General features: G+C 36.5%; 3 protein-coding genes and 2 long non-coding RNA genes across 15 annotated transcripts; 2 read left to right on the top strand and 3 right to left on the bottom strand.

Moving 5' to 3' along the window:
* Nucleotides 1-23,453: 23,453 nt before the first annotated feature.
* LOC130994854 (uncharacterized) lies at nucleotides 23,454-28,977 on the bottom strand. Its single transcript, XM_057919958.1, has 10 exons — nucleotides 28,680-28,977; nucleotides 27,921-28,003; nucleotides 27,741-27,818; nucleotides 27,201-27,313; nucleotides 27,044-27,109; nucleotides 25,823-25,924; nucleotides 25,220-25,739; nucleotides 24,772-24,977; nucleotides 24,526-24,689; nucleotides 23,454-23,778 (listed from the first exon to the last, which is right to left on the bottom strand). The coding sequence occupies exons 1-10, from the start codon at nucleotides 28,829-28,831 to the stop codon at nucleotides 23,643-23,645; spliced, it is 1,620 nt and encodes a 539-aa protein (XP_057775941.1). The 5' UTR covers nucleotides 28,832-28,977; the 3' UTR covers nucleotides 23,454-23,642.
* An 8,471-nt stretch (nucleotides 28,978-37,448) lies between these two features.
* Nucleotides 37,449-40,435, bottom strand: LOC130995020 (uncharacterized). The gene is made up of 3 exons (XR_009092004.1): nucleotides 40,398-40,435; nucleotides 38,303-38,367; nucleotides 37,449-37,707 (listed from the first exon to the last, which is right to left on the bottom strand). It is a non-coding gene; the product is annotated as an uncharacterized LOC130995020 (long non-coding RNA).
* LOC130995037 (uncharacterized) lies at nucleotides 39,422-40,883 on the top strand. The gene is made up of 2 exons (XR_009092021.1): nucleotides 39,422-39,813; nucleotides 39,911-40,883. It is a non-coding gene; the product is annotated as an uncharacterized LOC130995037 (long non-coding RNA).
* An 8,308-nt stretch (nucleotides 40,884-49,191) lies between these two features.
* Nucleotides 49,192-57,947, top strand: LOC130994808 (beta-adaptin-like protein C). Its single transcript, XM_057919878.1, has 15 exons — nucleotides 49,192-49,437; nucleotides 49,851-50,048; nucleotides 52,407-52,520; nucleotides 52,683-52,933; nucleotides 53,453-53,588; nucleotides 54,069-54,248; nucleotides 54,355-54,447; nucleotides 54,603-54,814; nucleotides 54,899-54,962; nucleotides 55,062-55,241; nucleotides 55,548-55,640; nucleotides 56,224-56,609; nucleotides 56,705-56,894; nucleotides 56,980-57,183; nucleotides 57,365-57,947. Exons 1-15 carry the CDS (start codon nucleotides 49,351-49,353, stop codon nucleotides 57,662-57,664), a joined length of 2,688 nt encoding a protein of 895 aa, XP_057775861.1. The 5' UTR covers nucleotides 49,192-49,350; the 3' UTR covers nucleotides 57,665-57,947.
* A 4,026-nt stretch (nucleotides 57,948-61,973) lies between these two features.
* On the bottom strand, nucleotides 61,974-65,646 carry LOC130994928 (probable E3 ubiquitin-protein ligase RHB1A). Of its 11 annotated transcripts, none has more exons than XM_057920099.1 (5): nucleotides 65,511-65,646; nucleotides 64,348-64,479; nucleotides 62,935-63,361; nucleotides 62,739-62,848; nucleotides 61,974-62,631 (listed from the first exon to the last, which is right to left on the bottom strand). In XM_057920099.1, the coding sequence occupies exons 2-5, from the start codon at nucleotides 64,414-64,416 to the stop codon at nucleotides 62,599-62,601; spliced, it is 639 nt and encodes a 212-aa protein (XP_057776082.1). In that variant the 5' UTR covers nucleotides 64,417-64,479; nucleotides 65,511-65,646; the 3' UTR covers nucleotides 61,974-62,598. The 11 variants fall into 11 exon arrangements, with proteins under 11 accessions (XP_057776082.1, XP_057776078.1, XP_057776079.1 ...); XM_057920095.1 differs by having other exon boundaries at nucleotides 65,271-65,603; XM_057920096.1 differs by having other exon boundaries at nucleotides 65,344-65,567.
* Between the last annotated feature and the right edge of the window lie 6,443 nt (nucleotides 65,647-72,089).

Here is a 72,089-nt window from a genome sequence, read left to right as displayed (position 1 = left end):
CGCGAAGAATATGAAAGATTAAGTGAACGTTGTGAATTCTTGCGTGTATAATGCGAGAGATACGAAAGGATTAGGAGGCTGCAATCGGTGTACGACTGCTATACATGGAGTAGCGACTACGGGTTCGTGGAACACGTGCGAATGATGAAGTTACCTCACCATAGAACTAGATTATATGGCTCAAGAATCGTGACTAGAATTTCGAGGACGAAATTATTTTAAGTGGGGTAGGTTGTAACACCCCGATAATTTAGATTTATTTTATAAGTTTAATTAATAGTATTTTCTTGTATAGCTTATTTTTTTAAATAATTACATGATACATATAGATATGCACCATTAATTTTATCTAAACTATTATTATTAGTATTATTTTTGTTTCCTATTAGAACTAGAACACTTTAAAAACTAGTATAAATATGGGATTTATTTTCAAACCCTAAAACAGACGGACACACTAATTAATTAAGGTTTTAGAGAGAGCAGAGAGGGCCAGAAACGTGTAGGAAGTTTCTCCCTTGGGACTTTCATAAAACGTTGTCCATCCAACGGTGAAAGCTGAGCGGGATACAGTTCAGAAGATCTGAGCTGGAGTCAGATTTTCGCAGGAAATCAAGTTCTGGCAGTTTCGGGATAACGGCCATAACTTCCTCCACAGAACTCTGATTCAAGCGAATCAGGCGGCCACGGAAAGCTCTCTTGAAGACGAAGAAGTCGTATTTCTGGGCAAAATACGATTTGAGGACGTTTTAGGCTTCAAACGAAGGCTTGAAGCTGACTGGTCTGTTCAGCTGCGATTTTAATTAGGTGCGATGCAACTAGAAACCTCGTTCCGGATTTTGATTGAATTTATAAGTTTCGATATTAAGGTGAGAGATTATATGCTTGTGGTTATATTCATGTATGTTTTTATATGCTCTTAGTTCATGTTTGATTATACTTGCTCAGCCATGTAGAAATACATGTTCAGAATATCAGCCATGTTGAAATACATGTTCAGCCATGTAGAAATACATGTTCAGAAAATCAGCCATGTTGAAATACATGTTCAGAAATTCAGCCATGTTGAAATACATGTTCAGGGGCTTTCATTTCGCCCATCATATTTTCAGTATATGTGTATGACAATGTGAATTATTTGCATGTTTAAGTGTATGTGAATATGTGCATGGTTTCTCACTGAGTATATTTTCAATATGCTCACCCCTTATCTTCTCAGTTTTGCAGTTATGGAGTTGAGGTGGCCATGGAAGTCGAGAATGACTAGAGATTTAGTATTTCTATAGAAATTTAAGTTGAACTTGTTAAGTTTTAATTTATTGTTTTATTTTATTTTTTTTCAAGTTACTACTTTAGTTTTAGCAAGTTGATTTTAAATTAGTTTAAATTTTGATAGTCAAGGAATTTTATTTTTATCTATTAGTTTTTCAAAGATTTTATATAGAAAAGTTTATAAAAATTGGGGTGTTACAGAAATCATGGAGAACTACGTCACTGGTGATTTCGGGAAGGTTCATCTAGCTGACAATGAAGCTTTAAAGATCATGGGAAAAGGTGATATACGTTTGAAGCTGCCAAATCAGACTATTTGGAAGCTGCAAAATGTAAGACACATTCCCGGTCTTAAAAGGAATTTGATCTCGGTGGGTCAATTTGATGGAGAAGGTTGTTGTACAACCTTCTTAGATCATGAATGGAAGATTACCAAAGGAGCACTCATCATTGCTTGTGGAAACATGAATGGTACTCTCTATGTAACCTCAAACTTAGAGAATATCATTGCAGTAGCAGACGTTGAAGGGGAATCTAGTTTGTGGCACCAACGGCTTGGCCATATGAGCGAGAAAGGGATGAAGACATTGCTGTCAAAAGGGAAGTTGTCGCATCTGAAGAAAGTAGATGTCGGGCTTTGTGAAGATTGCATCTTTGGCAAACAAAAGAAAGTTAGCTTTGCAAAGATTGGCAAGGAACCCAAGACGGAGAAGTTGGAATTGGTTCATACAGATGTATGGGGACCATCACCAGTTCCATCTCTTTCAGGCTCAGTGTATTACGTCACCTTCATTGATGATTCCACACGGAAGGTGTGGGTTTATTTTCTGAAGAAGAAATCAGAAGTCTTTGATACCTTCAGAAAATGGAAAGCGATGGTGGAAAATGAAACTGGGTTGAAAGTCAAACGGTTGAGGTCTGATAATGGAGGAGAATACAGAGATAGCAGATTCAGAGAATTTTGTGCAGAAAGTGGAATTAAGATGGAGAAAACAATTCCCATGACGCCGCAGCAAAATGGCGTGGCAGAGCGCATGAACAGAACTCTGAATGAACGTGCCAGGAGCATGAGGATACATGCTGGCTTGCCTAATATGTTGTGGGCTGAAGCTGTCAACACTGCGGCCTACTTGATCAATCGTGGGCCATCAGTCCCGTTGGACGGGAGAATACCAGAGGAAGTTTGGAGCAAAAAGGAGGTAAACCTTTCACATTTAAGAGTGTTTGGTTGTATTTCGTACGTACACATTGATTATGCTCAAAGAAGTAAACTCGATGCAAAATCTAACAAATGTGTTTTTGTTGGATATGGCGGAGACGAGTTTGACTACCGATTTTGGGACTATGAAAATCGGAAGATCATCCGAAGCAGGGACGTCATATTCAATGAGAATGTGATGTACAAAGACCGGATGACAGCAGAATCAAGAAGCCCAAACAATGATGCTGAAACAAAGGAGGAATTCGTTGAGTTTGAGGAGATTTTTGAAAAAGATATTCAGGTCAGTTCTGAAGCAGTCGATGGTGAACCAAGCACGCTGATCACTAATTTATTAGCAACAAAATACCGCAACTAACACGGTGCAATTGTAGCAAAAATTGGTAACCGAGTATCGTATCCACGGGGACTGATAAACGAAATTACTCTAACTATTCCCTAAACAGACACTGACAATAGACAGGCAAAGCAAATAAGACGGTGAATCAAATACTCAACTTAATAAAATAAAATCTAAACAGCAGAAAAAACAATGATAAATAAATCAAATATTAAAAGACTCTGACCCTAGGGATGTACTTTTACTAATTAACTACATGCATTTAACCTATTGATTCAATTACCAATTTAATCCAACCCTGATGAGAGATCACAGAACTATTCACAAGCTTCTCTAACGAACACCTATGAAAGTAGATTAATTTATCCCCCTTCACATTCAAAACTCCAAGGAATAAATTAACTCTCAAGCATACACAAAGAATAGCTCCCTATAGTTTCACCTATCCCATTCAAGTGTCAAGGCTACTACTATGTCATGCATTCCTGAATCGGCTGAACAATTATCGCATTCAAGACTCAAACTGAACAGCTAAACATGTAAATTATTGGCCAAATAATTCACAAGAAATTAAGCACCATGAATCATGAATCACAAGTTGGAGGGCAAATTGATATCAATAAATCATACACACATAATCAATCAGCTATGTACAAACCATAGGTTCAGATTAACGAATTAGCCAAACATACTAAAATAAATCAAAAGCATAAATAAAAAGAAAGCAATTAAAATAAATGAAATAGATAAAACCCGGAAGAAATTCTGGATGAACAGCTTGAATCTGCATAAATAAATCTAATCTATGAAAACTGAAAAAAAAAAAAAAAAAAAAAAAAAAAAAAAAAAAAAAGAGGTGAAGAGATGTGAAAAGATGTATCTAATAGGTCAGGGAAATGACCTATATATAGGCACAGGAGATAAATACAGTGTAGAACTCGAAAATACTGAGAAAATATAAAAAACCCGAAAATTCCCGAAAATTCAGAAATTTCCGTCAACACTATTCCCTGCTGCGCGCGACTTTCTTGTTTTGGCCATAACTTTTTCGTCCGAACTCCGATTTACGATCTGTTTACGCTCACAAACTCCTATCGAAACGAACTACAACTTCTATTTCTGACAATATTTCCAAATTCCATCTCGAAAATCCTGTAAAATCCATCAAAGTTCGAGCAAGTAACATAGTTTACAAGATAAAGCAATAAAAGCACAAAACAATCATCCAACACTCAATTCGTTATAAAAATGACATTATACGAACACTAAAAACCATGGAAAAATGAGTGTTATCAACTCCCCCAAACTTAAGCCATTGTTCGTCCTCGAATAATGAGAAGAACACAATCAATATCACGAATGGGTAAGAAATCTAGCTCATCGATGCCTCCGAATTTTATTTTATGCTAGAATTCTCAAATCCTCAATAATTAAGCACAAAATTCACCAATAAACACAACCTATAGTAAAATCAACCTTGACATTCCAAACAATTGAATCTCACAAGGTATGTGTATCACTCAACTCTCAATTTGATGGAATATATAGGACGTGTATGCTCTCATCGAATTCAATGCAATGCAGATCTCTTACCATAGGCTTGCCAATCGTCTACAATCTTCATCGCTAAAAATGTGCTAGAACTAAGATCAGAAAGGTCTTTTTCTTTGGGTTTTAATGTAGGGACATTGGTTAAGGTAGGGAAATATAAGCTAAGTGACTCAAATAGATCAAGAACACCAACCTTATAGCTTCACAAATCAAGTATGGAATAAATTCCATCTTCCTCCCAACTATATCACCATAATCAATACAACTCAAGGGATTTAATCATCACAAAATAGAACTAAACACTCTTTTATGCTCTCCATTTATTTCCAACACACAAAGTCGATTTTCTAACAAATTTCTCAATAAACACTCGACTTCACACTTTTTTTCTCTTTCTTTTTCTTTTTTTTTCAACTTTTTTTTCTTTTCTTTCCACAACTTTTCTAGAGCTTATAAGAGTAAATAGTAACACAAAATCATCCCTTCTTTTTCACAACCCAGTATGAATATTCACCACACAGAGATCCTCATATACTACATCACCCCCTATCATCCGGCTAAAGAATAAAAGCTAAATAGGCTCAAAGTGGATAACAAAGGATAATATTTTCAAGGACAGTGTTTGGGATAATAATGTGGCTAATAAAAGATGGCCTAAAATCATCTCCTAATCCTGGGCACAACAGCAACCTCGACACAGAAACCATGGCAAGTTCTAGAAGATCACCACATGCATGACCAAACTCACAACAAAGAATAAACTGTGTATACTAAACAATTATGGCTCAAAATCTCACGGTTTATTCAACGTCCAAAAGTCAAGGTCAAAATCACTCTAGAATTATGCAACTTAGTTCCAATTATGCTCAAATCATCAAAGAAAATCAAACTCCAAATTTTTTTCACAGAAATCATCATTGGCATCTTACCAGAAATCTAATGGAGCTAACAATCACACACCACCAACCAAGCAAGATAAAACAATAAAGCCAACAAAAGTAATAAAAGTGATACACATATCTACTCTCACCCCCCTCCCCCAAACTTATTACAGAACATAAGTTCGAAAATAAGTTTGGAGGAATGATGATATGTGTGTCACTACTCACAGAAAACACATGCTCCACGGTGGTAGTATGGACAAGGCGCGAGTTTCCGCATCTTCCAAGCTCAACACTGCACTAAACTCCCAAACAAAACAAAGAAAACAAAGAAACAAAAAGAAACTAAAAGAAAGAAAACAAAACAACGAAAACGGTTGGGTTTCCTCCCAACAAGTGCTTAATTTAACGTCTAGAGCTCGACGATACCTCATGACTCATCCTATCCCCACACGCTGGAAAACAAAGAGGGGCATCAAAAGAAGGCAAACCTCTAAATCCCAAAACACCTCTGAAAAGGTAAGCCAAGCAATCACACAAGCAACGATAAAGCAATAGGGATCATTATGCTTCAAAGATATCTCCAAGAACTTAACTATCTTTTCATCTGAATTTGGCTTGGCCAAGCAGCGGGGGATTGGAGCAGCAGGCTTGTACTCGGGCCTGGGAGGAGCAGGAATAGAAACATGCTCTATAACAGCAGAAATATGAGGGATGCTAAAATCCTCCTTAGGAGTAGGGGGCTCATCAGCTGCTATTTTCTCAATCTCCTCATCATTTTCCTCGGCGTCCTGCAGCTTTGAATAAGACTGATGTTGTGCACGCCTGTCCGATTCTTCGAGCAGTCTTTCCAGATCTTCCACTATACGCCTATACTCTGAGGGACACATCAGTCAAACATCAGGAGCCATGAAAAAAAAAAGTAATGAAAAAAATAAAATAAAATAAAATAAAAGCCTGAAATAATGCCAAAGTTCTATCAGAAATATTAAAGTAAATTCTACACAGTCCCCGGCAACGGCGCCAAAAAGTTGATCACTAATTTATTAGCAACAAAATATCGCAACTAACACGGTGCAATTGTAGCAAAAATAAAAAATTGGTAACCGAGTATCGTATCCACAGGGACTGATAAACGAAATTACTCTAATTATTCCCTAAACAGACACTGACAATAGACAGGCAAAGCAAATAAGACGGTGAATCAAATACTCAACTTAATAAAATAAAATCTAAACAGCAGAAAAACAATGATAAATAAATCAAATATTAAAAGACTCTGACCCTAGGGATGTACTTTTACTAATTAACTACATGCATTTAACCTATTGATTCAATTACCAATTTAATCCAACCCTGATGAGAGATCACAGAACTATTCACAAGCTTCTCTAACGAACACCTATGAAAGTAGATTAATTTATCCCCCTTCACATTCAAGACTTAATTTATCCCCCTTCACATTCAAGACTCCAAGGAATAAATTAATTCTCAAGCATACACAAAGAATAGCTCCCTATAGTTTCACTTATCTCATTCAAGTGTCAAGGCTACTACTATATCATGCATTCCTGAATCGGCTGAACAATTATCGCATTCAAGACTCAAACTGAACAGCTAAACATGTAAATTATTGGCCAAATAATTCACAAGAAATTAAGCACCAGGAATCATGAATCACAAGTTGGAGGGCAAATTGATATCAATAAATCATACACACATAATCAATCAGCTATGTACAAACCCTAGGTTCAGATTAACGAATTAGCCAAACATACTAAAATAAATCAAAAGCATAAATAAAAAGAAAGCAATTAAAATAAATGAAATAGATAAAACCCGGAAGAAATTCTGGATGAACAGCTTGAATCTGCATAAATAAATCTAATCTATGAAAACTGAAAAAAAAAAAAAAGAAAAAAAAAAGAAAGGAGGTGAAGAGATGTGAAAAGATGTGTCTAATAGGTCAGGGAAAGGACCTATATATAGGCACAGGAGATAAATACAGTGTAGAACTCGAAAATACTGAGAAAATATAAAAAACCCGAAAATTCCCGAAAATTCAGAAATTTCCGTCAACACTATTCCCTGCTGCGCGCGACTTTCTTGTTTTGGCCATAACTTTTTCGTCCGAACTCCGATTTACGATCTGTTTACGCTCACGAACTCCTCTCGAAACGAACTACAACTTCTATTTCTGACAATATTTCCAAATTCCATCTCGAAAATCCTGTAAAATCCATCAAAGTTCGAGCAAGTAACATAGTTTACAAGATAAAGCAATAAAAGCACAAAACAATCATACAACACTCAATTCGTTATAAAAATGACATTATACGAACACTAAAAACCATGGAAAAATGAGTGTTATCACACGCCAATACTAAGACGCTCCTCCAGAGTTCCCAAGCCAACCCAACGCTATTCGCCTTCTTTGCACTATCTGTTGCTAACTGATAGTGGAGAACCAGAGTGTTATGATGAAGCCATGCAAGTGGAGAATTCAGCCAAGTGGGAGTCTGCCATGAAAGATGAGATGGACTCACTCATGTCAAATCAAACATGGGAATTACCTGAATTACCACCTGGTAAGAAAGCACTTCATAACAAGTGGGTTTTCAGGATCAAAGAAGAGCATGATGGGAACAAACGCTACAAAGCAAGATTGGTTGTCAAAGGCTTTCAGCAGAAAGAAGGTGTTGACTACAACGAAATTTTCTCTCCAGTCGTGAAGTTGACTACAATCAGACTGGTGTTGAAAATTGTAGCTGCGGAGAATTTACATCTTGCGCAACTGGATGTAAAAACAACTTTCCTTCATGTTGACTTGGAGGAGGAAATCTATATGAAGCAACCAGAAGGCTTCATAAAGGCAGATGTTTGCTATTTTATTAACACGTCGCATGTGTACGGGTGCAATTGTGTACAGTAGCAAGCAAGGTCGTATTCCACAGAGACTGAATTAACCAATTCCTATCCTAAATTATTCTACTCTATCTGGATAAACGAAATTAAGAGTTTCTGTTGTAAAGAACAAACTAAAAAAAACAGCATGAAAGAAAATAAATCAAACTATGAAAATACAGAGAAACAGATAAGAGAAGATTTCCCAAGGCAAAGGTTTCAACAGATTCTCCTAACTAACATGTTCAATTCAATCAATCAGATGATTCCTAAGGCAATCTCTAAGCTAGTTCATACCCCCTCCCGTGGCATACAAACCGTTGATTACATGCAAGGCTATCATCCCTGGATCACACTTCTAACATGTAACTCCTAAAAGTTCCTAGGATTAACGCCCTCACAGTTATCAATTCCCTTTAGAATTAAAATAAATATGTTCTATGTTCTTAGTTCAGGTAATAATTATCATCTCTCGATCTCAAATTAAAACCTATGATTATGCTAAATTGGTGGCCAATCAATAAAGCAAACAATTATAACAAGAACATAAAAAGGAAAAACAATATCAATTAATTGAATCAAACAGTCAGAAATTCAAACCATGTCTACTCCTAAACCTTGGGAAAAAGGATTCTAGCCACACATAGACATATGAACTAGAATCAATATCTCAATAAAACAAATAAACATCCAACAAGAAAAACCGTAGTAAAATCGAGAATCTTCAGTCTTGCTCTTGCTCTGTTCTCCGTCTCTCAGCTCTCAGGAAAAGTAAAATATGATAAAAGATGATAAAAAGTTGCAGAGAATAAGTTCTTGGGGAGTATTTATATGCCCTAGGTCTTGTAGCTCTCAAAAATACCCAAAATTACTAAAAAATGCGAATTTTGGGCGGAAATACGGCGACTCGCGCGGCCACGTCGCGCGGCCGCATGGCTGGCCCGCGTGACGAAACAGAACTCCTTGACAGCTTTGCGCAGCGATTTTGTTTTGTCTTGTTCTCCCTCATCCGAACTCCGATTTATGATCCGTTTGCGCTGACGAACTCCTAACGAGACGAGCTACAACTTGTATTTCAGCCAATTCTTCCAAAATCTGCTTCATTATTTCTGAAAATTCGTTCAAACACAAGCAAGTAACAAGTTCTTGACCATAAACGAATATAAGCTCAAATAGACCATCAAACACACAAAATCCTCACAACTAAGCATAAAAAATGATACACCAAGAGGTAAAAATGCATGTTTATCAGCAGACAAGAAAAACCTGGTGTGCAGGTTGAAGAAGAGCTTGTACGGTTTAAAACAAGCTCCGAGGCAGTGGCACAAGAAATTTGATAGCTTTATGAGTGACATCGGTTTCACTAGATGCCAAGCAGATCATTGTTGTTATATTAAGAAGTTTGACAATAACTTCATTATCTTATTGTTATACGTAGATAACATGCTCATTGCAGGTTCAGACATGCAAGAGATTGATAATTTGAAGCATAAATTGTCAAAGCAGTTCGCAATGAAAGATCTGGGTGCTGCGAAGCAAATTCTTGGCATGAGGATCAAGAGGGACACAAAGTCGGGGACTTTGGTGTTGTCGCAGGCTTAGTACATCAACAAAGTACTCTCCAGGTTTAACATGCAAGATGCTAAACCAGTAAGTACACCTTTAGGTGTTCATTTCAGGCTTTCCAAGGAACAATCAGCGAATACGAAGGAAGAACGTGCACATATGGCTAAGGTGCCATATGCTTCAGCAATTGGAAGTCTGATGTATGACATGGTTTGTACCAGACCAGATATTGCTCAAGCAGTGGGAGCAGTGAGCATGTACATGAATAATTGATAACACTCATGTTTCCATTGTTTTTAGTGTTCTTATGATGTAAATTTTATAGGAAATTGAGTGTTGGATGATTGTTTTGTGCTTAAATTGCTTTATCTTGTGAAATATGTTACTTGCTCGTATTTTGATGATTTTTACAGAAATATGGAGTTCGAATTTGGACCAATTCTCTTAATGAAAGTTGTAGATCGTCTCGATACGAGTCCGTAGGCGCAAACGGTTCGCAAATCCGAGTTCGGACGAGGAAGATATGGCCGAAACAAGAAAGTCGCGCGCAGCAGTGAATAGTGCCCGACGGGAATTTTCGAATTTTCGGGATTTTGCGGGATTTTCGGATTTTATCAGTATTTTCGAGCTCTGTACTGTATTTATCTCCTGTGCCTATATATAGGTCCTTTTCCTGACCTAATAGACACATCTCTTTACCTCTCTTTATTTCTTTTCTTCTTCTTTTTATTTTTAGACTTAGAATTTTATTGCTTCCATACATTAGCTTTATTTTTCCTGCAAGATTTCAGCTGTCATTCAACATTCATTCCGGGTTTTATTTAATTCAGTTTTTATTATTTCTTTCTTTTTAATTATGTTTATGCTTTCTTTTGCTATGTCTGGCTAGTTTCTTTTTCTGATTCTAGGGTTTGTAAATAGTTAATTAGGTTCATGTGATTTATTTGTTAATACCTTTGTGTCTTCTAGTTTATGATTCATAATTCCTGGTGCTTAATTTCTTGTGAATTATCTGATCAATAGTTTGCATGTGTAGCTATTCGGTTTGAGACCTAGCGGAGATAACTGCTTAGCGGATTCAGGAATGTATGATATGATCTTAACCTTGAGACCTAGCGGAGATAGGTGGATTATAGGGAGCTATTCTTATGAGCTATTGGGAGTTAGTAGATTTTCTTGAGACCTAGCGGAGATAGAGAATTTACTAATCTACGATCGTTGTTGCTCTAGCGAGAGTGATTGATTAATTAAGTGATCTCTCATCATAACTGGATTAAATTGGTACATAGGATTAATAGATTAATTACGTACATTTAGTTAATGAATTTACTACCCTAGGATCAGTTGTCTTTTATATTTGATATTTCCTACGTAATTTTAATTATCGTTATTCGCGTTTTAGTTAATCAATCTCTACTTTCTGTTGCATGTCTACTGTTAAAGTTTGTTTAGGAGATAGCTAGAGTTATTTCGGTTTTCAGTCCCTGTGGATACGATACTCGGTTGCTGATTATTTGCTACAATTGCACCGTGTTAGTTGCGGTATTTGTTGCTAAGAAATTAGTGATCAATAATCCAGACAAGGTTCACTGGGAAGCAGTCAAATGGATCCTCAGATATCTACGGGGTACCACTAACAAAGCACTATGTTTCAAAGGTGGAGATACGACAATGACAGGCTATGTGGATGTTGATTTAGCCGAAAATGTTGACATCGGAAAGAGCACTACAGGGTATGTCTATACTGTGGGTGGAACAGCAGTGAGTTGGGTTTCTCAGCTGTAGAAGATAGTTGCTCTCTCCACAACAGAAGCAGAATATGTTGCAGTCACAGAAGCCAGCAAGAAAATGGTCTGGCTACAAGGATTCTTGGAGGAATTGGGCAAGAAACAACAAGACATTATGTCTTGTATTGTGACAGTCAAAGTGCTATCCATCTAGCAAAAAATCCATCTTTCCATTCCAGAACAAAGCATATTCAGTTGCGGTATCATTTTATCCGGTCACTTCTGGAAGATGGGATTTTGAAACTCGAGAAGATAAGTGGAGCTCAAAATCCAGCGGACATGCTAACGAAGACGGTAACCATTGATAAACTGAGGTTGTGTTCAACTTCAGTTGGTCTGCTTGAGTAATAAAGACCAGAGGAGTTGTTGCATTGATCAAGGTATGAAGACAGATTGAAATCAGTCTTCAAGTGGGAGATTGTTAGTCAAACATCAACCACAATTGTTGAAGAAACACAATGTAAAGATTGTGTTGGCTGCTAGCTACTATTGAGAAGTGAAAGGCTAGGTAAAGAAAAATTGCAACTTAGCCCATGATAGTTGAAAAGGCAAAAGTAGCCGTATACTTCTTCCACAACATTTAATGTTGTTGTCTCCCTCTCATGCCTATAAATATGTAACATTCATCAGCTTTGTAATGTAGAGAGAGCAAGAGTGAGTTGAAGGAAAATCTCAAATACGAGAGTTTGAGGGTTTGAGACAAAAGCTTAGTTAGAAGCTTTTGGTGTGAGAAAAATAGATATTAATTTTCTCGGGGTATAACGGGTTGTGAGTTGAGTGTTGTGAGTGTTGTAAACACTGTATATTTTTCTCCCTTTGTTAAATAGATCTGCAGCAGCTCCGGAGACGTAGGCATAATTGGCCGAACTCCGTTATCAAATTTGTGACTTTATTTTTCCGCATTTATTTCGCTCTCACATATCTGGTTAGAGGGAAATTGCACATAATTTCCCAACATAATAAAAATCGATTTCTATCAGCATTTTTCTTGTAGTGGGATATCAGAGCAGGTCTACTTTCCAATAGACTCTGCAAAATATTTATGCATAAAACTTTTTAAAAGTTATGTGCGACAAAGCCATTCGATCACTACGCATTCCGACTTTAAGGTAAAAGTGTTTTCAAGAAGTTATTTTTTTAGGGATGAATATAAAATAAAAGTATGTTAAGATTTTCTACAATCATTGAGGTTATTGTGTCAAAGTTTATTGCAACCATGATTTATTAAATTTCGAGGACGATTTTTTTTTTTTAAGTGAGTAGGTTTGTCATAGCCCAAAATATTTTCAAATGTTCCACATTTTTAGGTTTTTTAAGGTCGGAGGCGTGTGGAAGGTTGATGGTGAAACAAATGATATTAGAAAAATGACATTTTTGCAAGATTATGTCATTAGTAATGTATTTTAAAATAGGGTTAATTGCCGCTAAATTCAAAAGCTTTTTAAAAATTCGCGATATTCTCACCAACTTCAAAATCGGCATATAAATACATGAATTGAAAATTCGTTCTTAATGTTCCCAAAATTATTAACTCCGGCGAGATGAGGTGGCAATGACTGATTATGTGTCAAATACATGGCTATTAGGTATTACATGTCATTTTTTTCATTTTTTTAATAATCTTATTTTATTAAAATATAATACTTTATTAATAAATTAATTTACAAAAAAATAAAAAAATCCTACCCCCATCCCCAAACACCCCCAACCCTACCCCCTTCCCCAACCCCCCGACCACCTACCCCCTATCCCCTCTCTCATCCCTTCCCCTACCCCCCCAACCACGCCACCACCGCGCCGCCGTCATTCGTCTGCCCAGGCAAACGCCACTGCGCAAGGAGGCCGTGAGGAGGGTTGCTGTCGCCGGGAGTTTTAGAGAGAGAGTGGAGGGAGGCAGGCGCGGTCAGCGGTGGCGGCGGGCTTTCTGCTGCTGCGGCCGCCGAGTTCAGTGAACAGAGAAGGGGACGAGCGAGACGGAGGAGGCGGCGCTCTCGCCGTCTCCAAAGAAGGAGACGACGTGGACGGTGTGAGGTGTGGGTTCTGTTGTGAGAGGGATGAAATGGACTGAGAGAGAGTTGGAGGCGGCGTCGCCTGATCTACGAGCAGGCGGCGGCCAGAGATTCGAGGGAGAGGGGAGGACCGGCGGTGGCTGGCTTCAGCTGTGGTGGCCGTCTGGTTCTGTAAATGGGGTGAGGCGAGGGAGATGCCAGAGCACGATTCATGGAGGGAGATGCCAGTGACGGCTCCGCCATCTGAGCTTGAAGCTCTCGCCGGAAATCACAATCCCAATTTTTCTTTTTTTCTTTTTTCTTTTTTTTTAATTGTTGTTGGAAATCAAAACGACGTCGTTTTCTTGCACCGCCGACTATGCCACGTTGTATTTACGGTAGTCCACGTCACCTTCAATTTGGGGGTTTTTTCTGAGTTTGGGAACATTAAGAACGGATTTTCAATTCATGTATTTATATGCCGATTTTGAAGTTGGTGAGAATATCGCGAATTTTCAAAAAGCTTTTGAATTTAGCGGCAATTAACCCTTTAAAATAAAATATTTATTTCATAATTTTCATATTAAATATTTATTTTTATTCATGATTTTGCGCATGGATATTCATTTAAATTTTAATTAGATTTGGGTACCACAATATGAGTACATATTCTCTTAAATAAATATATCATGGCTGGTGTAACGACCCAGCTTCAGACTTGACGATTGTCCCATAGATATTTTGTCCTCACTTGCACGCTCCGTGAGAAATTTTTCAGAAGATTATTTATCATGAAATTGCTCTAAGCTATGCACGTTTAACCTTTGAGTTTCTTTCACGTGATCACCTGGAAAGAAAGAAGATGCATCTGGTTTGTGTTGGTCAAAAGTTGCGGCCAATCAAAAGTTGTGGCCAAAAAGGGTGTGCTGCTAACAAATCAAAGTTTGCTGCACAATTCCAACTTTGCTTCGTTGTGTTCTTCAACAAATGCGGAAAGCTTCCCCCTCATTTTGCCTATAAATAGAAGGCATGGCAGCAGCTAGTAACCACCCCAAAACCCCCAGAACAACACCAGAGAAGGGTGTGATATTAGAGAGAGAGAAATCTTGTGTGAGAAAACTTCAGTGTGGAAGTTATACACGAGTGATAAAAGTGAGTTGAGAAATAGCCTCTGCGTAGGCAGATACAAAATACAGTGTGGTATTTTTGTTGTACTCCTCCTTTTGAGATTCTCTAATATATTGGTGTGGGTCCGTGGACGTAGGCAGTTTGGCCGAACCACGTTAAAAATATCGGTGTCATTTTTCTTCTCGTTTCATATCGGTCGATATCCACAATATTGAGTCACACTTGATCCCGGGCGGAATTAGTTGTGTCTAATTTCCCAACAACAATCCTGGGCGGAATTATTGGCGTCTATATTTCCCAACAACTGGTATCAGAGCCACGGTGGTGGCAGATATTTTCTGATGTTTTTCGCTGTTACTATTCACGTGAATAGTGAATTCCGTGAATAGTGAAATTTGTCGACGGTTCCGATTTGTCGACAAAAGGTGTTCTAAACACGGTGGTTAGCTGAAAAATCAGAAACGATCCAAGGAGTCCAGATCGAGTGGGAGCAATGTCGACAGACGATAAAATTTCCAAAATTGATAAATTCAACGGTGTGAATTTTGGATTTTTTGAAAAATGCAAATGGAGGATTACTTGTACCAAAAGGACCTGTATAAGCCCTTGAAGGAAAATCCAGAAGTCAAGGACATGGACGGAGCAAGTCAAAGAATGGCAGGCAGAGCTCCACGAACCACAAGAATTTCAACAAATCAAAGTCTGTTGAATGTTGGAACTGTGGTCAGGTCGGGCACTACAGAACGCAGTGTAAAGTACCTTCAAAGGGAAACGAGAAAAAGACCGAAGCCAATGTTGTGGCTGAAGGAGAAGTACAGATCAAACTCAATGAATCTGTATGAAGGAGAAGGACGTGAGACATATTCCAAAGTTGAGGAATAACTTGATCTCCGTCAAGCAATTGTCGAGAGAAGGATGTGATACACACCTCTCAGGTGATTGTTGGAAAATCACTAGGGGCGCAATGATTCTTGCACGTGGCAAGGATACTGGCAGCCTATACACAGCGATGAATGCGTGTGTGACAATTGCAGTTGCTGATAACAAGAAGAATGCAAATTTGTGGCACCAAAGACTTGGGCACATGAGCCAGAAAGGGCTCAAGTATATGCATTCGAAAGGGAAACTACCAGAAGAGGGTGAGTTTCAACACAAGTGGTAGAACTCTGAAGCAAGTAAAGCTTGAGTTAGTCCACACAGATGTTTGGGGTCCAGCAAGAGTTTCATCCATTGGCGGAAAGTCTTACCTTTGTGACTTTCATCGATGACCACTAGAGAAAGGTGTGGGTTTACTTCTTGAGACAAAAGTCAGAGGTGTTTGAGGCGTTCAAGAAGTGGAAGGCCATGGTGGAGAATGAAACTGGCTTACGGATAAAGAGATCCGATAATGGCGGAGAATACGAAGATATGGCGTTCAAGAAATTTTGTTACCAGAATGGCATCAAGTTGGAAATGCCAGGGACCCCACAACAAAATAGAGTCGCAGAACGCATGAACCGGACGTTGACAGAAGGAGCATGAGGATACATGCAGGATTGCCAACACAATTTTGGGCAGAAGCTGTCAACACAACGGCATATCTCGTTAACCATGGGACATCTGTACCATTGGAGTACAGAATACCGGAGAAAGTTTTGAGTGGCAAAGAAATCAAACTTTCTCACTTGAAAGTATTTGGTTGTGTCGCGTATGTACACATTAGTGATAATGCCAGGAGTAAGCTCAACTCCAAATCACTAAAATGTACTTTCATTGGATATGGTGGAGATGAGTTCGGGTACCGTTTTTGGGATGACAAAAACAGGAAGGTCATTCGAAGCAGGAATGTCATATTCAATGAAAATGTGATGTACAAGGACAGGAATGCAGTGCAGTCCACCGACACAACAAGTGATGATCCAACATATGTTGATCCAGATGATACTGAATAGTGCAGTACATTGAAGCAAGCAGATGAAAGTTTGCAGACGGAGGAGCCCAACTCTGAGGCTGATCCACCACAGTCTCCAGTTCCAGCTCTAACTCCTATTCCCAGGAGGTCATCTCGACTTCAGGTTCCTTGTATCGAAAGTCTTCCTGATAGTGTGGTCAGGCAGCGAGTCCCGTTGCGTGGTAACGGCGGTGCAAGATATACGGAGGTGTACCCCCAGTGAACTCACGATTGAATCCGGTGGTTCCTTGTATCGAAAGTCTTCCTGATACTGTGGTCAGGCAGCGAGTCCCGTTGAGTGGTAACGGCGGTGCAAGATGTACGGATTGTCGTTCGAGGGAGGACATGATGTGGTCCTTGGTTTGAGGAGAGGATTTAGGAGAAGCAAAGCGAATTCTCGGGATGAGAATTTACAGAGACAAGCAAAAAGGTGTTTTGCAGTTGTCTCAGGCCAAATACGTTGATCGAATCTTGCAAAGATTCAACATGAGCAGTGCTAAGCCGGTTAGCTCAGCGTTAGCTAACCATTTCCGCCTATGCAAAGAGCACTCTCAAAAGACAAAGGAGGAAAGAGACTTCATGGCTAAAATTCCTTACGCCTCAGCCGTTGGAAGTCTGATGTATGCCATGGTCTGTACTAGACCAGATATCGCTCATGCAGTGGGAGTTGTGAGCAGAATTATGGCAAATCCTGGAAAGCAGCATTGGGAAGCAGTAAAGTGGATATTGAGATATCTACGTGGATCTACTGATAGATGCTTGTGCTTTCGACGAGGTAATGTAGCACTACAAGGTTTTGTAGATGCAGATTTTTGCCGGTGCGGTAAATCGCAGGAGAAGCACTACCGGTTATGTCTTTACAGTTAAAGACAGAAAGGCTGCTGCGTTGATTGAGGTGTGAAGACAGATTGAAATCAGTCTTCAAGTGGGAGATTGTTGGTCAAAAGTTGCGGCCAATCAAAAGTTGTGGCCAAAAAGGGTGTGCTGCTAACAAATCAAAGTTTGCTGCACAATTCCAACTTTGCTTCGTTGTGTTCTTCAACAAATGCGGAAAGCTTCCCCCTCATTTTGCCTATAAATAAAAGGCATGGCAGCAGCTAGTAACCACCCCAAAAAACCCAGAACCACCAACACCCCCAGAAGCAAAGTGTTATTTGCTAGAGATAGAGAGAAAAAATCTTGCGAGAGAAAACTTCAGTGTGGAAGTTATACACGAGTGATAAAAGTGAGTTGAGAAATAGCCTCTGCGTAGGCAGATACAAAATACAGTGTGGTATTTTTGTTGTACTCCTCCTTTTGAGATTCTCTAATATATTGGTGTGGGTCCGTGGACGTAGGCAGTTTGGCCGAACCACGTTAAAAATATCGGTGTCATTTTTCTTCTCGTTTCATATCGGTCGATATCCACAATATTGAGTCACACTTGATCCCGGGCGGAATTAGTTGTGTCTAATTTCCCAACAACAATCCTGGGCGGAATTATTGGCGTCTATATTTCCCAACAGTTTGTTTGTAATTGGTATGATAGCACAAAAACAAAAGGAGAAATAAAATGGTCTTGATCAGCAAACAACCAAAAATGAAAAATGGTCTTATCATACCATATTCTGATACCTATACTATATTGTTTTTATCAGCTTGCACAATACCATATTCACTCCACCTTGTTCAAGATTGTACTGAACATTCTCCATTCAGTTGGCTTGCGCTCCATGCAAAATGTGGAGTGTTTTTTTATTCTAAGTTTTGTGTTATTATTTGGGAAAAAGCTGACATAGGACCACCTCTCACAGTCCATATCCCGCCTCTTGTTCCATCATTTTTCTTCACACCTTTTCGAAAGAATTTACAATCAGAGTAGTGTAGACATACAAAACTTGTATCATCATCTTTCTTCAGTCAAGTGTCACTCCATGTCTTCCACGAATTGTTCCGAATGAGTTGAGTATAAGTCTAATTCTTCAAAATTCATTCGAGGGTTGCTCGCGCTAATCTTTGGAATAAGGTAATCAGTGAATAAGATATAATCATCCGGCTCAATAAACTTGTCAAGAACCATCAAACTGTTGTCATCTTCTACCTCCATAGAAACAATTTGCAGTAGATTAGGGTCTTTCAACAATAGTTTCACCACTAAATAGATATCAGTTGTACAAGTTATATTAACCTTTGCTTCTTTTTCAATGTGTTGCTATGTTTCACCATTATATATTCGAGTCATTGGTCATAAAGAGATGTGCTTTGAGCAACTTCGTGGCTGCACTAACAATGTCAACTTTGTTCGCCTTTATGCAGGCTATTGTGAGAACCCAAATTAGGGTCGAGCAAGAACCACCATTCAGATAACATCGGCTTTTATTTTTTCAATCATTTCATGTAAGAACGTTGTGATGATCTTCTTCGAATTCAATTATTGCATAAGCAATTTTCAAGGATACTGGCTAATGAACTCATCCCAATGAAAAGGTTATATACGATGCATGTTGTGGTGTTGCTAAATTGCTACACAATTTTCAACCAAAAATCACATAAAATCAACATTAGTTGGAGAAGAACTCCTAAGAAAATATCCGGCAGCACCAATGGACACACATAGAGGAACACGCTCAACAATCAACTTGTTGAAACGCACTGTTGCACTATCATACTAAAAGTGATTTTGGATATGCCTTCTTATAGCAATAATGTTTTTTTCCTAAGAATTGACTAAATTTCATATCACCACGCTGATGTTTGATCAACAATATTGATACATATATCATTACATAGTAAAATAGTGTTTTGATCTCCATCGGAAAACCATGTATGCCCATTTTTGTGCACCCATATGTACACAACAATGTAGGCAATCTATCCGACATGCACAAAGTGAGCATCTTTTTTTATTCTAAGGTGCACTTCAAGCAACATGAAAACAACAAGATCCTTGGACTTCATTATGTATGTGTAGAGAAGCACAGTCTACCATGTACCACTGTCTATGGGAATGTCCCACCCGAAATTTACTTCTAACTTCTCATATCATACCCTATGTCAACGATATCAACTGTGAAGCTACAGCAAAACACATCATTTCGTGAAAATTCAAACATCGCTAATAAAAAAAAATCACAATATCCAAATCACACGTCATCACCTACTCCCTCCAATTTTTCTCTTAGAAATTTTATCTCTCATTCTCACTAAAATCTCTTACTCTTCTCTCTTCTCTCTCTCCGATACCAATATGTGAGGCAACATATCATTGGAGAATTTCACAACCGAAACGAAAAATTAGTTGGAGCATTTCATCGTAGACAAAACAAAAAAATTGGCGTGGAAGACTTTGAGAAACACAATGGTTGAATTCAAAGGGAAAGTGATCGGCGCCTAATGATGACGATACCAGCGATCAGGTATTCTTGAGGGATTTTGTCCCCGTTGGACTAGCACTCCTAATATTAAGAGGTGAAGAATGTGATTTGGATATTGTGAAAACTTTCTATCAACTAGTCTCAAATTTTCACAAAATTGCATGTTTTTTCATAGCTTCACAGTTGACATCGTTGACACGAGGTATGAGAAGTTAGAATCAAATTTCAGGTGGGATTTTCCATTAACAGGGGTCTATGGTGGAATGTGTTTCTCCATGCATACTCAATGAAGTCCAAGGATCTTGTTGTTACCATGTTGCCTGAAGTACAACTTGGAATAAAAAAAAGTGCTCACATTGTGCATGTAGGTTGGGTTATTACCTACATTGTTGTGTGCAGATGGTGCACGAAAATGGATATACATGATTATCCGGTGAAAATCCAAGCACTCTTTTACTATGCAATGGCATGTGCATCAAAGCTGTTGATCAAAGATCAACGTGGTGATATGAAATTTAGTCAACTCTTAGAGAAAAGTATCACTGCTCTAAGAAGGCATATCCAAAATCACTTTTGGTACGATAGTGCAAAAATGCATTTCAACAAGTTGATTGTTGAGTGTGCTCTTCAATGGGTGTCCCTTGGTGTTACTGAATATTTTCTTGGGAGTTCTTCTCCAATTAATGTTGATATTAAGTGGTTCTTAGTTGAAAATTGCGTTGTAGTCTGAACAATTTAACAACACCACAGAGGCGTCATGTATAATTTTTTTCATTGAAAATCATTGGGATAAGTTGATTGGCCAAGTACCCTTGAAAATTTCTTATCCAACAAATGAACTTGAAGAAGATCATCACAACATTCTTACACGAAAATGACCGAAAAAAATAAAAACTAGTATTAAGTCAATGGTGGTTCTTAGCCAACCCTTATTTAGGTTCTCGCAGTATCCTGCGTAAAGGCGAACAAAGCTGACATTATTAGTGCAGCCACGAAGTTGCTCGAAGCACATCTCTGCCAAGACCAACGGCCCGATTATTATGAAGGTGAAACAGTGCAATGCATTTGAGAGCAAATATTAATAAAATCTGTACAACAACTGACTATTTAGTGGTGAAACTATTGTTGAATGACTGCAAATTAGAAGACGGCAACAGTTTGATGGTCCCAAACAAGTTTATTAAGTAGGAGGATCATCTCTTATTCACTAATTACCTCATGCCAAAGATTGGCGCGAGCAACCCTCTAATGAGTTTTGAAATTAGATTGAGACTCAGCGCATCCAGAACAGGTTGTGAAAAATATAGAGTGGCACTTGAATGTTAATAACCCTAAAGATAGAAGAAAGATGATACAAGTTTTGTATGTCTACACTACTCTGATTGTAAATTCTTCTTGAAATGACAAATAAATACATATGATGTAATACGAGGCGGAATATGGACGGTGAGAAATAGTCCTACGCCAGTGTGTTCCCCAGATAACACAAACTTGGACTCAAAAAACACTTTACATTTTGCATGGAGCTCAAGTTGACTAAATAGAGAATGGTTGAGTACAAAACATTGTAGTATAAGTATCAGAAACACAAGAAGCTAGAATCTATAGGACAAAATATGACCATTTTATTTCCCTTTTTTGTTTTGGTACTATTATACCAATTACAAACAAACAAGGTGTATTTTATTTTCTAGTTACCACGTAGAAGAAACTCCAAGGTTAAGCATTCTTAGCTTGGAGCAATTCCATGATGAGGTTTATCAGAAAGCGTGCAATGAGTACTAAACACGCTAGAAAAAACTCGTTTTGGTCGGTGGTGACAGCCGTCAAGTATGAAGTCGGGTTGTCACAGCCAAACCTCTCGCTGTACGGTGTGGTTCGGGGACGAACCAAGCGAAATTTGTGGGTATGTGACGCCCGGGACAGAAGTAAAGAGTAATCGTCGGTGCCTTATACACAGACAAAGAGTGGCTCCTATCAATGCTTCCAAACAGAGAGATATATGGATGAACCGAAACACACCCAAAAGAGAGAGATTCCAAGAATATGGAGGTATGAGACTGCATATTCGATGAAAGCTTAAATGATTTGATATATGCTACTCATACAAAGAAGATGCATCCTCTATTCTGGTAGCCATGTGGGAAGTTTATCAGGGAGCGTGCAAGTGGAGACAAATCACGCTAAAAAGGAATAATGTTGATATGAGGGAAAAGTCATCAAATCTGAAGCTGCGTTGTTACAGCCGGTGCATCGCACACGGGAAGGCGTACTAGTTCTCATAAAGGAATGGAGTTTGAGTTTATAAATTTTTACTAGGAATAAGGACCTATACTTTTTTCTTAAATAAGTATTAAACTTCTATAACGTTTCTAATTGTAAATACTAGTATATTTTCTTTGGACGGTCGTCAAATCTGAAATCGAATCGGTTGTAATTGTTACAACCGATGCATCGCACGTACTAGTTCTCATAAAGGAATGGAGTATGAGTTTGTAAATTGTTAGTAGAAATACAGACCTAAACTTTTCCTTAAATAAGTATTGAACTTCTAAAATGTTACCAATTGTAATACTAGTATATTTCCTTCGGACGACCGTCAAATCTAAAGTCAGATCGTTGCAGTCGGTGCATCGCACCATGAGAAGGCATACTAGTTCTCATAAAGGAAGGGAGTATGAGTTTATAAATTGTTACTAGGAATAGTGACCTAAACTCTTCCTTAAATAAGTATTGAACTTCTAAAATGTTACTAACTATAAATACAAGTATATTTCCATCTAGAATCATACAAAAACTTCATGTCTACATCAATTTATTTTAAAAGCTCTTCCTCTTAACATGTCCTCAAATATAAGATAGACATTGGAAAAAGTTCAGTAAAGAAAGCACTAAAAAATTCATAAATGCAAAAGTTAACAACATTATTTTCCCAATATCACTTTAAAAAACAAATAAAGTGTTTGTACCAGGAAGATGACTCACAATATTTTATGCAAAAGAATTGGAAGTTTGAGCCTCAAAATTGTATGTACAGGTCTTTCATGCGGACTCACATACTCTAAGGGTGCGTTCTCTTTGATTGTAAATTTATCATGGGAAAATGAGGGATAAACAAAATTTCACCCTTAAATTCCTTCCTTTCTTTTCCCACATTTCCTACTTGACCATTACTCATTCCTCATGTACACTACAAGTGTATAATATTATCCCTCCTTTGTAGTGTACATGATGAATGAGTAATGGTCAAGTAGGAAATGTGGGAAAAGAAAGGAAGGATTTCAAGAGTGAAATTTTGTTTATCCCTCATTTTCCCATGATAAATTTACAACCAAAGAGAATGCTCCCTAATAGAACACTTGTAAATTTGTCTTATTAGACATTCTAATAGGACGCTTGTTAGAGCATTTACACCCATCCAATTACATCATGTGAGGACAATTATACAGGAGAATCTGTGTTGTAAGCAACAATCAAGAGACAATGATATATACACTGAATATATCCACAGTAGATACGCAGATGAAAAGAAAATTAGCTCAGCAGAACACTATAAATTATTCATTATATAAATGTATATGTATATATCACAACCTACTATAAGTTCCATCTACACCATCATCCAAAGTTGTCCAATCCCTTTTTCTGTAAACCATTATACAACATATAGTTATCTGCACGATAGAAGCAAGAGTCTCATACCTCGATACGACACTGCTGTTTCTAGAGTGTCTCGTCCACCACTTGTGAACTCCTTAGCCCCCAGAATGCCTGAGGCCTCATTTTCTTCTTTGTGGCAGAGAAATACCAACCCATTTGCGATCCGCACATTATACATTCAGCCATTGACCATGCGTAACTGCCATCCAAAAATAGATAATATCTCAACAAATGCACAAAATCTTCTTTTATTTAGAACCATGGTTCAATCACTCGAAATAGTTAGACAGCATACAATGCAAAAGCAAAAAATACTTGCCTTTATTACCATAAAATTCAGGAAACTGTTATAAAACATGCAGTGTTCAAATGCTTTTGAAAAATTAAGTCACACAAGAATAGCAGGGAACCAAAAAAAAGAGCATTTTGATGGTTTTCAATCTTTTGCCTTTATTACCCGACATAAAAAAACGTGTTGTCTCACAGACAAATGATACTCAGGGCACTACGTCATCCAGAAACACCTAGCTATCTGAATTATTAAGCCATAAATGACATAGATGAAGAAATAGACAATTGAAGGAGGGTATTTAGCTTCAACATACACAAAAATTTCATGGTTTATACTTAAAGGTCTTAAAATACTAAATCTACTAAGAACTTGGAATATATCAATATAATTGAACTTTAGCATACAGTTAAGATACTATTGTTTTCTAGATGAAAATTGAAGAAATATCAGCACTTTAGATTGTTAAATGTCGCAACAATTATTGAGATCCAACGTGAAAAATATGGGTATAGTTAGGATGGCAATTTGTTTTCATCCTACATTGAATAACTGAAATAAGTGAGAAAACACATGGCTTTTGCAACTTCAAAAATACTTGCAAAAATTCCTCAAATTGGGTGGTATCTGAACTGCTAATGGTAAATGAAATTTTACCCTGGAAACCAGCTATATTCTTTTACTGGACGCCCTGTGACTGCTATTCCATCTGTCCTGGTGAGAGTCATCACCTCGTGCACGTAACCATGTGGATTAGCATAAGCACCAAGTGGACCATCACTAGACATCACTAACATGTTACTTCTCTTTCCAATGAGAGTCTACACAGCACAAAAAATGTCATATTGTCTGAACAAGTACCTACAATTCACATATATGAACACAACTATCTTCGAAAGTTACCTGACAAGTTTTACAACGAATTTTATCGAAACTTTCCAGCAACTCAATCTCTTTCCGCAATCTATAAGTTGTTCCATCAATCTCCAGGAGTTCTTGCCTTGCAGTATCAGATATTGGAATTTTACTAGCAATATGGAATGAAAGAAGATCTGGTTTCATCACCAGGCTATCCATGTTTGGGGCTTTAACAACTTGATTCCAGCGATCTGCAAATATTACAATCCAAAACATTTTTCAAACCAAATTTAGTGTCAATATCATCCGATTCGAACTCTTAAAGACGCTATCTTTCTACCCAAGAGAAAAAAACAAACATGCCCCAGTGGGTAGGTCACCACTAAGAGATTTTGAGAACAGAACAAAATATTACTCCTGCCTGATGCTGCTATTACATATGCATAGTACATGTAACAGAAACTGCACTAAGTAGAAAACAATACCACTGTACCTGCTGCCTTCCTAGCAAGTACATACGAGTCATACATGCGGTAAACCCAAACGGGCCAGAAGGCTCTCGGAACATCACGAAATTGGGCTACAGAGTGCTTTCCCCATCCTACCTTGTTAGAAGGCTGCATGTATGAAATTGACCTCTTCCCAACTCCAGGACTGTCATCAGCATTCTGTTTGTTGCGTCCTAACCGCACTGGTCTTGTATGGTTTTCTAATGGAGATCTTTCTGATTGGCATTCATAAAATCGCTCAGATCTTTCATCGTCGCTACTTATGGACTCGTCATATGCCTCAGAATTATGAGAAGATACAAGAACATTATGATGCAGCCTCCTTTCTGTTGATGAAAGTTCACTTTCAAAACTTCCCTCTGACATCACATCAGAATCATTTCCTTCCTCACAGCTGTGATGAATAGTTGCCTGATAATTTCTTAATGGATCCAGTTTACCAACAGCTTCCCGTGGTGTTCTTAATGGCACATCTTCCTGAATGATATAAACCTCTCCACAATGCTGTTTGGAAACAGCAGCATAATAGAAAGTTAACAGCGAGAAGACAAGCATACAAGCATAACTTAATTTCTTATAGTACTTACCGATCCTTCAACATCAATCCAACGGCGCTTCAGGCGAAAGCGCTGCTGTCCACGGGCAACAATATTTACAGAGCCATCTTCCAGTTTCCTATATTGCCGAATCTGTTATTAAGATAGTGAGAATTATTCACAAAATAGTACAGTCAAGAATTAAAACTATAGCTTAAGGTCTCTACTAATTTATAAACTGATATAAGAAACTGATAGTCTATGATGCGACAGCTGCTCAGCACAATGCATAGAGTACATCCCAATCTACAAAGAAACACTTGGAGCACATATTTAAGTGTCATGAAAGATATACAAAATGTTGATTTCTTTAGGCAAGCGCCAGGAGATGAATAACTGACAATGTAAAACAAACCATATACAGAAACTTGAGAAATATTAACTAAGGCCAGCCATAGGTGTGGGCTTGACTTAAACTTCTACTCACACCACAGCTTGCCCCACATTGGGCTGTGTTAACTCCTGCAATGCCCCAGCCCATGGGGGTGAGAGCCTGCTGCCTGTAGCAATACAAAGGCACAATGGACTCCACTACCACAGCTTGACCCACATTGGGCTTGTGTTTACTACTGCAATGCCCCGAACCCATGGGGGTGAGAGACTGTAGCAGTACAAAGGCACAATGGACTCCGTTAGCAGCCACTTGGCACCCGTTCTAGCTTTGCCAAAATGGTTAACCCAAGTTGCTAAACGAGGCCAATGAGCCCACCGATATATCCTTAAAACATAAGGTTTCCATCCGATGTTATAGGACTGATAAGAAACAAACATTTTTTAATATTAAAATTTAAAACCTTAAACGCACGAGAAAGATATCCACAAAACCATAGTACCGTACAAAATTAAAAAAAATGGGGTCATTTAAGGGATAGATAAAAGGCCATGATCAGCCCAATTGGAGGTGTCCTTCCAGAGATCACCCAAATTTGGTTCTACGGATCTAGTAGATAGATGGACTTACAGTTAAATCAGCGTACTTAAGAGTTTCCCACACATGTATAATTGTATATTTGTACATTATGGCTAATGATTAATTTAGAATCTCAATGTGATTTAATTTATTGCATATGGTCTGTTTTAATATATGCTCCAACTAATATATTACGAACATGGAGCAGTAATTCACCATGACATATAAATGACGCAATAGGAATATATGTATCAATCATCCACAATCAAAAAGAATAATACACAAAGGGTTCCACTTTGTACCTCTGCAGTAGTGCCAGTTGTTGAAAGCCTTCGCCTACCATTGTTGGGATCCCAGTAAACACGAACCTGAAGGGGAAACCTGACATAAGGATAACAATACTACATTTTGTACATGAAACAAGTGTGCATTCATAGGGAGGAAATTAATAGCACATACCACACCAATTGTATAACGAGCATCAACATGTGCCATTGCTCTCTCAACACCAGCTATAAAATTAGGAGAAACTACTCTAAGGGGAAGTGTTGCCTCAGGAAATAGAACAACGCCTGTAAAGAAAGGTAAAATAATATAATTCACAAATTCAATAAATAGAAATGTGTATCAGTAGTTGTATTAGCTCGATGCACCCACTGACAAGTATGTGTTTCCCTTTGAGGTGGAAGTAATCTGTGATAGCAAAACACTAACTAGTTATACATATAAATATGTACATAATATTATATACAGCATTAACATAGAACACATCACACAGTTCGTGATAGAAAAGTCATAATATTTCTTATATTATTCAAGGAGGCAGCCCTCTTATACACCTCTGACATTGAGAGTGAGATAGCATCTGCCAATGAAGGTTATACATAATATCCAAGCAGATAATTCCACCAGCAGTTTGACATCGGACTATTGCACAAAGAAGATAACAAATTAACAGGCCACTAGTAACAACTCTTCACTTTGCATCGGATAAAGTACCTTCAAGATAAAACAGGGGAAGGGTCAGCACAGCACCACCATCCAGAAATGCCAGCTTACTGTGAGTGTCTTCAACATCTGATATGCAATGATTAGTGAGTCAGAGATAGAGCATCTCCTTTTTTCTCAAGTAAACTATTTCAAAAAATTGACAATGAATATTAGCAAAAAGTGGCCTACCACCGAGATACGAATGCAAGGTGACTAAATTGGTATCATATGTATATTCGCCAGATGCAGAAGCTCCTGCAGAAACACGGCGACTACAAAATCCCAATGGAATGAAAAAAGGATTAGTGAATTGAACAACAATCGCCACACAAGAAATCCATTGATTCAGCAATTCTTGTAGACCCATTGCAAAATGCCAACATCTACAACAATCGACATATTGAAGCATTACTTATATCGCTCGAAGTCCACTACTATCATCAAGTGCTTGAACTGCGGCTACAATATGAACCGATAACTTCTCTCCAATTCGCTTAACCTCAAAGAGCCACCATATGAATCCTAATTATGCTATGTTTCAACTTACTTATTTTCAAATCCAATGCATTAAATACACAGGTTATTCACACATGCACCAACTAGCAACACGAGTTCTCCACTAATTACATCCATTTCTGATCACTCACATAGCTGCATGTAACATGCATAAACATCAGATTCAAACAATTAAAAGCTTATTAAATATTTATGCAATTAACCGACTGGTTGATTCAAACAGTCTATCGGCTTTCAAAAACCCTAAATCCAACACCGCCAATTCCAGCCTTCGCCAGGAACACGCAAAATTAGCAAGGAAAAAATTTCAGCTCAACCACGCATCTCACCCCAAAAAAAATCCCCCAAACCGAACGACAAAGCAATCAGAAACGAAATCGACCGCAAAAAACTACAAATCCTCTGGTAACAGAAATTAATCGAAACACTGACTACTCATCGTCAGACGATTCCTCGTCCTCCACTTCTTCGACTTCCAATTCCTCGAATTCGAGCTCCATAATCTGCTCGATCTGTTGCCTCTCGCTCTCCGAGATCGAGTCGTTTGCCATAGGGTTAGTCTCTATCCAACTCCGATTGTTCATGCTTGTTTTTGAGGAGCGAGAGTGCGGGAAAAAGGAAAAAGGAAAATGGAAAAAAGAAAAAAGAAAATGGGAGTTTTGTGTTGTGTTTGCTGCAGCTGTAGAGACTAGAGAGTGGTGATTAATACGTTTGCAGCAGGTGCTAGAAACAATGTACACTCTTATGTGTACATATGTGTGAGATTCAAGTCTTCCACAATTTTATGTGTGTTACTTTGTCACACTCTTATAACTATTATTTTTATAAAAATAATATTTATTATAACACTGTGAAGTATACTTAACTTTTATTTCAAAATTTTAAAAAATTATATAACTTTTAATTTATCAACCTATTATTCACTAATAAAAGTGAAATCAAATGATAAAAAATAATTATATACTCTAATTAGATTATAAATTATATAATCTTGTTTTATATAATTTGATTCCAAATTCGCCTAAAAAATACAAAATAATAATAATAATTTGATTCCAAATTAGTGGCTCTGAATACAATTACGATGAAATATCTATCGACTAGTTTTACTCTCGTGCGATGCACGGTGTTACCTACTTAATTAAAATAGTAAAAATAAATTTTATATTTTATTATATTATTAAAAAAAAGAGCTCTAATAAAAATAGTTGCGTTAAAATGAAGATAAAATTATCATATAGTTGGAAGTATATCAAATGGATAACCAAGATCTTAACAAAACCTTAGTATATTTTAAAATTTCACCAAAATGTCTAGATATTTTTTCTTTCAAATTTTCTATTAGTAGAAAGAGTTTTTGGAACTATTAAATATTTTTTAATTTTAAATAGTAAGTGTTAATATTTTTATAAATTTATTTATCTTTATATTCATAACTAAAATCCATATAAATTATTATTAATAATGATAATTAATTGTACTATGAATGAAGAAAGAGATTAATTTATGTGGACGTCCTAAAATGGCAACAATAAACTATTTTTTTTATGTTTTTTTGGACGAATGGAGTATTATTTATTTTTGAAACAAAAATATCAAACATAAATCTCAATCTCCCTTTTTTATAACCTTAAAAATTCCATTTTGAGCTCGATTATATTTTCTATATTTCCATTTATTTTCTTTTTTTCGAACTCATCACTTGAAATCTTCACTAATGTGCATAGAATGTCAAACTTTTTTCTTTATATAAATATGTATATCATCACATCACATGATAGGTAATAATTAATTTTACATTTATTTATAAATAATAAAAACAACATGTATTGAATTCACCAAATATAACATATAATAAAATAGTAATATTATTAAAAGATAATTAGAAAATATGATATTGCTAAAGTCGTGGCCTAAATAACGGCAATTGATTGTTGGCAATTTTTTGAATCATAACTTAATTTTTCCCGTTTTAATTGAATTTATTTGCAAAATTGTCATTTAAATCAATTTGAAATTGAAAGTTACCTTTTTAATATAGTACTAGCATTTGCATCTCGTGCAATGCACGAGAACCGACCGAAGGGACTTTACTTTTATCCGAACCGAACGATAGCGGCTTAAAGCTAAGCCTATCACGAGCACGAGAATCAAAATCCTTGATCGACGAGGGAGGAGCATCTCAAAGTATGGGGCAAAGGATCAAGCGCTTTGACTTTGTCTCCCGGGATCCACCACAGGTTGGGTTTGAGAGCCGTGTGATGGGTCACTATCCAGCACGGTTCGGAGAGCACTTTTAGTCTGCGTTGGTGAATAGAAGCCCCCCTATCAAGCAAGAAGGAAGCGGCTCTTACCACGGCGGAGGCACCATTGACTCTATTTATTATTATGGGAAATCACTGTATCAAGATCTCAATCTGAGATCTTATTTCGGTTCGATACGTCCACCTACGAGACTCACCTTTGGCTTTCGCCTCGGTAGGTGTATTATTATACATTTTCCCAAAAGAACATTCATTCATTTCTTTCTTCCCCGTCGACCACGACGACTAAAACGACGCGAAAAATCCAGAAAGGGCCGGTGGTGGGAATTTGGGAAAGTCGGGCCGATCGGGTGTCTTCATTCAAGCGACGGTACAGAAGAAGAACGAAAGGAAGTGAGAGGCCAGCTCGTGTGTATGCCAGCGTTACGGCTTAGCCAACCACTGCTTAGGTTGCTTTTACAACAGACCTCTCACATGGCACAGTTGGGCTCTAAAAGGCCAAATAAGTCAGATTTTAGTGATTAATAACTTCATGAAACTCAGCACATCTCCTCTGTGAAACCGGCAAACCCTCTGTTTTTTCCGATGAAGAACCAACCAAGGTAGAGTATGTGAGTCAGCGAAGTTCGGCATAGAGTCATTTGGTGACGAATTTTTGAGTTCGGCGAAGAGCAACAAAATTCCACCAGAATCGTGAACATGAAAAGCTTCGTTCTTTGTTGTTGTAGTTGGGTAGCCTCTGATATGGCTTGGCTATTATATTAAGTCAGAGATGGGCCTTGAGACGGGATCAACTACAATTGGCCTATCGCTTCTGCAAACTATTCCCGATGAGTTGCCTACCCGGGTGATGAGGACTGAAATATGCACCAGCGCTGTGCTAAACATAACGGGAATATTTCTAGTTATTATTATTATTATTATTATTATTATTATTATTATTATTATTATTATTATTATTATTATTATTGTTATTGTGGTTATTTCTGATATTTGATACAGGATTACCCTGACTCTCGGCTTGGCTCAGCTCGGCTCCGCTTTCCAGCTCGGATGGCTCAATTTCAAGATGTAGATTAGAATAAAGGGGCTTGGGCTTGATTCATTGGGCTAATGAGCTTTAGGGGTCTAATGGGCCCAAGTGCCTTAAGTTTATGTTCATGCTTATAAATAGGGGCTTGATGCATAGATTAAGGAGGATAATCATTTTTCTAGCCTACAACTTGTAAACTGTAAAATACTCTCTCGATTATAGTGGAAAACCCCCAAAACCCCCGTGGACGTAGGTCTTCTCGACCGAACCACGTAAATCTGGTGTCGTTTAGTGCTTTCTAGTTTAGGTGTTGGTTTCTCGTTTCACCAACTGGCGCCGTCTGTGGGAAATTGAGCTAAGGCGTGAGATTCATCATTTTCCGAGTTACTGTTCATCACCAATTACTGTTTATCGAAAAAAAATTTTAGGGGAGAGGGGGATTGGGGGGATAACTGTTCATCACTGTTCATTGAAGCTAGGTTACTGTTCATCGGAAGGGGAAAAAAATTCCAGATCTCGATTAGGGGTTTTCCAAAAAATTTCCGGATTCCAATTGGAGTTTCCGGCAAATATCATTTGTTCCAGTGTTTCCAGTTTCCGGCGACACGGGCCGGTTAATCTCGACTTCAGCTCTCTCTCTCTCTCGCGTAAGAATCCAGAAAGTATTCCCAAGAATTCACCTCCCGATCAGACTTCTTTTCGGGGGATCCGTCGAAGCCTAGCGGAGGAAGGTATTTCAGCGCAGTTGCGCGACCTCGGTTTTCTCTCTCACTGGATTTCTCAGAACAAGGATTCCCAAGCGATATCCCCAATTTTGAATCGGAAAAGAAAACAACGCGGCAACACTTCTTCTTCCTCAAATTCTCCGCCGCCGCTGGGCCCTGGAAGAGCGGCGAACGACCGTCGTCTTCGTCCATCCTCCTCCCTCCTTCAATTTCTCCCTCACTCCCGAGGAGAACTGAAACCGAGCCCTAGTTTCCTTATCTGAAATCGCCGATCACCGCCCTGGTTTGACGCCACCGCGTTCTTCTTGGCCGGAGATCGCCGCCTTTTTTCCCTTTTTGGAAGCTGCCGCTGTGTCTCCGCTGTGACTATTGCTCTGGAAACGGCGAAGGTGGCCTCGTCGTCGCATTGCCGACCCTGGGCTCGGTGAGCTGCCAATGCTCAGTCCTATACTGCCGCCGTCGTTCAATTCAGCTCGACGGAGCAGGGCACCGCCCCTCCATTGAAAGCTAAGTCTTAATCTTCCCCTTTTCATCTATGTGTACTGATTTGCTTGATGCATCAGATGAGCATGTAAGGCCTTTGTTTTAGCTACTGCAATAGGTTCCTCATGATGATCTGTGGTATTTCTGAATAAGGGTGTTAGTTCAGTTTCGAGGGTGTCCCCTTTTGTGTTTGCCTTATGCAGTTCAAGCTTGCTGAGCTAATTGACCTAGGTTTAACAACAAAAAATTGGATCTCTCTTTGCATTAATTAGGGAAAGATGAAAATCAAAGACGCAAGTGTGAATTCATTATGTGATAGCTTTGGTTCAGTTAACTTCGTTTATCCTGCTGTTATCTTATTGGATATTGGGATAACTCTGATTTTAATTGAAAATTTATGTACAGATATTGTCAAGTAATTTGTTAGGACATATGCTGCTTTGTGGGATGAATCTCAAAGTTCAAAGGGATGATTGTTATTTCTAATGGCTGTAAAAGTCTTGCTTTGCGCAGCTTGTACTAGGAGAATATAAAAAAAGAACTGTTGGTACGGGGCAACAATCGAAATCGTATCACCGCTGCAAAGTATGGGAAATTTAATGCTCCAAAGTGGCCTTAGCTTTTGTTTGATGCTTCTACGCTCAGCTGTGTGGATCTTGAACGAGGATTGATGGGGTTTCCTGATTGGGTGTTACATTGGACTCTCAATGACTAAACTTGGGATTTAGTTGTTAAGCTCCTACCCTGTCCGTAAAATTCAGTTATTGCTCGGAGAAAACAAGATTTTTGTGAAAAATTCTAGGGGTTTCCCCTGGATAATACAGTTGCAATTTGGCGGATATGTACGAGCTCATATATGTCTGATTATATATGTATATTTTGCCCACTCTAATATTTGGTTAATTGTAGCAGTATACTCTGCTCATTCTAATGATTTATGAGTTTGAATCTTGATATTAAGCTAGATGCTAGATGGGCCGAATTACATTTTTGAAACTTGACTAATTTTGGAATTCAAGTTTTTGTGGTTCTAAGTCCTTATGTACGTGGCAACTTGAGAACATCATTCTATATATTAACAGTTGGTATTTTAGTAACAAAATCGTTACTAAGTAGTTTCTTTGGGTCTCCTGATTGATTCTAAGAATGTGAAATATTTTGGTGGGATTAACATAGGGAAATAAATGTGTAGCAATATTTTATATGATCTTTGATAGGATTACAGCCCTGTTTAAAGGGGCTCTCATATTTTACTAATACTTTTGCTTAAGAATTCTTACAGCACAGGACAAACAACTTTGGGGGAAGACTTGAATGAATATGGGAACCACCATAACATGAAAACGGTAAACCACTTGTAAATGGTAATTCAGGTACTTCGCTGAACTTTATCTCGTGAAAGCATGTGAGCATGCCGGGGAAGTATTATGCCTTATCACTAGGCAAAATTATGATCTTAGGGTATTTTCTGGGAACATGTAAGCATGATAGGGATTTGGAAAATATTCTACTTCTTTACTTGGGCAAAACCATGCCTTATATGATCTTTGATGAGATTTATGTAATCACAACATCATCTTGGAAGCTGCACAACTTCTGCATATGTGCTTAGACTTGAAATATGACGAAGCTGCACACCTTCTGCATATGTGCTAGGGCTTGAAATGCAACTTGAATTATGTTACTTGGGAACTGTAGTTATGCTAACTCTCTCACAATCATCACAAGCATGAGCACCAAACACACATACTTAACATGTTCATGCAGAGCATTGCACATGTCACCAGAGGGGGGAGTAGGGTGTATACCCATAATCCACAATTTACAAATTCAAACTGCTACTTAGCAAGTCAAGGGAAAAGCAAAAACGGGCGGACCAGCGGAATCATCTTAACCGTAAGCCACGAAAGTTGGTTGCACTCCCAGGGTCTTCCATGCTCCGTGCAGGGTAATTTCTGTTCAACCGTAAGCCACGAAAGTTGGTTGCACCCCCAGGGTCTTCCATGCTCCGTGCAGGGTAATTATTGTTTAATCGTAAGCCGCGAAAGTTGGTTGCACTCTCCGGGTCTTCCATGCTCCGCGCAGAGGGTTACTGTTCAACCCTAAGCCACGAAAGTTGGTTGCACCCCCAAGGTCTTCCATGCTCCGTGCAGGGTAATTTCTGTTCAACCGTAAGCCACGAAAGTTGGTTGCACCCCCAAGGTCTTCCATGCTCCGTGCAGGGTAATTTCTGTTCAACCGTAAGCCACGAAAGTTGGTTGCACCCCCAGGGTCTTCCATGCTCCGTGCAGGGTAATTACTGTTTAACCGTAAGTCACAAAAGTTGGTTGCACCCCCCGGGTCTTCCATGCTCCGTGCAGGGGGTTACTGTTCAATCGTAAGCCGCGAAAGTTGGTTGCACCCCCCGGGTCTTCCATGCTCCGCGCAGAGTGTTCCAGCCGGCAAGGAAGGAAGCAGCAAAGGAATGCATACAAAGGAGGGAAACAGCAGAGGAATGCTCTGCCACCGTCCATGACCTCAATGCTCTGCCGCCGTCCGTGATCCCAATGCTCTGCCACCGTCCGTGACCTCAATGCTCTGTCGGGATTTCAATCCTCTGCTGGGATTTCAATGCTCTGTCGGGATTTCAATCCTCTGCCGGGATTTCAATGCTCTGTTGGGATTTCAATGCTCTATCGGATTTCAATCCTCTGTCGGGATTTCAATGCTCTGTCGGGATTTCAATCCTCTGCCGGGATTTCAATGCTCTGTCGGATTTCAATCCTCTGCCGGGATTTCAATCCTCTGCCGGGATTTCAATGCTCTGTCGGGATTTCAATCCTCTGCCAGGATTTTAATCCTCTGCCGGGATTTCAATGCTCTGTCGGGATTTCAATCCTCTGCCGGTAGGGCTGGGAATTTCGGGATCGGGTAATCGGGTACCCGATACCCGACCCGAAAAAATCGGGTATCGGGTACCCTATACCCGAAAAATTCGGGATCGGGGTCGGGGTCGGGTATTTAGGGTGTGAAAAAATCGGGTATCGGGTATACCCGAATTACCCGATTTTTTAATTAATATATTTTAAAGTAACCCCCAGCCCAGCCCACTTCTGTTCGGCCCATTCCCATTTCAAAGTAACCCCCAGCCCAGCCCCAAGTAATCCCCATTTCCCCAATCCCATCAATTCATCCTTATTCCATCGATTCCCTTTCCCTCACAATTCCCAAATCAATTCATCCCTCCCAATCAATTCATCCCTCCCAACTCCAGAAATCCCTCCTGTCTCCGGCGAGTCGGCGACCCAGCGCGCCCCTAGCCCACCCGTCGTCGCCCAGACCAGAGTCGGCGACCAAGCGGCGCCCCTCGCCTAGACCAGAGCCTGCCGCCAGTGGGGAGCTCGCTCCCAGTCCCAGCCCTCCCAGTCCCGCCGCCGCGCCGCTTGTGGAGCTGCCGCGCTTGTCGCCAGTGGAGCAGCAGCCGAGCTCCGACTTCTTCTTCTTATTCTTCTAATCTTCTCTTTTTTTTTTTTTTTAAATACAGATTTCCTATGTCAATGTTGAATTTGCTGCTTTGAATTTGGTCAATGTTGAATTTGGTCATTTTCTTCATGTGAATTTGTTGATTAGCCTCATTTGAATTTGATGCCCTGCTACTGCCTTGAATTTGCTCCTTGTTATTTGTTGGTTTAGGGAAAGCCGAATTTCAGAAAAATTAACACTTTTGATCGGGTAATTTAGGGTACCCGAATACCCGATTCGGGTACCCGAGTCGGGTATTAGGGTACCCGATTTCAATTTCGGGGTCGGGGTCGGGTATAGGGTTTTGGGGATTTTCGGGTTCGGGTACCCGATTTTTTCGGGTAGGGTACCCGAACCCGACCCGATTCCCAGCCCTATCTGCCGGGATTTCAATCCTCTGTCGGGATTTCAATCCTCTGCCGGGATTGCAATTCTCTGTCGGGATTTCAATGCCTTGCCGGGATTTCAATGCTCTCCCATGACTTCAATGCTCTACTCTAGTCTACGGGCATTTTCTCTGTTCTGAAAGGGCATTTCTCTGCTCTGACCGGGCTAGCCATTTCTCTGCTCTGACTGGGCTAGGCATTTCTCTGCTCTGACTGGCCTAGGCATTTCTCTGCTCTGACCGGGCTAGGCATTTTTTTCTGCTCTGATTGGGCTAGGCATTTCTCTGTTCTGACCGGGCTAGGCATTTCTCTGCTCTGACCGGGTTGGGTATTTCTCTGCTCTACCCTACTCTGCGGGATGCTCTGTTCTACTCTACGGGATGCTCTGCTCTACTCTACGGGCTACACTATTTTGCGCCTCTGCTCTATGGGCTGCTTTGATCTATTCTAATCGCTGCTCAGCGAGAAATAAGCTGCCTTTTGGCGGGCTACTATCATCTATCGGTCTTCTCATGCGCTGGTTTTCCTACGCGCGGATTATCTATTGGTCTTCTCACACGCTGGATTTCTTACGCGCTCAACAACAGGGTATATTGTTCAGACTCGACAAATATTTATGACGGGTTTTCTCACATGATCAGAGTATCATATTTCTCAACTTCGACATGGGTCTTCCTATGTTATTCGGGTATTCTTGCAGCGGTCTTGACACAGCCCACTATCCCAATGACGGGTTAACCGGGGTTATGACTTGGGTGAACACTAAGAAATGGAAATTTAAAAGGGATTTACTAAATAACCAACACTAATAACAACAAACTAGTGGTATATATATATATATAACCACTTAGGTAATTAACAAATGAGCCAGCCATAACGACTAAACCCCAAATGAAAGTTAAACAAAATGAAGGAGTAATAAGTTCCACAATACGATAACAAATTCAGAGTGTTTGCAGCGGAAAAACGTGTGAGTTATGCATATGGAGATGCATACTCAAGGTTTCATTACATAAACATCAAAAGGGAAATCCGCTCAACACCAATCCATTCCATCGCCTGCTCAACCTGCACATTTAGAAATACATGCAGGGCTGAGTATAAAAATACTCAGTGACATAAGCCGAAAATACAACATGCATACATATATAAATTGAACTGCCATAACAGTAACACACAGGGGTTTTCATAAATGACCTGCGCTTACTAAAACATTTCATTCATTTTCATAAAGGTGGATGCATCCCATTTTCAGTCTATATGATCCATATCTGTCCTTTCTGTCACGCGCCGGGAAGGAGGCCTCCTTACCACGGACGCCAAGACCGGTCGCAAGCGACTCGCGGTCTCCATGAGTGTACACGTTAACCCTAGCTAGCGACCTTTGTCTAGCATAGGATCCCAATTGGATTTCCTTTAAAGTTGGCGAACCAACACAGATAGGATACATATAAAAACATAAACATTTTTGGCAGTCAATCATTTCATAAACATTTCATTTCATTTCATGAACATTTCATTTTCATTTCATAAGAGTCATTTATCATTTGGGCATAATAATAAACTGAAATTAACAGTTAAAATCATCTCATACATATATTCGTATAAGAGGCCTACGACATGCAGGGGATCTCTATATACGTATAGTAAAAGTAATGCCCACCTCAATTGTTCTTAAAGCTGGCGTGGAGTCGTTTCTTCTTCTGCTTCACTTTCTGTCGCCCGGACCTTCATTGATGAAGAGTCGATAAGTTCGTGAAGAAATTGTCATAAGACAAAGTCTAATTCTACGTGCCTAAGGTATCTTTTAATGTTTTAGGGTTCTAGCATCCATATTAATCTCGTTTCATTCAATCAATAAAATGTAACCACTTATCATGTAACTATCATATAGGTTCGAACCCAATTGTTCGAACATCAACATGTACATAATCCATAACTTCCTTCTACACCCGTCATTTAGTCAAGTACTCCATCAATTAAGAACAAGCTATATATTATTACCCTGAAAATTTAATCATTATAAATCATGCTTTCTCATACTTCGCACATTTTCATCACTTAAATAAATAAATCATTTATAAACATATGCTTAGCAATTTAATATCTCAATTAAATCCCAAGCTCATTTGATAAAGTAAATCATATACTTAATCATTCTATAACACAATTCCACATTTTTTTTTATCATGTAAATAAATAAGAAATTCCATTATTCATTTATAAATAATAAAACATTTTAAAATCCATTGATATGAAATAAAACATTTTAACCAAAAAAAAAATATCCATACTCGTAAGCTTTGAAAATAATTTTATCATATAATAAATGGGGCTTAATCCCAAAATATTTGCTTTAAAGTCCATTAATAATTTAAATAATAGAATGGACTTCATTTAGAATAAATAATCCCAACTTCCAATATTAAAATTTAAATCAAGAGATTTAAATTCACTAAGTAATTTAGTGAAAATTTAAACATTTTTTTTTTTAAGAAATAAGGCCAAAATTCGTAGGCCTATATTTAAAACAATAGCCCAAGCATTTAAATAAAATTAGCCTTCACAACTAAAATAAAAACCCATCAATTTTAAAACAAAAAGAGCCCAGCAGAAGTAAAATAAAATCGGCCCAAACAAATTAAAACATGAGCCCAAATTAATAAAAATCGGCCCACTCACTCTTTTTTTTAAAAATTTTCGGCCCACTCTAAACCTAACCCTAATATAACACACATATATCACACACACAAACACATAACACACGCACATCACACAAATACACACACTCAGCACACACAACACTCTCACTCTCCCTCTCGGCTCTCTCTCTCGCCTCTCTTACTCTCACTCGGCTGAGGGCGGCACCGCCTCCGGCGCGCCGCCTCGCCGGACGTCTCCCCTCTCCCTCTCACTCTCATCGCTCTGTCTCGCCGGAAGTCAGCCGCACGCCGCCGCCTTCGCGTGCCACTGCCGCCTCCGCCGTGGCCAAGCACGGCGCCGCCTGGTCGTCCCCAGCCTTGGAACAGGGTGGCAGAGGCCTCTCCGCCGCTGCATGTGCCTTCTCCGGCCGTTGTGAAAAGCCGAGCGTCGCCGCGCCGCTTCCCCCGTTCTCCGCCGTCTCCGCCATGGCCGGAATCGTGGTGGATGGCCGAGCCTTGCCTCGCCGTGAAGGTAGGCTCCAGATCTGAGCTCCCTTTTCCTCTCCTTTCTATTTAAAAAAAAAACAGATCTGAACTCCTCCCTTTTCTCCTCTTTTCCGGCCGAACAGAACCGCCGTTCGTGTCGCTGCGCCGCTGCTTCCGCCGCGTCGCCGGAAAAGATAAGTCTCTCCCCCTTTTTCCCGTATCTCTCTCTCTTTTTTTTATTTTTACAGAAGCCCTAACCATCTCTCTCTCTACCCTCTTCTCTCTCGTTTTGGCAGGACAAGGGCTAAAAGGCGGCGGCTGCCGCCGCGCCGCCTCCGGCCGCGAGAAGCCGCCGGCTGCTCTCACCCCCATCTCTCCATTCCCGGACATACACAGAAGGCAAAGACACAAGAACCCCCAAATTCAGTCCAGATTCACAAGTATAGCAAAGCTAGGGTTTTGTTTAGAAATCTGTTCTTTCATCATTCATTTATCATTTCCTTAGCAAAAATCAAACCTTGTAAATGTAATAGCTTAGAAAATATATTAACATGTGTGCGTGCGTATTCTTCTGTTCTTTGATGCTTGAATCGAAATTAACAAGATGAAGTAGGGAGAAATTGGAGTAACCTCGATATGAGGGGTGGTGTTGGCAATAGTTTGATTCTGCAATTTGTTGATCACAAAGTAAGAATGAATTTTTTTGAAATTGAAACTGGAGGATTAATGAAGAGTAAGACATTTAATTACCTACCTTCTTGATTTGGAACTTGAAACAACTTGATAATTTCTTTGAAGGACCCGTGAGGAGTAGGAGGAAAGAAAATGGTAATTTAGAAGATTAGAGAGAGAGGATTTCTTAATGAGGAATCTGCAAGATGTAGTGCTGAATATGTAATGTAGTGGTGGAGAAATAAAAAAAATGAAGTGTGTGGAGAGTTAGGTGTATTGGTGGGGAGCAAAGGGTGGTGGTTGAAGAGGTGGAAAGCATGGCTTTAGCAAAGTTAAAGAAAAGGAGTTGATAATATAATTAGATAGTGGAAGACACTATCTTAATCATAATCTTCCTCTTAAAGCCAGCAAATTAGATAGTGAGCTTATATGCAAAGATTTCTTCCTGTACTTAGAAAAAAATCAATTACTGCATTGATTGATAGTGGTGGTGGAAGTTCTAATTGTAAATAATAATAAATCTTTAGGTCTTGGTTACTCAGTGCATCTACTATTTAATCGCGTGTTTGCAATCAAATACTGGCTTCTGCTTATTAATCGTGTATAAATTAAATACGTAGATTTAATTCACTTTACAAGCCGCTCAAACCACTAATTAAACTTGTGCACCATATTTATAAAGATTCTTTAAATCTCAAATGGATTTAAATAACAATAAGAATTAAGCACATCAGATAAATCAAATCAGTTTTATTATTAATGGATGCCGAACCCTAATTATTAAATCTTAAATCAGTGATTAAAAACTGGGATATGACAGGTCTTCTGATTCATCCAACATAAAGCATTTATATTGCTTATCTATGCAAAGTATTCAATATGGGGTATTCTCAGCGCTGGTCTTCTTATGCGCCCAAAGAAATGGAAATTATTTATCTTTGTCAACATTCAACAAACAAGAAGGAAATCTAACTTGGAACTACAATTCCAAAGTCAAGGGAAAAAATGCTTATCTTTGCTTTCTTACAGTATTAAAACTCTTATGTCTTCATGATTTGCAGGGATTAAGGAAAACAGCACAGCGCTGGCTTTAACAATACTTCGCTGGCTGAACACGAAGAATACCCGGTTCAACCAGACTAGGGGGAGTAGCTGATGAGGACTGAAATATGCACCAGCGCTGTGCTAAACATAACAGGAATATTTCTAGTTATTATTATTATTATTGTTATTGTGGTTATTTCTGATATTTGATACAGGATTACCCTGACTCTCGGCTTGGCTCAGCTCGGCTCCGCTTTCCAGCTCGGATGGCTCAATTTCAAGATGTAGATTAGAATAAAGGGGCTTGGGCTTGATTCATTGGGCTAATGGGCTTTAGGGGTCTAATGGGCCCAAGGGCCTTAAGTTTATGTTCATGCTTATAAATAGGGGCTTGATGCATAGATTAAGGAGGATAATCATTTTTCTAGCCTACAACTTGTAAACTGTAAAATACTCTCTCGATTATAGTGGAAAACCCCCAAAACCCCCGTGGACGTAGGTCTTCTCGATCGAACCACGTAAATCTGGTGTCGTTTATTGCTTTCTAGTTTAGGTGTTGGTTTCTCGTTTCACCACCGGGCTCAAACTCGCTTAAGGGAAAAAGAGTCCGAGCGGCCGGCGAGCGAGTGGTTAGTGTCAATAGCGCCCTAGTTTTAGTCTTTTCCTTTACTGTGAGGGGTTTGGTTTCGAAGGGGTTTGTCCGTTGATTCCATCCATCTTCTCTTAGGGGATCTCGTGACTTAAATACTGCCCAGTCTGGGCAAAGGCCCCCCCTGGTTGCTCATTGAATCTGTGCAATTGTCATTGGATGCGAACTATCGGGATTTCCCCATCATAGAATAAAGAGTATTGTGCGCTCTCATGAATGCGTGGATGGCGGCTTTATTTTGGATACTCTAATCGATCCATTTTCTTGTTTATGGGCAATACGATCCACAAAATGCTATATTTTGTATATTTCGTCAGTAGTAGAGTATAACAAATTGTCAGTTCAATGGATCGAGATGAGTAGAAAAAAGCATGCTATATTTTATCGGTATAGCAAAAACGTTCTGATTCACTTGGATACGACGTTAAACAAACCACATCTTTTGTAGAGATGCGGTAATGCCAAACGGTGTAGCAACTCTATTCTGCTCTAATGCTATCTTTCGGCTTCTCTGGGTAGCGCAATCATTGGGAAGTGGTTGAGGAGGTTGAAAGGGATGTAGTGCAGCTTGGTAGCGCCTTTGAGAAAATGTCACGGGTTCAACAAATCTTGTCATCCCTACCTATTATTCTTATTTGGGCAGTAACAAGGGATCCATTGAGATCGATTCAAATTGGATATACATATTTAGACTATATACATGCAAGACATGTATCGGGGGTACAAAAATAATCCTTTTTTTCTTTACAGTCGTGTCAGGGTTATCTTGTTGAATGTTCGTTGAATTGTAAATAACAAATTATCTAATTAAAAAGGTTTGGAAAGACCTTCATACCTGCCGATCTGAGTACAGAAATGCCTATGTAAGAAAAAGTAAGGTATTGGACAAGAAAAACATGGATAGAGCTATGACATAGTTCATCTTAGACTGCACGGTAAGTAATGTTCGAAGGCTGGCAGGGGAGCATAGGGGAGAAAGCCCGAAGACGAAGAAGATCGTCAATCGAATTATGCATAGCTCCAATATCAAAGGTATTAGATTTCTTTAATGCTGTCCGACCGTAACTTCTTCCCGACTTTCAACTGGTCCAACTTCCTTGTAAAAAGGGAATAACTAGGGAATACATTCTGGCGGTCGGAAGAAAGAAAAGAAGGCGCAAACAAGAAGTATCGCAGAAAGCTCCTCCTGGCCTCTCTTATTTCTTCTTAAGAAAAGGCTTTGCCTTATGCTTTATATATCTCATTCGAATATGATCAAGCTAGCCATTCTATGCGCATCAGCTGCTGTAGATTCACGATAGGAGGGCAAGATATAAAAGATCAAAGTCAATGCCTATTAAAAAGAGCCTTAATAGAATATATTATACAAAACGATATTCGTCCAAAGTTTTTCTCTGTTGTAGTGCGGTCTCTATCTTCGTGTGTAAGGGCTGAGGACATATGAATTATGTTCCACTTTTGAACAAAAAAGAAGTTTTATAGGGTTCCAAACCCAACATAGGTGACAACGAGCGAGGGTCCGAAGGAAAAGAGATCAAACACAACAATAAGAATAAAAAATTCCTTTTTTATCATTTTGATGGAGGGGGATGGATAAAGTGGACAAAACAGACTCGCATTTCTCATCGAAGAAATAGAAAAATCAAATTGAAAATTTTCCTAATCCACCTTCGTAGAGCCATATATTGTAAGTGATCTGAATATATTTCTATATTTATATAAAATTGATACCAACTTAATCATCATATTTATAAATATGATAAAAATTAATTTTAACTGATTAATTTGAGCTGAATATTGAAAAAATAAAAATTAAGAAGAATCACAATAATAAAAATTGATAATATGTAAAGGAAAAAAATAGTTAAAAATTGAAAAACAAAAAATAGATTTATTCAATAAAGATGAGAGAGGAGAGAGAATTTATATTAATTTCAATCTTTAAATAAATATAAATTTTACATTTTAAATCAATATTTACATAAACTGTAGTATCAAATTAAAACTCTTATCGTTATCTTTAATTTGACATGCGTATTAAATATATTTTATAATTGGTCGAATTTTACAATTTTAGAAAGAAATAAAACAAAAAAATAAGAGAAAAAAAAGGAAATAAAAGAAAATTATAATTTACAAATAAACCTTCAATTTTGTTATAACTACAAAATTGCCACTCAATGTTGAAATTAATTTCAAATCGAAAGTTTTGTTTTTAATATACTAGCATTTGTACTCGTGCAGCGCATGGAAAATATTTTTATATTTTATTATATATAAAATTGATTATCATTATAATTTAAGATAAGTATATATATTTTGTTTACTATAAAAATAATAAAGAATAATTCATATTAATAAAAAATGGTATTGTGAAAAAAGAAACAATATAAGTTAAAAGATAATTGAAAAAAATAGATTTATTAAAAAATAAAAAAAGAGGAGAGAGGAGAGAGAATTTTCTTAAGTTTTAATCTTTAAACAAACTAGTAAGTGACCCGTCGAAATTCGACGGGGTCTATTAAAATATAAATTTATGAAATTATTAATGTATTTTTTGTTTCATGAATTTTTTTTCACTAAAATAAAGAATTTAATGAAATTGTTTAAAGTAAATAATTATAATATTTATTTGAAATTGACCGGCCTAATTTAAATATCTTATGAAAATTATATGTAAGCAGAGTTTTGATCCAAAAAATATTAAAAGATAAATTGAAACAATAATTTGAAACGTAACTATATTATATGTCTGTAGTTGGAATTAGTAATTAAAAAAATAAGAAAAGAATAAATTAGATAATATCACTAATGACTTAAACTTTAAAAGTTAGAATAAATTATTAAATTTGCAATTACCTCATAATCTATCAAAAATTTTATCATACACCACGTTAGTTGTTGCGTCTTGCGTATGACCTCTTTTTTTAGTGACTTTTGAGATTACCACGTAGAGTTGTCCATAACTAAAAATAGATTTCAACAGGTATAATCATACATTTGAAAGAGATTATCCATGATTTTTATTTATTGTCGACATAGCAAAACAAACACTCATAGAGAATTGCCTTCTCTGGAAGTCTGGAACCGAATTGAAAATTTAGTGAGTTGCGATGAAATTGTAATCATTTTAGTTATAGAAAATTTCTTGCGCGTATTTTTTTCCCTGAAATGAGTTTGCATTCACTTACGTGTTCCCCAAGTTGACTTACTGTCAGTCTGGTGCCATTGCAAAGCTCATTAGATTGATCATATATTTTGAGAAGCGTGATTATGCATTTCTCTTTCAATTTAATCTCATGACTCGACAATCCTGAACACTTGATCGTGTCGAGATATTCAAATGAGAATATCTGTTCATCGAGGTCAATTTGTCCATCTTATTTGCAAATGCTGTCTGAACTTAGGTAAACCATTTCTTTAGTAGACATTAGAGACATGACGTAATCATTTATTGTATCAACCATGTCATTACCTACTAAGATAGCTCAATTCTTAAACATTTCTGTATCAAATGCATTATTAATTATGTTATGGATATAAATAATTTTTTCTTGATTTGTGAAATATTAATATAATGATTTTTAGATATTTAATGGTTTTTGTATATGGAAACTAATTAAAATTTAGAAAAAAAGAAAGAATGAATGAGAATTGAGGAAAATGAGTGTTACACAACGTCACATAGGATAAAATTTTATTTTGTTGGAATATTAATATAATGATTTTAGATATTTAATGATTTTTAGATATTAAAACTGATAAAAATCTACAAAAAAAAAAAGAATGAATGAGAATTGAGGAAAATTGGAATGAAGTAATTAGAATGAATGAGAATTTATAATCTGTCACCTCCATAAATGAATATTAGCGGATAGTGCATCGGAAGATTGAAATGACTAAATTCATTCAATCGTATAAGTTCACCAGTGCTATTTTGAGGGTTTAAAGAACATTTTCAAAGTTTCTGGGTATTTTTGATAAAGCGGGTATACTTCAGGGGTTTTTATGATATTTACCCTTATAAATAAACCTTCAATTTTATTCCGACTACAAAATTGCTACTCAATTTTGAAATTAATTTGAAATTGAAAACTCCCCTTTTAATTAGTCGAATTTCACAATTTTTGGCAACTAACTGGTTTGCATTTTGTTGGAATATTAATATAATGATTTTAGATATTTAATGATTTTTAGATATTAAAACTGATAAAAATCTACAAAAAAAAAAAAAATGAATGAGAATTGAGGAAAATTGGAATGAAGTAATTAGAATGAATGAGAATTTATAATCTGTCACCTCCATAAATGAATATTAGCGGATAGTGCATCGGAAGATTGAAATGACTAAATTCATTCAATCGTATAAGTTCACCAGTGCTATTTTGAACAATGGAATCAATTTATTTATATTTGAAGGAATAAATGTTAACAATTGAATTAGAGGCAAATAAAAACCATTTTATTGTAAGAACTTAGAACTAATTATTTTTCCATCTTAACGGCAATATGATTAAATCATATTTCAAAGGTTGCTTTTTAAGATCAACTTTGTTGTGATTTTTAATGGATCTATAGTCTTTTTCTATTTATTTCTAATATACAGTAGGTATTAGAGGCAAATTAAAATATAATAAATTTTAAATCGTGTCCATTAAAGTATTATTGATTAAGGGTATAGAATTAGTTCTACATTCTTAACTTAAGGGTGGTTTTTATTTTAATCAAATTAAAGTATTATATACTTTGGAACCTGAATTGGTCTGCCATGAGGTCGAAGATAATTTTTTAGGGAATATAAATAGAATTAATAACATCAAAGTCATATATATTAAATTAAAGTAAATCAAGTACATTTTTAAATTGAAACTGGAGAATTGGATATCATGAAGTATAATATTACAATAATCATTACAACCTCAAAATTACAAATATATGTATTTTCTATTTTCATGTATGTACACAAATAAAATTTTATTGATCAGTGGAATACTAATATAAAGATTTTTAGATATTTAACAGTTTTTAGATATATAATGATTTTTAGATATTCAATGGTTTTTGGATATGGAAATTGATTAAATAAAAAAAATAAAAAAATGATTGAGAATTGAGAAAAATTATAATGGAGTGATTGTACGACGCCACGTAAGATATAATTTATTTTGTTGGAATATTTATATAATGATTTTTAGATATTTAGTTTTTAAATATATCATGATTTTTAGATTTTTAATGGTTTTTAGATATAGAAATTGATTAAAAATTAGAAAAAAAAATAAGAATGAATGAGAATTGAGGAAAATTAGAATAGAGTGATTATAGAATGTCACGAGGGTAGGATTTATTTTGCTTTAATATATATATATAGATAGATATAATTTTTATATTTTAAATCCAATATTTACATAACATATATCAAATTAAAGCTCTTGCCATGATCTTTAATTTGATAAGCATGTCAAATATTTTATAATTAGTCGAATTTCACAATTTAAAAAAAGAAATAAAATAGAAAAATAAGAACTTAAAGAAAAAGAAAAAAAAAAGATGTATAGCTTATAAATAGGGTAAATATCATGAAAACCCCTAAACTATACCCACTTTACCAAAAATACCCTGAAACTTTCAAAATGTTCTCTAAACCCTCAAACTATTAGGTTTTTATCAAATATATCCCGCATCTATTTTTCGGTTACCAGAAACGTGATGTGGCTCGCCGGATGCCACAATGTAATTTATATTCTATTTTTTTTAAATGACATGAATTTTTTTTTCGTTTCGTACCATATTCTATCGTATTTATCCATAATTCTAGGTTATTAGCGTGAATTTCAAACACGATAGGAGTGAATTTTAAATTGCAGAGTGAATTTTTTGTAATGATATGGTACGAAACGACATCGTTTTTTCCATTGCATTTTAAAAAAATAGAATATAAATTATATTGTGCCATCCGACGAGCCACATCACGTTTTTTGTGACCGAAAAATAGATGCGAGATATATTTGATAAAAACATGATAGTTTGAGGGTTTAAAGAACATTTTCAAAGTTTCTGGGTATTTTTGATAAAGCGGGTATACTTCAGGGGTTTTTATGATATTTACCCTTATAAATAAACCTTCAATTTTATTCCGACTACAAAATTGCCACTCAATTTTGAAATTAATTTGAAATTGAAAACTCCCCTTTTAATATAGTATAGATATAGATTACTATCATTTGCATCACGTGCAATGCACAAAAAATATTTTTGTATTTCTATATTAATATAAATCGATACCAACTCAATTATCATATGTATAAATTTAATGAAAAAAATAATTTTAACTAAATATATTTAAGTTGAATATTGAAAAACTAAAAAAAAAAGATTCACAATATTAAAAACAAATACTCCCTCCGTCCACGAAATGAGTACCCATATTTCCTTTTTCGTCCGTCCACGAAATGAGTACCTATTTCCCTTTTTGGCAAGTGTACCCTACACATCTCTTTAATTAATACACTCAAAAAGTGGGACATTTAAACTATTTACACTACACTCCATATATTTCTTAAAACCCGTGCCGTCCACAAATGAGTACTGATTTCGTGGACGGAGGGAGTATTATAGAAAGGTAAAAATAATAAGTTAAGAAAAAAAATAGATTTATTCAAAAAAGATAAGAGAAAAGAGAGAATTTTTTAAAAATTTAATCTTTTAATAAATAACTTTTTAAAATATACTCCAATTTGATATGCATATTAAATTAAAGCTCTTATCGTGATCTTTAATTTGATATGCATATTAAATATTTTATAATTAATCAATTTCAAAATTTTAGAAAGAAATAAAACAAAAAAGAAGATAAATAAAAAGGAAATAAAAAATATAATAGTTTATAAATAAACCTTTAATTTTATTATAAGAACAAAATTACCCCTTAATTTTAAAATTATTTGAAATTGATTTATTTCAAATTGAGAGTTGATTAAAGTATAATTTATAGATTATAGATAGATTAATAACTAAATAATTTTCGCATTAATAATTATACGTTATTGGAAATTAGATGGAAATGCAAAAAATAAAAATCAGAGGCAACAGTGTTTCATTACCAGCGGGTCCAACCCACCACTCTGAATTCTTCAACTCTCTCTCTCTCTCTCTCTCCTCCGCTTCTGCTATCTCTCTCTTCACCGCCGGAAGCAGAGGTTGGCTAAACTCGTCGAGATGAGCGGTCACGACTCCAAGTATTTCTCCACTACCAAAAAGGGTGAAATTCCCGAGCTCAAAGAAGAACTAAATTCCCAGTACAAGGTTTTCATCCCTTCAATTTTCATTTCCATCCAACTGCAGCTTCAGCCTAATTAATTACCGCCTGCCTTCGATTTCATGTAATTCAAATTTTAGTACTATGTGTTTTGATCTGCGGCGATGGATCCGTCATTTCATAGTATGAAGATGTCTCCATGGATTTAGTGTCGGAAGAGTTAGATCTAGTTGCTTTTCCGTTCGATTTGCGATTCGTACGGTTTTGGATTTTTTTTACGGTGCCTGATCTGTGTGGTTAAATGTGCGTGATTTGTCCGGGTGAATTGAACTGAATGAATTGTGATTTTGTCTGATAATATTGGATGCAATTTTATATATTTAATGCTGATAAGCTTGCTGTGAGATTTTATCCCTGAAGGTTGACATCACTTTTGTGGTTTCAACTGCTTTGGATGCAGGATAAGAGAAAAGATGCAGTTAAGAAGGTGATTGCCGCAATGACAGTGGGGAAGGATGTTTCCTCACTCTTTACAGATGTTGTGAATTGTATGCAAACAGAAAATTTGGAGCTAAAGAAGCTTGTGTATTTGTATCTCATCAACTACGCAAAGAGCCAGCCTGATCTTGCTATTCTCGCTGTAAATACATTTGTGAAGGTAAGATTCAATACTGAGCAGTGAGGTTTCTTTTCTATAGTTTCTTGTCCCAGAACTGTAGGAGCACTTGTAGTTGGTATTTGGCTCCCATTACTTTCAGTTTGATGCATAACGTCATTGCAATAAATCCCACTTCTGGAGCTGATACAAAATGCTAAGAGGCTTCAGTATATTGTAGGTCATAACCCTAATAAATAATTCTTTTATTGAGGTTCAAAGTGGTTTAGTTTGTCTTGATATGGGAGGTTATCTGAGGATTAGAAAGTGAAGTGTGTATACTTGGAGACTTGCCTGAAAGTTAGATATCTGAATGACTTTCGTGAGGGCAACTTTGGGAGTGGAAGTTGCTTTAAGCACTCCAGGAAAGAAACAAGAGCTTCTGAACCAAGTAGATAAAATGGCAGATTTTCTTGGGGGTTATGCACATTACCATTAACATCATAACAGAAGAGAGATGCAATCGCTGTTAAATGAACGTGAAGAGTCAAGAAGGGCAGTTTTTACCAACTGACTAATGTCATACTTTCTTACTTCCCAAGAAAGGGCCTGGGGGGGGGGGTTCCTATTAGAGACCCATTTGATTTTTTTAATTTTTTTTTTCCTATTGCCGAACAGTCTTGTTTATCAGACATCATATAGACATCATTACTATGAATATTCTGATTCAGTGAATAGGATTGTATATTATGTTAATTAAAACCAATAAAAATATTGCTTTCTTCTACCCAGTTATAGGAGCTTGTTTTATAATGTAAATCATGAGTTATCTGTTATAACCTACGATATCATTGAAGTATGATAAATATTGAGCATCATTTACGGAGCCCGCCTTCCAATCCATCTCAGTTTATAATATATCTTAATATAGTTTTTGGTGCCTTTTTGAACCAAGGTCATTATGTTAGTCGATCTTTTACTTTTTCTAAGCAAATGATTGATGAGTTGGACCGCAACAATTTGATCCATGCCCTACGCAGGGGGTACTGGGTTGTACGTCATGGACATGGTAGAGAAAATTTACTTTATTTCAACTTTTGAGTTGGCTGCAATGAGGGTGAGAAGATCAATTTAGATTATAGTTCAAATCCCACACCAGATAATGGCATCATATGCACTACTTTAATTTTGAAACAAGTGACCATGATTGTCACATGACCCTTCTGGGAAGGGCCACATTTCTGTGTTTCTTTCTTGAAATCGAGCCTTATGTTCTTCCATTTAATTTATTTTGATTTTGATGTGGTGCCGTTGAAGTTTTAGTTTTCATTATCTATGTAGGTTTCTTAATAGTCAATACCAATGTTGTAAAGTCACCAAACACCAATTGCGCAGTTTACTGGTGCATCAGATGGGACTGTAAAATCCCATGTTTTTAGAACTACTAATATTATTGAGGTTTTAAGCTACTTTCACATTCTAAAGCACAAATTTTCTTGAAATTTTAAATTCGTAAAAACATGTGTATAAGGAGCCAAAAGTCATAATTTGATCATATTTTTGTGAAACAAAAGTAAAAAATTGCCACCTGGGCACTGCTAAAGGTCATCTTGGGGCTTTTATGGGATGTTGCTTAGCAATGTCAATTAGGCCAACTGCTTAGCAATGCTTAATGCCTTTGTGGATAAAATCTGACTCATCTTTCTATTAGCATTTGGTGTGCCGAAAATCCTTTTGATTGGATTCTGATTTTGTTTCTCCTGGTCTTTATTTAAACATTTACTATCCCTAGATTTTTTTGTAGTTAGTCACAGATCTCGCAGTAGGACTTGCATTTCTAGCAAAATGCACACTATCAATGTTATAACTTAAAGGAAACCAGCTTGCATGCTGTTCTGATGTCCACTCACTTTTACTTCCACCTCAATCATATGAAATTCATATTTGTTTATTACTACCAAAGAAAAGGATTAAATATAAGAATTTTTCGAATTACAATTATTAAAGTCTCAACTTGAAAATGCAGGTGCTCTGCCAAACTAGTGTTTCTGTTGCATACCTTCGCGTAGCTATTAGAATCATCTAAAGTTGACCCATCACTCCATCGGTACTATGAGTATACACACAAGATAGGGAATCTATGACTTTTCCAAAAGGCATAGCTGAATAATATAAGTAGAGTGATAATTGGAGCTATTTTTTGTTTATCCAAAACAAATTTATTAGTACATCAAGGAGACAAGATGTCCACCAGATTTTTCAGCATAGTTGTATCATATCTGCTAGTTATGTGTAAATCAGCCTTTCTTCAAATTATACAATAAATGTAATTATTCATCACCAAAAGCGGCACCCTTATTTGAAGCAATTGAGAGGTTACTGTAGTGAAGGCTAAAATTTCAAGTGAATATGTCAATCCAGGATTCTCAGGACCCAAATCCTCTGATCCGTGCTTTAGCTGTGAGGACAATGGGATGCATTCGTGTTGATAAAATCACAGAGTATCTATGTGATCCTTTGCAGCGGTGTCTCAAGGTAAGAATACATTCCTATCATCTGCCTTATTTTGTAACTAAGAGCACTCATATATTATGGTCTTTTACTATGAAAAAATGTGTACAGTTTTGCTATGGAAGTAAAAATTGTCATTGGTAAACTAAGTAATTAAAAATTTCTTATGTTTTTGCTTCATAACAGGATGATGATCCATATGTGAGGAAGACAGCAGCTATATGTGTTGCTAAACTTTATGACATTAATGCTGAGTTAGTGGAGGATAGAGGTTTCCTGGATGCTCTCAAGGATTTAATATCAGACAACAACCCAATGGTTGTTGCAAATGCTGTTGCTTCACTTGCAGAGATTCAAGAGCACAGCAGCAGACCTATCTTTGAGATTACCAGCCACACGCTTTCAAAGCTTCTCACTGCTCTAAATGAATGCACAGAGTACGAAGCTAAATATGTCTTCTTGCATTTACTTGAAGGATAAACACGTCAACAATGCATAACATGGCCAGTACTTGTGCAGGCTTGCAATTATGTTAAGCTGACTTAATAAGACCTAATATGAAGATGTTAATTGGCTCAAGTTTGATGTGTGAATATATTGCATCTTTGGAACTCCCTTATTAAAAATCAGAAGGTTATAAATGTGATTGTTTTCCATTTTCACCCATTCTTTTGCATTTTGGATTTGAGGCTGAATCTAACCATCTCCTGGTCAATGAGATGTGTGATAAATTGTAGATTGGATTAATTATTAATATGTGGAACCTAGTAGATAATTAGCTACAGAACTGCTCAATACATTTGATGGAACTTTTTTTGGTCATGCTATATGTAATATGCTCTCTAGTGTGGCTATGGCCTACGACTTTTTAAATATTTGTTTAGCATCTAGTTTCTATCGTAAGCCTCCCACTTCCTGGTTTGCTTAAATTTGCATTTTCATGGTACCAACTTTAGGTGGGGTCAAGTTTTCATTTTGGATGCACTTTCCAAGTATAAAGCAGTGGATGCTCGTGAAGCTGAAAACATAGTGGAGCGAGTTACACCTCGATTACAGCATGCAAATTGTGCTGTTGTTCTTTCAGCTGTCAAGGTTATATTTCTTCTTCCTTTATAGTATTTTCTTTCACTGGGTATAGTGACAAAAGAGTCTTCGCACCTTATTGTGTGATGGAAGCTAGTTTTTTTTTTTCATTGCACCATGAAACTTCTGCAGCAAAAGAGTCTTTAACATGTGTTTTTCTTCGCCTCCCATTCTTTGGTGGAGTTGCTGTGAGTTACACCTCGATAACTGCATGCATGCTTTTGTTTTTTAGCCATCTCTGTCTTCATATTTCTCTTACCGATTATTATGACCAGCGAGTCTTCCCACCATGCAATGGAAGCTAGTTCTTTTGCATTGCACCATGGAATTTCTGCGACATAGGAGTCATTATGCTTTTCTCTTCCCATATCATTCTTTATCTTGTTTACTGCTTCAATTCCCAATTCATATAATATGAGAAGTTGTTTCTTCTATGTATATTATAATTATAATTATAATGGCCTTTTTTGGAATATATAACAATTGCAGATGATTCTTTTGCAAATGGAACTGATTACCAGCACAGATGTAGTCAGAAACCTTTGCAAGAAAATGGCCCCACCTCTTGTGACATTGCTCTCTGCTGAACCAGAGATTCAGTATGTTGCATTGAGAAACATAAACCTTATTGTGCAAAAGCGTCCCACTATTCTTGCCCATGAAATCAAGGTAATTGAGATGGTGTTTCCTCACTTGTGCAAAATTACACTCTTTTTCTAAATTGATAATTCGGTGTTGGAAGTAAACCCACAATTGCTGTTTCTTTGCCATAAAGGTGTTCTTTTGCAAATACAATGATCCAATTTATGTGAAGATGGAAAAATTGGAAATCATGATAAAGCTTGCTTCAGACAGGAATATTGACCAAGTAAGTTGATTTTGGTTCCAGTGCACACCACACTATACTATCATTGCAAAACTGGAATCATTGAAAAGTGTATTAGAAATGGGGGCAGGTAACTTCCCCTCCCCCAGGAGGTACTGTTTAATGCGTCATAATTGTCTTTTTCTGTGCACTTTCAGGTCCTATTAGAATTCAAAGAATATGCTACAGAAGTAGATGTAGATTTTGTCAGAAAAGCTGTCCGTGCTATCGGACGATGCGCAATCAAGTTAGAGAGAGCAGCTGAGCGGTGTATTAGTGTCTTACTTGAGTTGATCAAGATCAAAGTAAACTATGTTGTTCAAGAAGCTATAATTGTGATCAAAGATATATTTAGGAGATATCCAAACACGTATGTCACTGCATTTTTTCATATCTTGTTATCAATATGCATGTATTCATGGAGTACGAATTTAAACAATTTTGCTTCCTTCAGTTACGAGTCCATAATTGCTACACTTTGTGAGAGCTTAGACACCTTGGATGAACCAGAGGCAAAGGTACTTAACAGGGCATAGGTCTTTTGACATCGCTTCTGAATGTTTTCTTCAAGGGGTAATCACCTTAAGCTTCGATATCTCATAAGTCTATCTGTGCAGGCATCAATGATCTGGATAATTGGTGAATATGCTGAGAGAATTGATAATGCTGATGAGCTTTTGGAAAGCTTTTTGGAGACTTTCCCAGAGGAACCCCCACAAGTCCAATTGCAATTGCTAACAGCAACGGTTAAACTTTTCCTTAAGAAGCCCACTGAAGGCCCACAGCAGATGATACAGGTGTGTTTTGTAGATCCTCTGTATCTTATGCATACCCTCAAGTGATAGCTATAGTTTCAGCTTAATCCACCGGTTTTGTGATAATCTGGACCCAATGCCACCATTGCACAAATTGATAACGCTTCTCTCTTGTCCATTCTTTGGTTGTATGAAAAGATTAGTGAAAAGAAACATTTTGAAATGTGAAATAAATATTTGGCCTTAGAGCAAGGAAGAAGTCAGGATCAAAAGAGCGACAAATTTATTTGCTGTACTTGTTTTCTAAGTGTGTTTGGAACTAACCTAAAGCCTTGTTCTCATTGATAGGTTGTTCTAAATAATGCAACTGTTGAGACTGATAACCCAGATCTTAGAGATCGTGCATACATATATTGGCGACTCCTCTCAACTGATCCAGAGGTATGCAAGTGGTTCTTCTTTAGTTCTGAAGCCAGCTTCTCCTTTATTACCCATGATTCCACTCTCCTGTACTCTTTGGTGGAAAATGATGTTTCTGAAACGTTACATCTTAATTTTTAGCACACTAGTGATCTGGAGAAAAAAATAATGTACTGTTAGAAATTTGGTGAACATGTTCACGTGTGATATTAGTGAAAAGTGTTTGAATTGGGAGGGTGAAACCTTAGTTATATTTTAATCATAGGATGCATTGTGGTCCTCAGTTTCTGAACATTATTTCATTTCTTGTTGTGTGCATTTGAAGTTTCTGTGTCCAGTTCCTGCCTTTTCTGTTTTGATGTGGTGTAACCATTTATGTACTGTTGTTTGTTGGGTGAACCCTGGAATGCCTGCTTAACGCCGAGCATGTGGTTCAAATGCTATATCAAATCATTTGACTTGTTTTTTGACATATAAATGACTTCAGCTTATGTATGTTTGTAGGGCACCTCTCTAGTCTGTATTTATTTTATTGGATCTGCTCCTAGGCATGGGATAGAGTTTTCTCTGCTTGTGCAAGTAAAGTTTTCCTTTGACTTTTCAGGCAGCAAAGGATGTTGTCTTAGCTGAAAAGCCTGTGATCAGTGATGACTCTAATCAACTTGACCCTTCTCTCCTGGATGAGCTACTTGCCAACATTGCCACATTGTCCTCCGTCTACCACAAGCCACCTGATGCATTCGTGACTCGTGTGAAAACCATTCAGAAAACAGAGGAAGAAGAGTACCCTGATGGCGAAGGAGGCTATTCCGAGTCTCCGGCTCATGCAGCTGCTACAGGTGCATCGCCACCACAAACCACAAGTAATGCACAATCCGCTGCTGGAAGGTCACAGGCTGCTACTCCTGCACCTGTGCCTGATTTGCTTGACCTGATGGGCATGGATAATAGTAGTGCCATTGTAGCAGCTGATCCCACGACCCCAGCTGGGTATGTCTATTATGTTTCAGTCAATTTGTTATGATTAGATTTCATGTAGGACATGATTGAGTAGTTGTTTCATGGAATTGTACCTTTCACTGTAGACCGCCCTTGCCAGTTGTATTACCCGCAGCTACTAGTCAAGGCCTACAAATAAATGCTCAGCTGATAAGAAGAGATGGCCAGATATTCTACAGCATGTTACTCGAGAACAATTCGCAGGTTCCACTTGATGGGTTTATGATCCAGTTCAACAAGAACACATTTGGTCTTGCAGCAGGTGGACCTATGCAGGTAATTGTAATGATGTTTTGTATTCTGTACTCATATGTTACATCTCCTCTATACTGTCAGTGAGCTAATATCACATTTCAATCAGGTTCCACCAATACAACCTGGGACATCTGCGAGCACTCTTTTGCCTATGGTTTTGTTCCAGAACGTATCTCCTGGTCCGCCAAGTTCACTTCTGCAGGTTGCTGTGAAAAATAATCAGCAACCTGTGTGGTATTTCAATGACAAAATTCCGTTGTCTGTATTATTTGCAGAAGATGGAAGAATGGAGCGATCCTCATTTCTCGAGGTATGGGTGTTCTGAATCTGTGTAGTATTCAATGTTAGGATTAGTATTTGCTGAGAATATTGTAGTTTGAACTCTACATTTGCCGACATCGGGTGTTTCATCTCTTGATATTATATTTGCCTGATCCACTTCCAATAGCTTATTGTGGGAACTAACGTTTTTTCTCCTGCCAATTACCCAGACATGGAAATCTTTACCTGATTCTAATGAGATCTCCAAGGACTTCCCGACAGTTGTGATGACTAGCGTCGAAGCAACTTTAGACCGGCTGGCTGCATCCAACATGTTCTTCATTGCCAAGCGCAAGCACTCAAATCAGGACGTGTTGTATCTCTCGGCCAAGATTCCCCGAGGCATCCCTTTCCTGATTGAACTTACAGCAGCCGTTGGTGTCCCTGGCCTCAAATGCGCAATAAAAACTACAGGTCCAGAAATGGCTCCTCTTTTCTTCGAAGCAATCGAGAGCCTCCTCAAAAGTTAGCAGGTGCGACGTCTCAGTCCATTTCTCTTGATTCCTGGGGGATCTGTTGCAGTTTTCTTTTTGGATATAGGTTTTGTTTATCTTCATAATCTGTCATCTCTGAGATTGAAATGCTTTTCAATGGTTATCTTCTGTAATCTTTCTACCTATCAAGAACCAGTAACTCAGTAGTGATGTATTTGATTCTTGCATTTTAGATTTCTGTATGCATAGTTTGTAGGGGATCTCAGATTTAATTTGCTTTCTACTATTCTGTATGATTATACTAATTTTTAGTATTTTTTTTTCAAATATTGAGTTGAGTTTGAATCTGAATGTGAAAACCACTATATTTTGAAGGGATACATTATTCACTTTTGTTTTTCCTTTTTATCTAATTTTCCTTTCTTCCCTGAATTGTTTTAACAAATTCCTTATCTTAAAACTACTTGGATGATAGTGTTCTGTAAGTCGTGGGTCTTTCCCTTCTCCAGACTCCAGGGCAAGGCATTTTTTAAAAAAAAAAAAAAAAAGAGAATCAATAATGATTCTCCAATTAATGATTTTCCAATTAATTTTTTTTTCTTAATAGATAAGTAATTGTCAATCTAATATTAAATTTAATTAAGAAATAATAATAACAAATATGCTTGATGTGTTCATTAATTATGCTAAGGATTTTAGTGATAGAGTTGGATATTTTACCAGTAGTTATGTTGCTAACGAGTAGACTTAAGTGAAGAGCAAGAACACATATATGGTTATTGTGTAGTCCATACAAGGAAAGAGAGAACCACTATATATAGATTTACATGGGGAGGGTATTTTGGTATTTTCATCCCAAGTTTGTTAAGAAAGCGATCTAGTACGCGAGGTGGAGCAGATACGTCAACAGTTGTCGGGCTTTTGTCGTATGTCCAGCGCCGTAAAATTCCTGCCCAGTCGAGACCTCCAATGTTGGAAACCTTCGTGGTAGAAATGCCATTGATTGACCAAAAACGCCTTCACTGGGTAAGAACTTCTCGAGGGACGTTAACTGAGGTGGCCTTCCTCTGCTTCTTTCCAGCTCTGGAACTTCGACCTATGTACTAGCATATTTTACTCCTCATCATCAGCTACTCCCCTAGTCCGATTGAGTATCTTCATTGTTATGCTCAATCGGTGATTTCTTCCTCTTCTGTTGGCCAGCTGTGTGATTAGTCTGGGGTGATAGCATTAAATGCTTGTCAGCTTTATGGGCCCGAGCTCCCGTTTATAAGCTTCTTTTCCAGAAAAAAAAACGCCTTTTCGAATCCATCCGTTTTTTGAAATTTTCACGTGTCACCATCAGGCTTTGCCTAGAAACCCTCGATCACCATGCCTCCCTGGCGTAAATCAATAATCCGACCCTCATCATTCTCACTTTCTTCTCCTGTGAGTTTTATGCTACCGCCATTCTTCTGAAGAATCCTTGAAGTTTACCGGAATCTACTTACCTCTTCCCTGCCCTCGCGACCTAATTTAGGTACTTTCCTCGATCCTTGCCTTTTCGCTTTTCAGGTGTAAGAACCGTCATCGCGCTTTGTTGGATTTTCAAGTGTTAGAAAATGTCTTCGCATTCAGTCCCCTTATCTATCCATTCTATATTTGTATTATCAGAGAAAGTAAGCAAAAGCTGTTTATCGCAGTGGATCCCAATGGCATTCACAGTGGAGCTCTACATCAGATGTAAGCCCATTGTGATCTACACCTAAAATATTGTTTGTGTATGCTTTTTGTTTTCTAACCTCTAAAATATTGTTGGTGTATAGTTTGTGTATTTGCATTTTGGCCTCCTGTTTCTCATCTTCATTTTGCTTACATTGATTTAGCTATTCTCATACGTAAATGATGTGGCTGATGTCCAATTATCGAACTCTAGTGCTGGAATCTGGAGAAGAGACATACTTCCCTGCTCTTCGTGTTGGCGGATCGAACAGGAACCGAATGAAAATCTGATTTCAAACAATAGACCGAACATTATATGATTCCAGAAAATCTGATTTTAGAAAATATGATTTCAAACAATAGACTGAAAATCTTATTTCAAACAACAAATTTCAAAATTTGATTTCAACACCAATTAGCAAACATATAATTGCAAGCAATAGACCGAACATATAAAACTCTGATTTTCAACACCAAATATCAGAACTTGCTGTTGTCGCCGGAAGGACCTTGCTGCTGTAGCCGCGCCGACAGCTGACGTTGCTTCTGTAGCCGCACCGGAAGAGCGGATGGACCGCACGGAAGGGTCTGCTGTATTCGCGCCGGAAGCTGATGAATGCTGGAAGTTGAATTTGGAAGAAGAGAGTGGCGCACACCACAGGTTTCTCAAAGTTTCAACAATAAAATCTCAACTTAGTTTTTAGGGTTTTGGATTTTTAAATTATAATTATAATTGACATGTTGAAATCAGGGGAACTGCATCCGAACCGAAAATTTTCGATTTTTAAATGTAGAAATCGAACCGCAAACCGCATCAACACCTGCAGAACCGCACCGCATCGACATGGCGCGATTCGGTTCGATTTTACAGTGGTCGAATATATTGAGGCTTGAGCATTAGTGGATTTTAAAAAAATGCTCAATCAGTAATAGTCAATTGTTCGACTCGTAGTAATCAAGCATATCGAGCAAAGTGCGATTCCAATAACATCAAACAATGAAATGGACTTTCGAATCTATTTAAATAAGTGCAATTTTTTCCTTTTTGACTAATTTTTATATTTTTCTTTTATAACGATTTTTTTTATCAATGCGAGGGGATAAAAAATCTACCATTAATCTTTTTTCTTCTCAGTATCTCTTTATCTACAATATTATCACACTCGTAATTCAAAAAATGAGCCTCTTTCTGACAACTCAACTTATTTCCAATATTACTCATTAAAAAGTAGGTCCTATTTTTTCAAGAGGCACTCTCCCGTGCAACTGGTTGCACCGTGTAATTGATTTCTGAATGATACTACTTCAATATACAAATGATACTTGAAGATCTTCAAGTATCATCATTTGTATATTGAAGTAGTGTCATTCGAAAATGTTCAAGTATTATTTCCCGAATGAAGTAGTGTTATTTTCAAAACTAATTCATGATTATTTGTGTACTTCCAATCATCACACATTTATTAATACGACTGCAATCAAATATGATGTACACGTAACACGTTGGCGTGACAGAGGAGATATCTTTAACAACTTGTCTACATATTCATATACACCCAAGCCCCTCTTGCCTCTTTAATCGTTATCATTTTTATTTTTCAATATAACTAATATAAACAATTTGGCCCACCTACACGAACTAGTCCCCCACCCCTTCATAACTACGACAATACGATTTTTAAGTTGCATTGTTTTGAAAAGAATAAAAACAAATAATTTGTGCAAGTGTATATCGTCACAGAAACATCAAGACGCAGAAAGTTTTAGAAAGAGCTGCATTTCAACCCTATTGAGGTATAAGATGACAATTCCACCTTTTGTAGTGTGGGTGAAGGAGGTCCACCTAATTTCCTGGCTGCAAACGCATATTGTTGTTCGTGGCTCGACCGTAATAGGGATATACTCCTTCCGTCCCATTTCAAATACTCCTTCCGTCCCATGAAGCATGACACAATTTCCGTTTTGGTCTGTCCCACGAAGCATGATACGTTTCTAAAAATGGTAAAAAAATTTACCCTTTATTCACATTTTCACTTACCACACTTAACACACAATATATCAATTTCTTAATTCTCGTGCCGAAAAGAAGTGTGTCATGCTTCATGGGACGGAGAGAGTGTCTTAAAACTATAGGATATTCCGTCCCATTTCAATTTGAAATGGGATAGAGCGAGTAATAAACATACTAAATTTCATAAACAAGTCACTTCTTATATAGGTATAGATAAGTTCCATAACACAAGTAAACCAGAGAGAAAGACTCGCCGAAAAATAGGAATACAACCGCTGTCAAGTGTCGACATAGATATATTAAAAAAAAAAAGTGTCGATATAGATGATGTGATTATAATGAGAACTGCATTTTTCGTGAATATGTGAGAGCAATGTATCCGCAATCAAAATTAATGCATTCGAAAAAAAACAAAATTTTCGCTCCCTTCAGAATTCGAACCCAAGTGATGCATTCCAAAAATAATGCATGCAAATCAGACAGAAAACTCTCCCGCATTTTGGAAATGTCACAAAACAAGGATCAAAGGATTCAAAGCTGTTTGGGAACAGTGAGTTCGATGATACCCTTTCGAAAGAATTTCAAGACACTTCGTCTGATCCCACGAAAACAACAATGGGTGTCGCAAAGGACTCAAAAAACTAATTAGGTATGAGATTGCATTCCAAAATCTGTATCTTCTATACAAATGAATCCATGCAATCATGTTCTTTACATCTAACTACAACACAAAACCTTCAACACGACAACCCAGTGATTGTTTGTAAAAGAGGGGGATCGAAGTTTCACTGTAGGAGACAGACAAGACAATAATCAGAGTTCAGAACACGAACCTGCTAAAGACGAACAAACCATGGGTAGCTGATGCAGCAGGATTAGTAAGCCATTGCAGCAATAACAGTGTCAAAGGCAATGGGAAAGCAAACGCTGCTTCTTCTCTTTCAACAAAATAGTCAAGAACCATATATGTTCTTCACCTCCTTGCACAAGAATATTCAAAAATCATATTGGTTAATTTGCCTGAAATCATGCACCTTTAAATTCTTGAGCTTCTCCCCCATTCCTTTTCCGTTTCCTTTTTTCCTCGAATCCTCAGATCCTCTCATAGTTCAAAGTAAGTGAATCAAATTTACAGACGTCTCAAGAGACAACATGACGAGCAAACTACAAGCTAAGGATGTGGCAAAACAGACTGAGCAGATTCATTCATCGTCTATTATCACACAGTAGGTAAGACATAATGCAGTATTTACAGTAACTAAACTCCTGCAGCAGGACTGATAACCATTTCCTGCATTCAGAAAAGCATATATTCAGTATTTTTAAAATGGGCAAAATATTCCATTGAAACAGCAACAGATTTTTGATAGTGACAATATGCCGTGCAACAATTTCGACCTGATCACACACAGGACAGATATCACTTCTTTCCATCCATTCAAGTATACAAGCAAGGTGAAAATGATGATCGCATTTTGTGAGGATCTTTGGGTTCTCTTCAACATATTCTGCAGCAAGCATAAAGAATTCCTGATTTTGATTGACAAGAAAGGATTATCATATAATCAAATGTAAGCATGTAGTTAGTCAGCACCTTCGAGACAAATGGGGCAATCATCCTCATCTATTATAGGTGGGTCAAGAAGTTTGCTGGACTTTTTAAGCTCATCTGAACTTTCATCTTCCATTAATTTTGATGCTTCCAGGTCAATATCCTTCTCTTCATTTTCATCAGGTTGTTTCTTCACCTTAGTTTCCAATGTGTTGCCATTGTTAATGTCTTCAACACGCACTACATTAGTGATTCCCAAAGCCACTTCTACCTCATGTCCAGATCCTTCTTGATTCCTGGACGGTGTAGATGGGCGGCCTATATATGTTTCATAAGGTATGGGCGCAGGAGGTGGTCGGTAAGTGTCTGGAACTGACGTGTCTAGATTTGTATCAACCAATAGCCCGGTAGAGAAGGTAGAGATTTCATTATGGGATGATAAGGGTTCGTGCTCTTCAGATACTGGATGCTTCATGCAATGACATCAATACAAGAGAACCAAATAATGTTAGCATCCTCAGAAGTGATAATTATATCAACAAAGAACAGATAAGAGTGTTATCAGCGAGATTACTTTCCCTTAAGAGTGATAAATGTGAAATTGGAATATCACCTCATAACAAAGTAACCAAAATAAATTTGAACAAGAAGGGAAAAAAGAGTGACGATGTCTGTTCCAGTGGTCATGCCAAGACTAAAGAGGAATTACCCTAAAGATAACTTATTCGTACAAGTCATTTGCTTATTGTCTAATGTGGATTCGTTTATTTTTTTGAGTTAAATAATGAGGAGTTTCGATGAACGTCAGAAGCTTTGAATCAGATTTCATAGTACCATTTTAGTTCGTTCAAATTTATTATTTATTATGAAAGCAAATTATACTGAGTCCAACTTATTAAAATAAAAAAATGAAAACAGTGAAAGATGCAAGTATTGCACTCTTTTCTCATTCGATATGGTATTACTCATTAAAATGTCAATCAATTATTATAATGGGGTAAGATCTGCAACTGTGAAAATTTCTGCAACAACTGTTAACTCAAAAATCTTTGGTTCTGAATATTTCCCAGTTCCTGGGGTACAACTATATTCATGAAGTCACAATCCTAGAAGCATAAGCGCGCTCATCACAAATTGACAGGCAACATGAATTTCATTACAGGTTGTGTTAGCAAGAGTTATTGTAATTTTCAGTAAATCTTACATATTGGACGTTTTTTTTAGCATTAGCTAGAACTGTTCGCTTTATCAAATAATTACTCATCATTTAGTTCTGCTAGAAGATAGGACAATCCTACACTGGCATCCACTGTTCCCCTTAGATAGTATGCATAGAACAATCACGACTGGAACGAAGGTAACAGAAATGGAGCTCGGGTATTTATATATTCCATCAAGAGGCCAGGATAAGAGTTAAACTAGCACTGAAGCCCACGAAGACTAAATTACACTTACATGAAAGAATGGAGGTGACCTGTTACGCTCAGTTACATCAGACGCACAGCAACAGCAGCAACCTCCCATCTCTGTAAAATTATCGTATTCATCCACCTGAAGACACTGGCACTCTGATCATTGCTTTAATCTCTGCACAAAAACACAATAATATAGGTTAGTAAGAGTAAGTAATATATTCACGGCCCTAATTGTAGAACTGCAATAACTGAAAGCAATATACAGTATGAAAAATCACAGGAAATACTCCTGTTAATTTGCGTACATAACTTTGGAGATATTACAACTTATAAAATTCAAAAGGCTCAAGATGGAAACAAGCATCAGTTGAATCAATAGCTCCACTAAAGAAAAATAAGCATAGAGTGGTTGCACCTCCCCCAAATTAGGAGAGATGCTGCATTCAACTAAGTCACCAGCTGCACTTTGTCTCATACATGTTTTATATTTTATTCCACTTGATTTCATCCTTGTTTAACGAGGTCCTACGGATTCAAGGAAATCTCGACCGAAAATCCAAAGTTTTTTCACACAGGAATTAGATTGTTAATTGCAGTAAAAAACTCGGTTTTTTCTCTGCTGATTATTGAAGCTTAATTTCACTGATAATCCACCTCCTACCATCTCTTCAGCTAAGAACACGAACATATCAATACACCATTTCAACCAGAACAAACAAGTCAGCTAAATTCCTAGAACGTTTTGCTTATGATAGCAATCATGAGACACGAAATTAAGTAAATAGATTCCGTAACGAATACGTTCTGTCAAATTAGCTCAATCACATCAATAAATCAATAAATTACAGTATTTCCACCGGCGTCGCTCCTCATAGAATCACATCAAACGAATAAACAACAAATATCAAAAAAGGAAAAACCAAATCGCCCCGCACAGAATGAAAAAAAAAAAATTGCACCAACAGAAGCATCTACAGATTGCGAGCTTCAACAGGAATTCATTGCTAGTATCATCAGCTTCAATAATTGAGCATACGCAATCAATTTCGGGAGTTGAAAAGCTGATCAACCAATTGAATCGGTGTTGAACAGAGACGTAAATTGACGCAGCATATACGCACAGAGACTCGTATGCGTACACAGTCACCCCTGCTTACACGAGATACCGAATACGCGGGGTGGGGTGGGGGGTGGGGGGTGTACCTGCTAATGGTGGAGTTGATTTTGAATCAGCAGAGATGGTGACTGCACAAATATTTGTGCTTGACTTCACTGCTCCAGAGAGAAGGCCTCACGAATTTTGGAAAATTCAACAAATTATGTTATTTATTTTATATGGATAAATAAATAGATTAACAATATAAATATTTTCATTTCTTAGTTTCATCACTTTCATGATTAGTTAATAAATATTTTACAGTATTTACGAGCAGCGGTTAACGGTTGTTAAAAAAAGTTAGTATATAATAAATACACAATTTTTTTTGTTAGTTGACTTGCAAGGGACTTGAGAGATTAAAATCCTTATAAGTTAGTTTAAAATTGTATTAAATAATTGATAAAGTGTAATGATTAAATATTTAGTATACTAAATATTTATCACTTGTTTGGTATCTATATTAAAAAATAGATTGATTAATAAAAGTAAGATAAATAATATAGTAAATAGTTATTGTATTATTAAGATTAATTTATCTCAATAGTGAAATGAGGTTTTTTTAAAGAGAATATTGATTTTATCTCGAACCCTCTTAATTAATAATTTGAAATATCAAATATATAAATAATTGCAAATTATTCAGCTATTCAAACTTATGAAACCTACCAAATATCCATTTATAATTTATGTCAGTGTAACTATAGGTTATTGTTAAGTGTATATGTTAATATATTGCTCATGATGTCTAATTTAAGTGATAAATCTCAAATATCAAAAGCCCTTTTGATTTATTAGATTTTTTTGTTTATTAAAAATTCATGATATGATGTGTATGGTTAGAGTTAGGTTACAAATCTATTTTCAAAATATAAACTATGAACTGTAAAAAAACATGATGTATATATGTAATTGATGAATTAAATAAATAAAATTTTCACCCAAATTCAAACTCATAACTACGAATTCATTTTAAAAAGTGATAATTTAATTGTAGATTTTTACGATATAAAGAATGAAAATGATTTATAATTTATATTTTGAAATAGATTTATTTAATTTAATCTTTATACTCTCTCCGTCCCATAAGAGAATATCACTTGAGGATGACATGTGTTTTAAGAGAAGGTGAGTAGATAAGGTGTTGAGTGAAAATGAGTGATTGTGATTAAAAAGAGAAAATTGATTGATATTTTCTTAAGGGGCGGACAAAAATGAAAAATATACTAATATTTTTTTATGGAACGAAAGAATATATATTTTGTACTTAAAAAATGTAAATTTATTTCTAATATTATACTATTCATGTATTGTCTGTTTTAAATTATAAATACATTAAGAGGTAAGTTTGTGCTGTGTTTATAATCGTATTACTACGTCTCTAATTAATTGGCGCATGGACTTTATAGTGCTAATGGTCTAATTAATAAAGTGCAAGTGTAATTCAATATATAGGCACATGAATAATATGTTTAGTGTTAGAGTACCTTATTATAGAATCAAATTTCACTAATATCTCTATAAAATTAAATATGGTTAATTCACGGTATGGTTTACAGACTTTTTTCAATAATTTCGAATAATAATATTAGAATTTTAGCTTAAGTAATATGAGAAATATTATAACATATCGAGCACAAACAAATGAATTATTATATGAAAAACCAATATATGTAATAAAAGAGAAACTGCGTATTACACGTCAACTATTTTTTAAAAGAAAACTCTAAAATGAATGTATTTTTTTTTTCTTTGCCACGTATCGATTTCTAGGTGAAACCGTTTTGTCGCATTTGACTTATAATAGTAACGGATAAATATACATTTGAGTTGCTGCGCTAATTTTTTAATTAATTTATTCCATTTTCATTTATCAATACTCCATATTTGTACTTTTCTTTTTTTAATTGAGTTTCTAATTTTTTATTTGATAAAGTTAGGTCCCTTTCCTGTATATTAATATAGGTAGAGCTGCGTTCACTTTGAGGTATAAGGAAGAGATAAGTTACATTTATCACCTTATACTTCGTTTATTTTGATATATAAAAAAATTCGAGCAGGTGGTATAATTTTTCGGGCAGCCCCTTATCTCTTGGGAAAGAGATAATTTTATATCTAAGAAAGTGTGGTATAATTTTATACCACATCTAAAGGGAGGGGTAAATGTATTATCATTCAAACCAAACAAGATATAAAATATGCGGTTCCCACTTAAAAGGATTAATTTATACCTCCTTATATTATCCCTCCATTTAAAGGGATAAAAAGCAAACACACCCTTAGAGCACTCTCAGCAGATCACCTAAATACATCACTAACTCTAAATTTAGGCTAAAACAATTGAAAATGAGATTTAAAAAAATGCATCCAGCAGATCCCCTAAATTGGATGGGACCCACAAAAAATTTTACACCTACCTAAATTCAATCTTAAATTTACACGCACCCTAAATTTATTTTAAGCTTATAATTAGTAGGGCCCACACATAATTATTATTTTTATGTAGAAAATAAGAGATCTGGTGTATGCATTTATAAGATCGAGATCCTAAAATTAAATAGGGAAGCTTTAGGGAGGAATATATGAGCATAATTTTGGGATTTCTGCTGACAGTGCTCTTAGTTCTTAAATTGACTATAACATGATGACCTTCTTTTAACATAAATAAATATAAGTTTAAAATAAAACATACTTAAGTACAAGATCATTGCATCCGTCCTGAAATTAATTGTATTAAAAACTAAAATTTATATCCTTCATGAAATTCAAATCCAAATGCTACATACATTTATCAAAAAATATATTCATCATAGATAATTTCAAACAAAAAGTAAAAATGATTCTCACATTCACACATTAAATAAAAATCACTCCAATAAATATCCATTAAATAAAAATCACTCCAATAAATATGCATTTACCCTACTATATGTACTTCGTCAACCCAAAACTAAATTCGAAATAAATGTTTTAGTTATGTTCCAAGAAGTCATGCGGTGCATGTCGTCTACGAAATTTTCGGAGGAAATAGTATACTTAATAATTATATAAATCAAATTTCAGCAATAGTTTAGAAAATCTCACTATTCAGATCCGATTTTCACTGTTTTTCATATTCATGTACAAAATTCACCAAAATAAATGATGAGTCACAAGGTGGATTATTTGGTGGAACGACGTCGTTTTACTAAGTGGGACGAAAGAAAAAAATTCCACTAAAAATTCGATAAGACAATTCATTATTTTATTGCCGAATTTTGTATAACGAGATATTTTATGAAAAATATTAAAAATTATGATCTTTTAAATAGAAAGTAAAAGTTTGGGACATTTTCTTGAAAGCGTTAAAAGTCGGGGACATAAAATATGCTTAAGAGTGTGTTTGGTTGAGCTTCTAAGTTCCCTTAAAACAACTTATAAGTTGTGTAGAAGCTTATAATCTCCTTTAAACTATTTGTCAAAATAAGTTCGTAGACAACTTATAAACTGTAAAAATAAGCTCTCAAAAAATAAGTTCATATACCCCAACTTATTTTCTTCATTATCTTATAAGCAACAAGAACTCAATTATGTGTTATTATGTTTGTTATATACTATTATAACTTTATCTCTCTACAATTTCCTCTCTGGACCTCGCAATTTATTTTCTAACTTATAAGCTTATTATTCAAATCCTTTGATAACTTATAAATTCTTAAAATATTACATCTTATAAATTCTTAAAACATCCTATAAGTACCTAAAATTTATAAACTCAAATAACACAAAATCTCTTGTACATTTAGGTGTACCGTATACTCGGATTGACCCGTACCCAAATCCTGATCCGCATGCTAATCCAAACCTGCATCCTGACCCAAATCGTGTAAATGACATTATTCAGTTCTACAAATGACACTATTCAATTATATAAATGACACTGTAACATTTTAAAATGTTATAGTGTCATTTTCAATCATATAGTATTATTTAAAATATTATTGTATCATTTACAATTTTATAGTGTCAATTACAAGAAGTGTCATTTATATTTCCGAATAATATCATTTACAATGTTATAATGTCATGTATACGCAATGTCATTTACACGATTTGAGTCATGATGCAAATTTGAATTAGGATCTGAGTACGGGTTCAACCCGAATGTACCCAAGACCACCTCTTAAAAATTAAAATAAACCTAATCGGACAACCTCTAAGTCTTATTTTTAATTCAGTTTAATGTACAAAGAAACAAATTGTTACCAAAATTCAAGGTGCAGTTTTACATTTGAAGTAGGCCCACCTTGTAGCCCATGAGCCCAGCCCAACAAAATAAGGACTAAGCTGCAGCTTAGCAGTAGCATGCATTTCTTCACCCACGCATGCATACGACCTCTTCTACATCTCGACCATCTCCAACCTCCTCGGCTGCCTCCCCCACAGCCCCGCCACGTCTCGGCCGAGGCCCGTCGGGCAACGGCTGCCGGAGATGTGGCAGTTTCGAAGCAGGCGACGATGAACACACTATAGGAAAAAACCACTTTAACAATTAAATTTAACGATCACAAAAATAATCAAAAAATTGCAGCGAGCACAATATTATCTCTTCTACTCCGCTCACTCTTCTAGCACCAAAATTGAATAAGAGTTGGATGATTTGCAGCTATCATTATTCGACCCTTTAATCAAGTAGTAAATTTGCTTCCTTCTTTTTCTTTTTCTTTTTGATAAATTAACAGTATTAAATAAAGAAATTTCAAGGCCGTGCCACAGGGACTCGAACCCAAGACCTTTTTTGACTGTTTTTAGTTCTTACTTCCTTGAAAACCGAAATATAATTATGAACCTTCTGGTGCGAAGAATTACAGTTTATGATAAAACCGTGATAAAAATGTCCAATTATATGAATTATAGAATTAGAGGAATTTAATAAAACAAAAAAATATAAAAGATCTATAGACACAAAAGATCAAAGTGTGAAGACCTCTAGACATATTTTGATACAGGAGAAAACGTCTAATCCGTTTATTAAAATTTATACGGAAAAAGAACGCAAATATGAGTGAAATTTCGTATTCTCCTATATCACTCATCTAAATAGTTGTGAATTAGTGATTTTTGGCTATAATTCGCACATTTGAATACTCTCAATTATGAATTAGTGATTTTTGGCAATAATTTAAAATTTAGAGTTTTCTTAATTGTGAATGAGAAGCTTTTGGCTATATTTCACAATCTCTATAACCTAGTTGTGAATAGTGATAAAATGGCGCCAATAAAATAAAACTAATTCACAATTTACTCATAGTCTAATTATGAATTACCATTATCTTATCAATATTCACAAATCACAATCAAGCATAGATAGGTTGTGAATCGTGATTTAAGCAGTTATTATTTTATGGCATTATTTATAATTATTTTATGTTATTTTTATTACTATAGCATATGAAATAATTTTATATAAATTATTTCTTTAATTAATTTGATATGATCAAATTAAATTAGTAATATAATATTTGAAATAATATTAATCTTAATCACTTTCGCCAATTAAATGTAGGTTGCGATAATAGAAATATATTTTTGTATAAATATTCATTTGATGAAGATATGATGTACGATTGATGTACGTGTCACATTTATTGTTAATCGTATATCGATAATATTTACTCTCTCCGTCCCTCAAACAGTTTCCTTTTTTTTGGTTCGTCCCCAAAACATCTTCCTATCCTATTTTTGGAAACAATTTCACTAGTTATTATTCTTACAATTTCACTTTTTGTGGGACTCATTCTCCACTTTCACTAACTATCACTCTTATAATTGCACTTTTTGTGGGACTCATTCTCAACTTATCAAATACATAACTAATTTTTATTAAAACCGGTGTCATGCTCTCTTAAGAAGGTGTTTGGGGGATGGAGGGAGTATTAAGTTTGTTCAAATTCTTTAAATTTGACGGATAAGAAATAATTTAACTAAACATATGTCATTTGAGTATCATCTCATATGGACCTAATAAGACCCAATAATCATATGAAGCTCTAAAGACCACATATGACATATATTTGAACGTCAAAATTTTGAAAATCATATTCTTTGGAGTTTGAAATACCACATCTGAATTTTGAGTATCATCTTGTATGGAGCTTGAAGATTATAACTTACTTGTGAGTATCATTTTATCTAGAATTTGTGAAACTATAATTAAGTTATGAGAAATTGAGAATAATATCGTCTCAAACTTTAAACATCGTCAAATTTGAAATCATATTCAATCATATATATATATATATATATATATATATATAGTTAATTATTTAAGTAAATACATCTATATATAAACGTATTATATATATACATATTAATTTGTGAGTATGATGTGATAAACTTAAACTAATATTATATAATAAAATAAAATACAAATATAAATCTTTTTTAGATATGAAAATTGATTAAAAATTTAGAAAAAAATAAGAATGAATGAAAATTGAAGAAAATTAAAATAAAGTGATTATACGGAGTCACGTAGGATATGATTTATTTTGCTATTATATATATGTAGATAGATTGGGCGTAGGCATGTATTTTATTTATTTATAACATTTAGTTGAAGAATATCTTTTCTAAAAAATGAATTG

Source organism: Salvia miltiorrhiza, chromosome 7 (assembly GCF_028751815.1).
Source record: "Salvia miltiorrhiza cultivar Shanhuang (shh) chromosome 7, IMPLAD_Smil_shh, whole genome shotgun sequence".
Lineage (NCBI taxonomy): Eukaryota > Viridiplantae > Streptophyta > Magnoliopsida > Lamiales > Lamiaceae > Salvia > Salvia miltiorrhiza.
Note: the sequence above shows the minus strand (reverse complement) of the source record. Positions and strands in the feature narration are given on the sequence as shown.

Bases quoted from the DNA above. Each gene is read 5' to 3' on its own strand.
- LOC130994854 (XM_057919958.1), bottom strand. From the start codon at position 28,831: ATGAACAATCGGAGTTGGATAGAGACTAACCCTATGGCAAACGACTCG. The intron at 27,819-27,920 runs GTAGGCCACTTT...ATTGCATATCAG, and splicing joins CTTGCATTCGTATCTCGGTG to ATGTTGAAGACACTCACAGT. The intron at 24,690-24,771 runs GTAACTTTCGAA...TGTGCTGTGTAG, and splicing joins TTCGTTGTAAAACTTGTCAG to ACTCTCATTGGAAAGAGAAG.
- LOC130994808 (XM_057919878.1), top strand. From the start codon at position 49,351: ATGAGCGGTCACGACTCCAAGTATTTCTCCACTACCAAAAAGGGTGAA. The intron at 52,521-52,682 runs GTAAGAATACAT...GCTTCATAACAG, and splicing joins CTTTGCAGCGGTGTCTCAAG to GATGATGATCCATATGTGAG. The intron at 57,184-57,364 runs GTATGGGTGTTC...CCAATTACCCAG, and splicing joins AGCGATCCTCATTTCTCGAG to ACATGGAAATCTTTACCTGA.
- LOC130994928 (XM_057920092.1), bottom strand. From the start codon at position 64,416: ATGGGAGGTTGCTGCTGTTGCTGTGCGTCTGATGTAACTGAGCGTAAC. The intron at 63,362-64,347 runs GTAAGTGTAATT...CATTGCATGAAG, and splicing joins GGTCACCTCCATTCTTTCAT to CATCCAGTATCTGAAGAGCA. The intron at 62,849-62,934 runs GTGCTGACTAAC...TGCTTGCTGCAG, and splicing joins TTGCCCCATTTGTCTCGAAG to AATATGTTGAAGAGAACCCA.